This window comes from Vitis vinifera, chromosome 1 (genome assembly GCF_030704535.1).
Source record: "Vitis vinifera cultivar Pinot Noir 40024 chromosome 1, ASM3070453v1".
Classification (NCBI taxonomy): domain Eukaryota; kingdom Viridiplantae; phylum Streptophyta; class Magnoliopsida; order Vitales; family Vitaceae; genus Vitis; species Vitis vinifera.
Window position 1 is genome coordinate 25,406,838 of NC_081805.1, and position 71,163 is coordinate 25,478,000.

General features: G+C 32.2%; 6 protein-coding genes and 9 non-coding genes across 22 annotated transcripts in view; 2 read left to right on the forward strand and 13 right to left on the reverse strand.

The window, feature by feature from the left end:
- Window positions 1-15,217: 15,217 nt before the first annotated feature.
- On the forward strand, window positions 15,218-19,643 carry LOC100247229 (small ribosomal subunit biogenesis GTPase RsgA 1, mitochondrial). The gene is made up of 5 exons (XM_002279398.5): window positions 15,218-16,057; window positions 17,459-17,683; window positions 17,811-18,005; window positions 18,099-18,298; window positions 19,142-19,643. The coding sequence occupies exons 1-5, from the start codon at window positions 15,392-15,394 to the stop codon at window positions 19,329-19,331; spliced, it is 1,476 nt and encodes a 491-aa protein (XP_002279434.1). The 5' UTR covers window positions 15,218-15,391; the 3' UTR covers window positions 19,332-19,643.
- Window positions 19,644-24,932: 5,289 nt separating this feature from the next.
- On the reverse strand, window positions 24,933-25,780 carry LOC100252350 (signal peptidase complex subunit 1). Its single transcript, XM_019222084.2, has 2 exons — window positions 25,609-25,780; window positions 24,933-25,341 (listed from the first exon to the last, which is right to left on the reverse strand). Exon 2 carries the CDS (start codon window positions 25,339-25,341, stop codon window positions 25,066-25,068), a length of 276 nt encoding a protein of 91 aa, XP_019077629.1. The 5' UTR covers window positions 25,609-25,780; the 3' UTR covers window positions 24,933-25,065.
- Window positions 25,781-27,309: 1,529 nt separating this feature from the next.
- Window positions 27,310-31,075, reverse strand: LOC100257483 (large ribosomal subunit protein uL22y). The gene is made up of 7 exons (XM_002279257.5): window positions 30,825-31,075; window positions 30,702-30,738; window positions 30,353-30,393; window positions 28,082-28,312; window positions 27,873-27,975; window positions 27,722-27,789; window positions 27,310-27,608 (listed from the first exon to the last, which is right to left on the reverse strand). Exons 1-7 carry the CDS (start codon window positions 30,825-30,827, stop codon window positions 27,540-27,542), a joined length of 552 nt encoding a protein of 183 aa, XP_002279293.1. The 5' UTR covers window positions 30,828-31,075; the 3' UTR covers window positions 27,310-27,539.
- LOC132254713 (small nucleolar RNA snoR74) lies at window positions 29,009-29,136 on the reverse strand. Its single transcript, XR_009467019.1, has one exon. It is a non-coding gene; the product is annotated as a small nucleolar RNA snoR74 (small nucleolar RNA).
- Window positions 29,211-29,338, reverse strand: LOC132254711 (small nucleolar RNA snoR74). Its single transcript, XR_009467017.1, has one exon. It is a non-coding gene; the product is annotated as a small nucleolar RNA snoR74 (small nucleolar RNA).
- On the reverse strand, window positions 29,567-29,695 carry LOC132254714 (small nucleolar RNA snoR74). The gene has a single exon (XR_009467020.1). It is a non-coding gene; the product is annotated as a small nucleolar RNA snoR74 (small nucleolar RNA).
- Window positions 30,007-30,137, reverse strand: LOC132254712 (small nucleolar RNA snoR74). Its single transcript, XR_009467018.1, has one exon. It is a non-coding gene; the product is annotated as a small nucleolar RNA snoR74 (small nucleolar RNA).
- Window positions 31,076-32,100: 1,025 nt separating the features above from the next.
- Window positions 32,101-36,016, reverse strand: LOC100262608 (large ribosomal subunit protein uL22y). The gene is made up of 7 exons (XM_002279222.4): window positions 35,897-36,016; window positions 35,770-35,806; window positions 35,428-35,468; window positions 32,817-33,047; window positions 32,633-32,735; window positions 32,481-32,548; window positions 32,101-32,369 (listed from the first exon to the last, which is right to left on the reverse strand). The coding sequence occupies exons 1-7, from the start codon at window positions 35,897-35,899 to the stop codon at window positions 32,295-32,297; spliced, it is 558 nt and encodes a 185-aa protein (XP_002279258.1). The 5' UTR covers window positions 35,900-36,016; the 3' UTR covers window positions 32,101-32,294.
- LOC132254690 (small nucleolar RNA snoR74) lies at window positions 33,774-33,901 on the reverse strand. Its single transcript, XR_009466996.1, has one exon. It is a non-coding gene; the product is annotated as a small nucleolar RNA snoR74 (small nucleolar RNA).
- Window positions 33,990-34,117, reverse strand: LOC132254691 (small nucleolar RNA snoR74). The gene has a single exon (XR_009466997.1). It is a non-coding gene; the product is annotated as a small nucleolar RNA snoR74 (small nucleolar RNA).
- LOC132254706 (small nucleolar RNA snoR74) lies at window positions 34,206-34,333 on the reverse strand. Its single transcript, XR_009467015.1, has one exon. It is a non-coding gene; the product is annotated as a small nucleolar RNA snoR74 (small nucleolar RNA).
- LOC132254715 (small nucleolar RNA snoR74) lies at window positions 34,559-34,682 on the reverse strand. Its single transcript, XR_009467022.1, has one exon. It is a non-coding gene; the product is annotated as a small nucleolar RNA snoR74 (small nucleolar RNA).
- On the reverse strand, window positions 35,181-35,311 carry LOC132254710 (small nucleolar RNA snoR74). Its single transcript, XR_009467016.1, has one exon. It is a non-coding gene; the product is annotated as a small nucleolar RNA snoR74 (small nucleolar RNA).
- Window positions 36,017-38,268: 2,252 nt separating the features above from the next.
- On the reverse strand, window positions 38,269-58,116 carry LOC100267769 (uncharacterized). 3 transcript variants are annotated; one of them, XM_002279204.4, is made up of 21 exons: window positions 57,793-58,116; window positions 57,023-57,108; window positions 56,734-56,835; window positions 56,318-56,424; window positions 56,123-56,223; window positions 54,789-54,876; window positions 52,885-52,973; window positions 49,842-49,981; window positions 49,574-49,739; window positions 49,294-49,429; window positions 48,957-49,053; window positions 47,945-48,074; window positions 45,823-45,882; window positions 45,527-45,645; window positions 45,317-45,441; window positions 43,851-44,075; window positions 40,521-40,681; window positions 39,990-40,153; window positions 38,838-38,920; window positions 38,669-38,754; window positions 38,269-38,539 (listed from the first exon to the last, which is right to left on the reverse strand). In XM_002279204.4, exons 1-21 carry the CDS (start codon window positions 58,003-58,005, stop codon window positions 38,396-38,398), a joined length of 2,622 nt encoding a protein of 873 aa, XP_002279240.1. In that variant the 5' UTR covers window positions 58,006-58,116; the 3' UTR covers window positions 38,269-38,395. The 3 variants fall into 3 exon arrangements, with proteins under 3 accessions (XP_002279240.1, XP_019077638.1, XP_019077643.1); XM_019222093.2 differs by lacking the exon at window positions 56,734-56,835; XM_019222098.2 differs by lacking the exon at window positions 57,793-58,116 and having other exon boundaries at window positions 57,019-57,113.
- Window positions 58,117-69,307: 11,191 nt separating this feature from the next.
- The window catches only part of LOC100260931 (probable arabinosyltransferase ARAD1), a 4,853-nt gene continuing 2,997 nt past the window's right edge, over window positions 69,308-71,163 (forward strand). Inside the window, exon 1 of one of the 6 annotated variants that reach the window (XM_059734430.1) lies at window positions 69,308-70,185. In XM_059734430.1, coding sequence (XP_059590413.1) covers window positions 69,700-70,185 — 486 coding nt within the window. In that variant the 5' untranslated portion in view covers window positions 69,308-69,699. The remainder of the gene's footprint in view (window positions 70,186-71,163) is intronic. The other 5 variants (XM_059734440.1, XM_059734474.1, XM_059734422.1 and 2 more) reach the window with 5 other exon arrangements.

Genomic DNA, 71,163 nt, shown 5'->3' on the forward strand with positions numbered 1-71,163 from the left:
TTTGTTTGTATTGTAAAAAGATTACAAAAGGTGGGGGTATTCATAGAATGAAACAACATCTTGCTGGAGTGAAAAGAGATATTGGTCCATGTAAATCGGTTCCTCCTGATGTAAGATTTCGAATGGAAAATTCTTTGCAAGAGTTTGTGAATTCTAAGAAAGCAACCCAAGAAGCATATGAATGTAGAAATCCTTATGGTCCTAATGTGTCACAATTTGAAGGGGATATGGCAGAAGGTGAAGAAGAGGTTTAAGAAATGCAAAGTCCTATGACAACTAATAGTATAAAAAGGAAAAAATCAACAGTGGATAAGTATTTTGCACCAAGAAATACTCAATAAGCTCAACCTTTCATGAGGAGTGTACTAGCTGGGAAAGAAACTATTTGGAGAGCGGATATGGCAGTTGGGAGATTCTTTTATGATGCATGCATTCCTATTAATGCAGTGAATTCCTTCTACTTCAAGCCAATGTTGGATGCTATATCTGCAATTGGTCCTAAATATAAGGGTCCAAATTACCATCAACTACGGGTTAATCTTTTAAAGGATGCCAAGAAGGAAGTTCAGTTACTTGTGGACTCTTATCGTGCAATTTGGGCAAAAGTTGGGTGTACAATAATGGGTGATGGTTGGATAGATAATAGACAAAGAACACTCATCAACTTCCTTGTGTATTGTCCTGAAGGAATATCATTTGTGAAATTCGTTGATGCTTCGGACATTGTCAAGGATGCAACTAATTTGTTTCAGTTATTTGATGAGGTGATTGAATGGGTTGGTCCACTCAATGTAGTTCATATAGTCACTGATAATGCAACAAATTATGTGGCCGCGGGAAGATTGATTTCTCAAAAGCATAAACACATTAATTGGTCACCTTGTGCAGCTCATTGTCTTAATTTGATCTTTAAGGATATTGGTAAGATGGACCATGTTGCTGAACTTGTAAGACGTGCATCAAATGTGATAATTTTTGTTTATAATCATGTTGCTTTGTTAAGTTGGTTGAGAAAAAGAGAAGGATGGACAAAGATTTTGCGACCTGGTGCAACTCGCTTTGCTACTACATTCATTGCACTCAAGAGTCTTCATGATCATAAACATGACTTGCAAGCTTTGGTGACTAGTAAGTTTTTTGTGGATTCTAGATATTCAAAGGATTATAAAAGCAAAGTTGCAGTTTCCATCATCTTGGATAATAGATTTTGGAATGATTTTTTTATTGTTGTGAATCTTACATCTCCACTAATGCGCTTATTGCGTATTGTTGATTGTGATGAGAGGCCTTCGATGGGATATGTGTATGAAGGCATGTATAGGGTTCGTTTAGGCATCAAGAAATTGTTTAACTACAACGAAAGACTATACAAGCCTTATACAAAGATCATAAAGCAATGTTGGGATCAACAACTAAAGAAAAGTATTCATTCAGCAACTTATTGGTTGAATCCATGTTTCCAATATGATCAGGAAAACTTTTATAATAAGCCAAATGTTATTGGAGGTGTCATGGATGTTATGAATCAGAAAGTTCTGAAAGGCAAGCTTGAAACAATGAATGAAATGAAGTTATTTCGTGATCGATTGAGAAGTTTTGGAAGCGAACTTGCTTATTCTTCACGTGAAGTACTTCAACCTGGTAAAATATTATTTTCATTTATTAGTATGTTTATTCTTTTTTATTAGTTACCTACTTACTATTTAATATTTTAAACTTGCTAATGTGTTTTATTTTTTTCTTATTTTTAATGTGAAATGGTAACTAGATGAATGGTGGAGGCTACATGGATACAGTGCACCACATTTGCAAAAGTTAGCCATTCTAATATTGAGCTAAACTGCATTGTCTTCTGGATGTGAGAGGAATTGGAGTGTCTTTGAACATATACATACCAAAAGAAGGAATAGATTGGAACATCAAAGGCTTAATGATCTTGTATACGTTCATTACAATTTGCGCCTAAAAAATCGATATAAATGATTTCTTAATTGTTTTGAATTTAAATTCTTCTATTCACAATTATGAATAATTATATGCTCTTTTTTTTAGGTTCTATAACAAGAAAAGAATCTATGATCCCATTGACTATGCATGCATTGATGAGACAGATTTTTGGGTAGTTGATGACGATCAACCAACAGAGTTAGATGTTGAAGAATTGGAAAATCTTTTATATGAAGAAGGGTCAATTCCAATAAATGAAGTGGAAGGTTCAAGTTCTCACATTAGTTAGTAAAATATTTAAACTTATAAAAGTTCAATAATTATATTTTTTTTTCTTCAAAAATGATTTCTTGTTGATATATATTCAATATTTTTGTAGATGATGAGGACGGTGGTGACGTGGCTATAGAAGGGCTTGATGTGGAGAACTTTGGTTTTCCAAATGCTCATGTTCAATCTCCATATTCCAATTTCCAAAATGAATGAAGACATGAATTTTATATTTATTAGTATGCAAAAAACTTCATGAATATTCAAACATTGACATGTTATATTTTTATTTTGAGTAATTATTTAAGTGTTGTGGACCTATGGTTGACATTTGTATTATCTATTATGGACAATGTGTTAAGTTACCAACTCTTTGATAATTTGGTTATTATAGGTTAGTAATGGTTTGATTATTTGATAAATATTGAGTTTATTGACATTATGAATGTATAACATCTTATATTGTGTTATAGATATCATATATGATAATTGATAACTTCTATAGGTAAAAAAATTTGTGACAAAACTCAACAAACAAAGTAGATGTTGTCAAAATTTACATAGAATTTATTAATTTTTTAATTTTTTTTATAATATATAAAATAATAAAATATATATTTATGACGTCACCGGTTTGACCGCCGATCCGACCGGTGAACCGTGAACCGGTAACTTTTCCGGTTCAATGACCGGTCCGGTTCAATGACCGGTCCGGTTCTGAAAACATTGCCAGGAAGGGAGTCATGTTATCTAAATCACCTTCGACATATCAGAAATGGCAACACCCCAGCTCTTGACCGCAACACTGCCTTTGTTTCTGCTAAGTTGGTTGAGACAAACAAACACCCAGAGACAGAAAGTGAGTAGAAAATGGGGAAGATAGGTGAATTGTGGGATGATTTCGCTCTCAACAATGCCTTTGACCACACTATGTCCTAGCACAAGATAATGGCTACTTTGTTGTAAATGATGTTTTCAGATACATGAATGAAAGAGAATCGCTCATGGTTGAAGCCATTGCAGTTAATGACGTAAATGAAAATGCTCTCAGTAGCAACAGTACCCCACTAATAATGGTGCCCATTGTCAGCGGTCGATACCCATTCTGCTACCTCCTCCCATTTATTCCACCCCAAGTCCTCATTCTACAAATCACCATATCCTAACCTTCGTGCCTCCATCTCCAACTTCATGCTCCACCATACTCATAACCATACCCCTCTCTCTATTTATCATCTGCTGCCACCATACCCATATCACTATTTTTTAAATGCCCACTCGCCCATTTCTCTCACTAACTTCTTCACCGTTCTCACCCCGTTTATTTTTTATCTAATCCTGACACAGGTGACCAATGCGTGTATGGTCATCCAAACTCTTTCAGAAGCCCTCCGCCAAAGCCTTTCCTCTGTTAAACCCATATCTCAAGCCAATCTTTTCCATGTCCAACATCTTAGGGAAAACCCACCATTTGGTCATCCTTGATGTCCATCAAACTCACTACCATGCTCCTCATTTTCATCCCATATTCGACACCACATCCGACATCATCATTTTTTTTCAAGCGTTGGATAGGAAGTAGTAATGATTTTTTGGGCATGCTCAAAATGGATAGTCAAATGAAGAAGTGATTAAATGACATAGTTATGGATGAGTTGGTACCAAAGAAACGATTTGAAGAAGGATCGGTAACAACGGGCAAAGATTCTTCTATTATGCGTCATGAGAATTTGGTTGCCCATCATGTAGATTCATTGCACTCATTAAAGAAGATGCATCAAGACATAGTGATCACACCGAGGCTCATCATGAACAACTACAAAACAATCGATGGGTGTAGGGTCAATGTCCACATTGCTAAGGGAGCATGCATCACTATTCATTTTGACACGACTATTATAATTCATGGTCTTCACATTCATGACTGCAAGCCCATTGTGAACGCCATGGTGAGGAGTCCACCAAGTCACTTTGTGGTAGAGGGCGGCCAGTTGGTTTCGAAAGCAAGTAAAAACAGAAAACAAGGTCGGGGAATTCAGGCAACTAGTCTGCTATGTCTAACGGTATAAATTTCACGCCTCATATCATCATTGTTAATACTGGCTAGGATGTTACCATGAAGCCGATATAATTTTCTCAACAAGGACCTTGGGTTGTTTGTACCCTATTGGCTAATGGAGTGATTTCAAATGCTACATTCGTCAGCAATATTCTTTTAGGGATACTTTGACTTATGAAGGCCACTTTGAAATACCTTCTTTGACTAAATCATTTGCCCCTACTGAAAGCGGAGGAACAAGGAATCGAGCCAATGAGATGAAATGTCTCTTTAACAAGTCCAGGTGGTCAGGTTGTTAGGGAGGATTTGTTGGACTTTTGATAGTTGCTAGCCCTGTTCTAGTTGTGGTTGGGATTCTTTTTTTTTATCGGGCAATGCACAAGTACAGAAGCCAAAGATGATGAAATTTGTTTCTACACAAACACCATAAGAATGTGCACACCTCAGTTGTTTGCGTGTTCTACAACTACTTACAGCTTCTGGTTGGTTACCACATTATGCTGGAGCTCTTAAAAGCAGAGGTTTGGTGACAATGTGGGCCAGCTTCTTGATCTGAACCATGTCTCGCCATTGAAATCAACTGCAGTCAGTGGCCAACCTCTAAGGCAAACACATGCATGACCTCATTTTTGCATGGTCACCTTTGGGCCACGCGCCATCTTCCATTTCTTCATTTTGGAATTTAAAAAATAATTTCCCAAACCCCATTTTGCAAAATAATTCTCCCAATTCAAGTTTTTTTTTTTCAAATAATTTTAACTCTTCAATTTTTCATCCTTAGATTTTTTTTTTAGGTCTTAAAAATCCATTTTTCAATAAAATTTGCTGTCATTTTCTTCAACAAGCAATTTTCACATTTTCCTTGGTTTTAAAAATGTTTTAAAATAAGCGCGAATTTAATTTCATAATTCTAAATAATGGAATTTATGAAATTAATTCATACAAAAATAAATCGGGCTTTAGTGGGGGCCCAATATCAGTGAATGTTTACTTTAAAAATAAATTTGAGTGAAGCGTCATATATGTTAGTGATGACCTTTTACTCTGTTTAGTGGCATGTGTGACATACTTCGTGTTCATTATTGTGCACTAACCCCATTTCAAGATAGCATGTTATCGTTTGCTGCTAAGGTACGCATGCACTCCCACTTTGACCATTCTCTTTGCATGTTTGGCTTTTAGTGTAATATCATTTCGGTATCTCTTGATCTACTAACCAATTGTCATGTTTGCTTCATTTTATTAGTAGAGACCCGTTTTTAGGGACTTAGAGGGGTGTTATAGTCTTTACCGTACCTTCCCAATAAGTAACCTGACCCCTAAGCCCAGATTTGGTTTTTCAAATACTGTCTCTTCCAAAATAAGGAGTCACACATAGGGTTTTCTTTCATATTTTATTTACCCTTTAAAAATAAAATAAAAATAAGTAGTGAATCCAAGTCATTTTCTAAAAAATAAATCATTTTCAAATAGAAAAAAAGGAGTTTGTCATTGAATGAAAGCGCATGAGCAGAAATACAGGGTCCACAATAAGATTGATCATAGATTCTCATTTCACTCCTTTAGTCTGATATACATTTCTTGGTGTAGAGAATTATATATATTAGGTAGAAAAAAATCATAATTATTTTTTAAATTAAATAAAAGATAATTAATAACAAAATAAGATATGTCCCGCATTAAAAACACTAAAAAAATAGAATTAGAATTTTCAATTATTCATTTTTTGTGTTGTTTACTATATATAAATACAAAGAATAATCAAATTATGAAAATTATTTAAAATTTTATTTATTAAAAAAATTAGTTCTTTCTTCATGCAAAAAAAAAGTGAAGAAATATCAACAAAAAAAAATTCTCTTTATTCTTCCCTTAAATTTTGCCACTCACATTTTTTCTTCAAAATTTCAAAGATTAAAAAAGTTAAGAAATTTTATTTTCTTATTTGGATGTCATGCAAGGAGGTAAAGCAAAAATAATAACCAAAATTTAAGTGAAAATATTAAAACATTTGTTTTCATCTCTATTTCCTTTAAGAAAATATGAGAAAAGTATGAAAGAAATAAAATCTTTGATAATTTAAATTTTCTTTTCTCAATATTTTTTACTTTAACATATTCATAACCTAATCTATCAAACATAGAGATGAGGACGAATCATTTTGTTCCAAATCTTGTCTCATTTATTTATATCTATTTTTATCCTCACAAAAAATAAAAGAGTTAAATTAGAAGTGGAATGGGCAAGTGTAAGAGATTCCCTTACCCCGTCTTGCTTTGTTTAATTTTATTTCAATTTTAAAATAAGTTTGACTGACAACAGATAATATTTATTCATATGGTTAGGAACAATCGAGTCGATGGTTGCAATAATATTATATAAACTTGGATAAGGTAAGATAGACCCAAACCCAAACTTGCCTAGAACTCTAACCCAAATTTAATTTAATTTTTTTTTAAAACCCATTCTAAATCTGCTTATATTTATCCCAATTTCATACTACTAGGTAGGAAGCGTACACGTGAAGAAAATTATCCCATTGTCATCATTGATCAAGTAATATAAATCACAAGAATTATTAAATTTAAAATATTAACTTTATTTGATTATTTTATACTCAAAAACATGAAAATCAAAATCAAAATCAAATCAACCAAATCGATTTTCGCCATTCTCAAATTCAACCAAGTTTCATGATTATTAAAATTGAATCGATTAAGGGAATTGTTACGACCCTATAATTTATAGTATATATATATATATAAAATAGGAGACTTGGATCCTCGTCCAAAGACTTCGAGGGAGCTGATGTAATCAAAGGATCTTGTATCCTGACTTTGGCACATCCATTACCTAATTCATCCTATTTTCTTTGACATTTAAGCCAAAGACTTGGAAATTGTGGGGATTACATTTACACGTCTGTCACTACCATTTAAATATGCTTGTGGTCGGTTACATGTATATGGTCATGCATGTATTTGGATTTAGGGCTTTTTCTCTAGGGAATGTACTTGATCTTATCTTCAAAGTATTGTCAAAGAGAATGGAAAATTTATAAGATATTACGATGTCTTGAAAGGAGAAAAGCTTCCTATCAATATATATATTGATCGTGTTTAATAGATGATGTTAAATTTTAATTATGCTCATTTCTTGCAATTAATTTGAGATAATTTGGATTATGAGAATTCCCCAAGAAGGTAAAAATGTAGGAGGGAATCTTATGGTATGTTTATGAATTGTTTTGAAAAATAATTTTTTGTTTTTTTTTAAAAAAGAAAACATATTAGAATATTTTAAGTTCATAAATAAATTTTTATTTTATACAACATCATAAAACTATTTTTAAAAACTATTTTAAAGAATTATTTTAAAAAACAATTCTCAAACAAACTCTTACTCTTTTTAAGTCTTAGCCATCGTAGTAAATATTCTAATGAAAAATTATTTTAAAGATGCTTTTCCATTAGAATATTGCATGAAGGTGGCTAGTGGCTACCTTCATTATGATACTAAACAACTCATCTCAGGAGAAGATAAAGATGGCGTTAGAAAATGTAGGAGAAAACTGAGGGTGCAAATGAGGAAGCCCAGTCAATGTTTTATATCCTGGTTTCTTATGGTTGTTCCAATGGATAAGAGTGGTTCTGACTTTAAATCTGCTGATGTGGGAAAGCTTCTGTTTGGGTGTCAAGAAAATATTCCCTTTAATTATTGTACTTTTTTTTTTTATATACTCTATGATTCAATGATATATATATATATATATATATAGGAGAAAACTGAGGGTGCAAATGAGGAAGCCCAGTCAATGTTTTTTATCCTGGTTTCTTATGGTTGTTCCAATGGATAAGAGTGGTTCTGACTTTAAATCTGCTGATGTGGGAAAGCTTCTGTTTGGGTGTCAAGAAAATAGTCCCTTTAATTATTGTACTTTTTTTTTTATATACTCTATGATTCAATGATATATATATATATATATATATATATATATATATATATATATATATATATATATATATATATATATATATATATTTTCTTCATATATCTTATCTATTCACTAGGTAACTTGATCACAAAGCAAAATCAATGTACAACTTCTTTAAGAATATTTAAGATCTTACAAGGATTATGTCATATTTGGACTAAAATATTGTTAAGAAAAAATATTTTCTTTTTATTATAAAAAAGATATAAAAAATTTTGAATTAAAATTAATAAGAAATTTATATATTTTAAAATTATTTAATCTTTATTTAATAAAAAAAATTAAGTAAAATGAATTTAAAGAAACTTATAAAATAATTTATAAATTTTGAAATTATTTTTATTTTATTTTTTTTCTATTTTCTTTTTCTCATATTTTTTCTTAAATTTTCCCATAAACCAACAGCCTAAATTAAAAAGTTAGGAGACCTATACCATTTTTCTTTATTAAAATTTATAAAAATATTAACATATTTTACTTTTAATAATAATAATAATATTTGAAATCAGCTCTTATACATAAAATGAATGGCAGAGCAACTACTTTTTAATTTTCCTACTCCTAGAAGACCTTTAAAATTGGTACAATGCACTTTAATTGACCTACGCGGGGTTCTACTCCAATTTAAAAAATCATTTTTAAGCTTTATTTAAAATAAGCAAGACTTTCAATTTTTTGTTATTAAAAATTGAAAATAACAATAATTTTTATATAAGAATTCTTATACAAAAATATAAACTTGCTTTATGTTTCTAAAAATTAATTTCAAAATTTTTTATACTTGAATTAATAAAAAAATTTAAATAACTTTTAAAATAAGTTTCTAACATGTTATTTATTTTTTTACTGAATAAAAAAATCAAAATATTTGTTCAACTAAAAATAATCTATTGATATCGATTAACATAATTAAACTTAACTTATTTATATGATAAGTTAAGTTTAATTATATTGATAGATATGAATAGATTATTTTAAATTTTAATACACTATCTATCCTAAAGTATCGTGATTTTTATAATAGTGAAAATATAAATGATTATTTTTAAAATTAAAAATTACATCTTCTCCATATTTTTAATTGTTAAAATCTTATTATTTTTAAAACATAAAAAAAAAATGTTTTTCTATAATTAAGAAAAACCCTAAAATATTTTTTTTTTTATTTTTTTTTTGTTTGGGTGTGTCATTTATAAAATCAACAAAAACTTTCAATCTAGTACAAGTCAGGAAGGGCTAATGACCCTTGGTGCAGCTTGAGGGCCGGGTACATGGGAATCTACATATCTAAGGAATAAAGTGGTCAAAAGCAACTCATCTCAACCAATTCAAGAAAAAACAAACAAATAAATAAAAGCTCATGATAGCTTATGACTCCACATAAGAAATGAGTTGGACTGATGTGGACTGAAAAGTTGTCTATTTTTAGAGGTCTACATGTTTGGATTAATTAATACTTTTGATTGACCACACTTTTTCCATTGTTAAAGGATGCAGGAGAATAAATAGTTGGAAATATTAAAGTTAACTTAGGGGTTGTTTGCTATTGATTTTAATAAGTGTTTTTAGTATTTTTGACACTTGAAAATTTTTTTTTCTTTTAAATATTAGAAATATCAAAAACACTTCTTAAAATTACTATCAAACGCACTTTTAATTGACATAACCCCCTTTCCCTCCTCCTCCCTTGGTACACCATTGAGGGATTGAACCTCTCCTTGTTTCCATTGATTTAGTGCCCTTCTGTTAGGTAATCGAGACAAAATCTCTGATGCCTCATTTTTCTAGATGGATAGATATTTTGATTGTATTTCCTTTTTGCTCTCCTGCAGAATGGACAAACACTTTATTAGAACTTCCTCATTCCCCTATGCCAAGATTTCCACTTTTGGTTCTTCCTATGGGGAGCTAGCAAGCTCCCCTTCAACATTAATGACTTACGCAACTTATTGCAACTTATGGAGATGACAAATTAGTTACAACCACGGGGTAGGGCAAGAGAATCAATTATGGCAAGAGATAGTGTCAACAAGCAAATTGAGGTGAGAAGCAATTATAGGATTCACAGTGGTGACAAAAGCTTGTTGGATAACTTGAACAATGAGCACTTGCTTTTAAGTGATGGGAAGAGTAGTGAATTAGGTCAAGGGAGCTCCAAGTAGTTTGTGAACTCTCTTGTCATCTATCTCCCTAAGGATACTAGATCTATACGGTAAAAGCAATTTAATTTTAAAATACTAGATTTAGGTGCTTAAAAACATTACCTTTAATTTGAATGTTCCCACATCTGATCTAATCGATATAAAGAATCTTAAAGATTTTGTGATGTTTAGCCTAATGACTCTCTTCTAGACCTTGGCACTAGAGAATGGTGAGATTCTCTCTTTATGGAGATGGATGTTACGTCTCTCTTTTTATGGAAGATGGAATGAACGATGTATCCAACTATTAACTCCAAATAGAGTTTATATAGACTTTCTTGTAAGTTTAAGTCACTTAAGCCCATCTTTTAAACTTATTTTAGGTTTAGGTCACTTAATCCAACTTATTGGATCCTAATTAATTAATTAGCTCTATTGAGAATTAATTAATTAATTAACTCAATTTAGAAAGACTATTCATAAGCTTTTGTACAACTTTATATATTTACAAATGTTCTTATGCACACATATAAATAAAGAACTCAAATATCCCTAAAATAATGTACTACCAAGGAATAATGAGCTTGAATGAAAACTATTAATACCCATAGGAAAATATCAGCTCCCCCATAATCAAATTCTGAAGTTGATCCAATATCCCACTACAAAGAGTTAATTACGCTCCAATATATTCTATGATATTAAATCAAAATATAAAGCTCGAATCCATGACCTACTAACCACTATATGCAAGCTCCTTATAAACTAATGTTTGTAATCTGATGAGGTATAAGTCATCATTCTCTTAAGATTTCCTCTACCATCCTTTACATGCAAACTTCTCATAAACTGATGTTAATAATCTAATAAAGTATGTACAAGTCATCATTCTTTTAAGATTACCTTTAGTATAATTGAGTTTTAGATCCTCATATTTTGTGATTAACTAGGATAATCTAGCTCACTAAGAGGAAGTACCAAATTCCATTAAAGGAATTACTATGGTCATATATTTTATGATTACAATTCCTTAGGATCATCCAAGACGACACACTATTTTAAATTCATGAGATATCATGGTGTCTATCTTGAAAATACTTGTTGTCACCTACCTTAATCAATAGTAACCAAATCCATAAGGAATATATGACCACCTAAAGGTCTCATATGTAGGTTAAAATCATTGATAACCTTAATACTAGCTCAATATTCTATCAAGGTTAATAACTCATGCAATGGCAGCTTAATGAGGTCATGACTACTAGATAATTAATATCATGACTCACCGTACGTTGTGCTCAATGTATAACTATATATATTAATACGTACTTACTATGGGAAACTCATTTTGATGATCAAGATAAATCATCCTCCAATTAGAAGCTAGTGTACTATTACCTTAGATGGATTACCTAATTCCATGAACCAACTATGAATAATTCATCAACTTGCAAAGAATCATGACTTAGATCATCTGTGCAAATCCTAATAAATCCAAGTCATGTATAATGTAAGTGATGCAAACTTAAATGCTCAAATTATTCATAATGCAGAAACATGATAGTAAAGGGATACCAAAATCATAAATATAAATGAAATTATATATTGTTACATCATGTTATGCTTTTCAAGGCTCTATTCTAACACTTTCTTCATGCTATGTTTTTTTGACACTTTCTAAAGTCCATATATTGCTTTGTTTTCTTATAGTTTCCTTAAGCGTTCTCTCATTTTTTGTTTTTCCTCCTCCTTTGCCTTTTTATATCCTAAGAGGTCTAACAAAGAAAATTGAATCCCCTCTATAATCCCCTCTACAAGCCTTTTAGGTTACTACCTAGAGATGACATAGGGATAAAGATGATATAACAATGGATTGTCCATTACTTCCTAAATACCCTTAACAAAATAGGATTTTGAAACATCCTCTTATTGATAAGAATATACAAAACCTTAATTAGCTTATCATAGTCAACCATATCTAAGTAGTAAACTTTGCAACCCTATTCCTTGATAGTTGGCTTGGTGAGATGGTAAGGTAGTAATTTCTCCAAGTAGGATTCATTCTCTAGGCACTCCCATTAGTGCAAAACTCGCACAAATTCCATTTCTTATTAGCTTATTGTAATTAGACAACCCTTCTATGATTCTAAAGGCATCATATTCCAATATTAGATAAAAGTATCCATTTTAGAAAAACTTAAACTAGTAGATAAATAGTACTTTCCAAACCTTAAGATCAAATCCATACTTGAGGTTTAGGACAAAGCAACCCATCATAATGTAATAAAAATTTAAGTGGCAATAAGCTGAGTGGACACTAAAAAAGTGGAAAAAGTCCCTCACAATAGCAACAAGGGAAACATGTAAGCATAAAATTGTTTTGAGGTAAAGAAAATCTCATCTCTAGTTGATCTATGAGTACTTTGTAATCGAATCAATGGGGATGGAAAGCTAGACAAAATAGAAAAAGTGGTCCCAAAACATTACAGGTTGGATAGATCATCCCCTTTGTTGTCTAAAGGTGATATGGACAAAAGACTCTCTATGCAAAGCCTTTGATTCATTCCCTTCACTTTCCTAGTACTCTGGTTCTGGGAAGCCCAAAAGAGGCATATTGGAAAAGACCTAAAGTTCATGATTTTTGAACAACTAATTGACAAACAAGAAGAATCCTCCCCCCACTCCCTCAAAAAAAAAAAAAAAAAAAAAAAAAAGGCATATTGAAGGAAAAATAAATAAACAAAAAAATGAATAGACATGGAAGGAAAATAAAAAGAAAAGTTACATTTCGAGAGAAGAAAAATAAGCTTAGGATATTGAAAAACGCTTTACAGAGGCAAAAAAAAAAACTTGGTGTAAATGATGTATAAAGTGTTTGAAATGACCCTGGTAAGGATACATATACGTATCTCAATAAAGGTGAAAAGATGCCCAAAACGACATGCGACACAGTATATGTAGAAAAAGAAAAGTCATTATGAGCAAGAAGGTTAATAATCAAGAAGAGAAATTTAGTCATTCCTAAGCTTCATGTATGGCATGTCCACACATGGAATAAATTTGAAGAAAGCTTGTGCAAGGGGACAAAATCAAAATAAACCTTTTCCAAAAAAAATAAAAAATATGGGCTTTACTACCCCCTATAAACCAAACATGATATGCGACATGGATCCCTTAATGTACCATTAAGGGGTCGGGCCTCATCATTATTTCCATTGATTTAATGTTCATTTAAAAAGGAGTTGAGGCAAAATCCTTATTGCCTTTCTTTATCCCTATTCGGATGTACAACTTTGAATAAATAAATCATTATCATAAAAATCAAAATTTTCATCTATTTATGATTCATTTCTTTCACATAGATTATGATTCATTTCTATTGTCACGTTCTCAATTGAAAAATGTTTCCACCTTAATAATAAAAATTCGTATGTGGTTTGTCAAATCGTTAGTTAACTAACCCATAAATCAATGGGTATAAACTTGTGGAGTTGTGTGATAGTCAAGGCTTATTACAAAAGAGAACATCTGTAAATCCATTGGGCTATAAATCATAAAGGGCCCATTATTTCTTTCTTCTTTGGTAGGGACGGGCATAAAGTTTTGGATCCTTGGGCCGTGAAATCATATTGGATTGGATTGTGAGGCCCAATTCCTAATTGGAGGGAACATTAATTAAGAGTTTGTTTGGGAGTCATTTTGACGAGAGAGATGGGAAGCATTTCCTTAAAAAAATAATTTGTGTGGTAAATTTTTTAAAATCACATTATCAAAATACTTTTTTTTTTTTAAATTTGTTTTCAAATAATAATTTTTCAAACACTCATCTACCTTTTTTTTTGTTTATCTATTTTATATAGAATATGTTAATTTTGTGCTAAGATATAAAATATGTATATCCCATTTATTGTAAATTTATTTTTTTATCAAATTTTGTATGTTTTCTATACTTATTTTACAAAATAATTTTTTTTATTATAAATTAAATTTATGATTAAAAAATAAAAACTAAAAAAAATTATAAACTAACATTAATATATAATTATACATTATTTTTATATATTAAATAACATAATATAAACAATTTTCTTTATAAAGTTTAAATATTTTAATTATGAATATTGTTAAATATAAAAGAAAATTCATTTTTTTTAAATAGAAAATATTGAAATGAGATATAATTTTTATTTTAAATATTAAAAATAATATATATTCATATTATTATTATTATTTATTTTATAAATTAAATATAAATATAATATATTCGTTGAATATGATGCATATATGTATATCTAAGAATATTATATTTTATTGAAAATCATATTCTAAAATATATATTTTCTATCCGATGAGATATAATATTTTAGATATGCATATCATATTTTATTCTATCTCACCAACCAAACGTGGTCTACTATTTTTATTACTAAATTGGGAAAAGAAATAAGCTTATTTGGACCATTCGAACTAATTTGAAACTATTATTTATTGAATAGACCATCTATTTTCATAATTGATTAAACATACAAAACAATAAAAATGTTTTGATTAATAATTTATTAGAATTGGTTGTCAAACGATGAAATGGAATATTGTTTTTTTTTTTTAGATTAATTGATTAAAAGGTACGAAAAGATTCAAAATTTATAAAATTAACTTATTTTATTTTTGAATCTAAAGAGTAATCAAATTTTGATAATATTTCGATTATTTATATATTTGTTTTAAAAAAATCATTATTTTTATAAGAAATAAATAAAGACAGAATATTCAAAATAGGTACTTTCGAGGATGAAAAAAAATTGGTTTTTAACTTTTGTCTCAAAACGGTACCGTTTCACTGGTAAGAATGCAAGAAACTGCTACTAGCAGAGCCACTGCCACTGGGAAAGAAACGGATAGACCTCAAAGCTCATGAGAATAGGAATCGAATCCAATTAATTTCCCTAATTCCTAACCCTAACTGTGAAAATCATCTCGATGCCGATCGCCTCTACCTCAATCTTCCGCTACAGCAATCCTTCCTCACTCCTCCTCCTCCGCCGTGGCGCTGCTGCCTCTTTCCGCCACCTCTCCTTTGTCGCCAAACACCAAAACCCCATCTCCAGAAAACCTCAAAATAAGAATCTCCTCCGAGCAAAACAGACAGTCAAGCACCTCTCCTCCCTCTCGCCGACGCTCCCAGTGAACCATCGCCCCCTCCTGTCCGCCACTGAAGCCGTCGGCATGGTTGCTGCTGCCCAAGCAAACTTCATGCGAGTCATAGTCGAAGATTCTAGAGTCGAAGACGGCGACGGCGGCGGCGACGGAGATGGCGATGGCGATGCCGTCAGGGTTGGGGTTGAGCTGCTGTGTGTGGTGAGAGCCGTGTTGAAGAAGATCAAGAGGAGGGTTTTGGTGGGAGATAAGGTGTTGGTTGGGTCGATAGATTGGGTGGATCGCCGGGGCGTGATTGAGAATGTGTTCTCGAGGAAATCGGAGATTCTGGACCCTCCAGTGGCCAATGTGGATCACCTGTTGGTGCTTTTCGCGATGGAGCAGCCAAAATTGGAGGTGTATTCGCTTACTCGGTTTTTGGTGGAGGCTGAGTCCACTGGGATTCCGATCACACTCGCATTGAACAAATCGGAACTCGTCGACGAAGAGGTTTCAAGACTTATTCTTCTTCAATTTCATATATTCATATCGTAATTTTGTATATGCATATTGTGTTGATTGTAATGTATGGTTGCAATATCGTAATGCAGTTTGATGCTAATCTATGTGATTTCTTGAATTGGTTGTGAAGCCATGAATGCTTTGTGTTATGATCCTGTGAGACTGTTCTGTGGCGTGGATTCACTTTTGAGATGTTGCAATGTGATTGTGCTGCTTTAAATCTTGTATTTTATTTTATTTTTTTGATAGGTAAATAAGAATTGTATTAAAAGAAAGAAAGTATACACGTTGTATGCAAAGAAAAAAAAAAAAAGACAAAAAGGCGCGAAGACACAAAAACCCGTTATCGCACCCTATCGTGAGCCTACCCAATCCACAAAATCTAACAATGATAAAGATCCGCTTTTATTGTACAATCTAACCCAATCCCAAAATAGATATAAAAAAAAATTTAATTGCTTGATTCGTGCTTTCATAGTTGTCAAAAACCCTCCTATTTCTCTCCCGCCATAAAGCCCAAAACATACACAACGGAGCAACCTTCCAAGCCTTATTCCTCTTTTTACCCACAAAGGACCCATGCCAACTCATAAGGACCTCTCTAACTGAACAACTCAACACCCACCGAATGCCAAAAAATGCAAAGATCAACTGCCACAACAAAAAACTTTCGAAGAATGGATGAGAATATGGTCACCAGTTTCTTTAAATCTTGTATTGAGTGCTTCTTGGAGCTAGTTCATATATTGGTCTATATACAGCTGCAGCATAACTGAAATTCCATTGCAGTTTGATTTTCTTTTGAGTTTTGAATGCATTGGCTGTTGCTTTAATGCTTGTTTGTGCTAGTTCATATTTTGGTTATGTAAAGTTGCAGCATGTTGAAGTTGAAGCAAATTTTTTATGCCCTAATGCAACTGATACTAAATGGCAGTTCTTGAAATTTGATTAATCTGAACCTATTAATCTTTTTGCCTTTTTTCACTGCTCAATAGATAATCATTTGGCCAATGGGAACATGAATCTATAGATCTTTTTTTGACTTACCTGAGACTATTTACTAATTATTAATATGATTCATGATGCTTGTTGAACTTGCTTGAGTTGTCAAACACACATGAGACACTATTCAGTAATGCTGTAACTGAAATTTGTTGTATCTTGACTTGTGTTGGATCTTGAATGCATTGATGTTGCTTTAAATCTCATAGCTAAAATGGTTTCTTGATGACATCTATTTCCACCTGTCTTATTTGGTGCTTCGGCTAATTCAAGAGACATTTAGGGAGCTAAAATTTGTTATACTCTGCTGCTAGGCTGTTTTCATTCTACTCTACTTTTGCTTGTTTTTTTATTACTGAAGCTTGTTGTTGTTAATGGCATATGCAGACACGAGTTGCTTGGAAATCAAGGCTCCGAAGTTGGGGCTATGGGCCAGTTTTTTGCAGTGTTGAATCCAAGTTTGGACTTGATACTCTTGCATTCAGCTTGAGAGAACAAACAACTGTGATTGTAGGTCCAAGTGGAGTAGGGAAGTCTAGTCTCATAAATGCTTTGAGAAGCAACCACCCTCTTATTAATGTTTCTTCTGAAGAGAACAATTGGTTTGATTCTGTGGGTTTGTGCTCTCTGCTTGTATATTTTTGAGATTGTTTCTTCAGCTATTTGTTTAGATCCTATATGTCCACATGTGAGTGTGTCAATATCCTTATGTACAGTTTTGCGTATGCACCATTTTCAGATTTTAGGGAGCAAATTGTTAGAAGAACAGCGTGTTGGGGAAGTGTCAGTAAGAAGTGGGAGAGGGAAGCACACTACTCGCCATGTATCCTTACTTCCGCTATCTGGAGGGGGATATCTTGCTGATACTCCTGGGTTTAACCAACCAAGCTTGCTGAAAGTAACAACTCAATCTCTTGCACAGACTTTCCCAGAGGTTTGTGCTGTTTACCCGAATGATGCTTTGACTTTTGTGCACATCAAGTTCTGAACTTACAGTGAATTTATTTGTTTCAACTGTCAACTGAAGATCAGGAAATTGCTCAGTGGCAGTGCTAATGAACCTGAAAAATGCTCATTCAATGATTGCTTGCATCTTGGTGAGCCAGGGTGCGTTGTGAAAGGAGATTGGGAAAGATATCCATACTATTTTCAACTGCTTGATGAGATAAAAATCAGAGAAGAATTTCAGTTGAGGACCCTGGGAACCAAAAGAGAGGGTGATGTGAGGTATGTTTGAAGGGTCTATGATCTTGAATTTGTGAGCTAAATGATTGTGGTGCAGAAAATCCTACTCTTACAATGTCATGGTAATTATTAATTGCCCAACCAAGGACAAGTTTACTATATAGAAATATGCTGATATGCTAGCAGTAACCTCTTACATCCATTATGACAATATATTTGTTATTTTATTAATATGTACAAATAGTACATATAAAAAATGGCAACTTTTATAATGGCTATTATAATAACTATTTTGATGGTTAATAATCGATAGTTATGACTAATTAAAAGAAGGAAAAAAAGAATGTTCTTTCAGGCTATTTGACTTGTAATTCCTTATGTTGCATTGCAATATGTTGGAGCTATGAATACAGACCACCAACCATTTTGAAGGATTATTATGTTGCCTAGATGCTCGTTCACCAATTCTACAGTCTTCTCTATATCTCCTTTTTTCGAAGTTCAGAATTATGATCTTCAGTAAATTTCTTGATTCATGATTTATTAAACTGAGCAAGCATCATCATCTTATTTTCTTCTCCTAAGAAGTCTACTGGGATGAAATTATCTTAATTTTTCATGAAAACACTTTTTGTTTTGGTCCAGGATATGTAACTTGATTTATATTATTAGCGAATTATCCATAAACATTGCATACTATTCCTGAAACATTTCTAGAATTTTTTTAACTTATGTTCGTGGTGTCTCTATGGCATCTCTCCTTTGTAATTTTTTACTCACCTAATTTCTAAAAATCTAGCAGAATTCTATTGTTAGCTTTGATCCCTAGTTTTCACAATTTTTATTGATTTAATCTGAATCACAAATTTGTTACTATTATTCTAGGTACAAGACAGGTGATATGGGTGTCAAGCAAGCAGAACCACGACTTGAGCCTAAGAAGCACAGAAGACAATCTCGCAAGAGGATGAACCAGTCCATCCTAGACGAGTTGGACGACCTTGATGATGATGATAGCTTATTAGATGCTGAAGGTGACTCGATTTTAAATGAAATAGGCAATGAAAATCAGTAGGGAGCATGCTTGGCTCGTTCATATGCTGTGAACAGTTCTTGACCAGCTCTTTTGTTATAAATCATGAAGAGGTCACAAGCACATGGCTAAAAGTGGAGTTCCAAGTCTTTTCTGCTGCTGTGAATGTGAATGTCTAGGATCACAGTAGCTAACAACTTGAGGCGTGACTCAGAAAAACAATGTCAATGTTTTCTGTCATGCTTGATCCTTGTGATGGAGGAACTGTTAAGTCTCATTTGCCTTCTTCAGTAGAAATGAATATAGAAAATTCCTTGTATGAAGCTTACAGTGAATTGAGGTTTTGTGCAGAAAGTTGTAGTCTTGCATCATGGTTGATCCTGGTGGCTGCAGCATCCTTACTACATTTCTAAATTATGATTTGACCCGACCCATTTTCCAAATCTCCATTTGGCAGTTTGTAAGACATTTTGTGGCCTATTGGAGTCCAGTGAGAGCAGTGACACCACCTGCGAGATCAAGGGAGGATTGAAAAGTTTATCTTTCACAAGGGTAGGAGCCTTTACTGATTCAGTCACACCATCACAGCTACTATCACTTAAGAATGTGTATTCATCCCAGAGCTCCTGGGCAAAGAAAGTCAAGCAGGAGTGGATTCAGTTCCCTCTATCAGCAGTTCCTTATTCAATTGTAAGTGGTACTCTTGAGTCTTGATTCAATTCCACCAAACCTGAAAACAGTTCCATAGGAGCTTGCATTTGAGGACTTCTCTTTGTATATGATGTCACTTCTTTCCCCTGATTTTAGTACAGTTCTGAGCCTGGGTTCTATCTCCAAAACCAAAAGTCCATCCCAGCTGTCAACAGATCTACGTGCAGATAAGAGGCTTCATGTAGAAGAGTGCAGTTATGTGTAATAACGTAGCACACAAGCTCATGGACTTGCAAAAGGTAAAGCGAAGGCAACTATAGAGATTTTATGGTCTACAGTTCGGTCGGAGATTTTGCAATGATGAGGAGGTTTTCTAAAAGCAATAAAAATAAGGAGAAGTTGAAGGGAAAGAAAGGTGGGGAGGGGTGGGGGGGGGGGGGGGGGGGGGGGGGGGAGCGCCGGCGGGGGGTTGTTGTTTGTTTTCCGGGAGTAAGAGACAAGTATGGGATTAGATTATAGAAAGCCATGAGGAAAGTGTGGGAGATTATCGAGTTTCTTTTTTCTAAGCAATGGGAGGAGAAAGTTTTGGAAGGATGAGCCTTTATATGTTTCTTTTTGCTCCTTATTTTCCATAGCTAATTTGAAAGAGGTATGGGTGGCGCATTTGTGAATCAATCTAATGAAAAGGGTTTTTTGGACTCCTTTCTTCTCTAGGCATTTAATCAATTGGGAGATCAAGATTGTGAAACATCTCTTTTTGAGGCTTCAAGGAGGAGAAGATAAAGTGATTTGGTTTGAGACAAGGAGTAGAACTTTCTTTGTCAAGACCCTCCACTCTATTTTAGAGCTTGGGAGATTAGCACCTTTCCTAGTAGGTGTTGTTTGGAATTCATGGGTTCCACTTAAGGTAAGTTTTTTTGCTTGGGAGGAGACTTTGGGGAAAAGTTCTAACATTAGATCAACTTCAGAGGAGGTGGTAGATGCTAACTAACATATGTTTCTTTTGTCATCCAAAAGGAGTTGATTGATCACATCCCGGTGCATGTCGCAAGACGGGGTTTTTTTGGCAACTATTTTTCTCTCCCTTCGATGTATCTTGGTTGTTCTCTTCCTCCGTAAGAGAGATCCTATTAGGTTGTCGTGGATTCTTGTTGGGAGGAAATGAAAAAAGGTGCAAAAAGCATTTCTTTTGTGGCTCTTTTGGACAATTTGGAAAGAGGGAAATTGAAGATTGTTTTCAATGAGCGTTTGGACCAAAGATAGAAAAATTTGTTTCTTTGTAATCCATTATCTTGTATATAGTTGAAGACCCAATATTTTTATCTAACCTCATTAATTGGTTGGGACTCTTCTAGAGGGAGTAGTATTTTGTTGTCCATTTTCCTTTTTTCTGATGCCTTTTTACTATCGTCATATACATCTTGTTAACTTTTATTGCACTCTTTTTGCCACTTTTTATTTAATACAATCTCTATTTACCAATAAAAACAAAAAAAAAAGGTCATATGAAGGTGCATGGAAGGATCGCTTTGATGCAGGAGCTTGTTTGAGTGTGGAATTGCAGTTGAAGTTCCATGGGTTTGAGGCTTCCAGTCCCATCCGCAAGTTTTTGAAGGCCGCTATCCCAAATCTCATAATCACCAAGATGGAATCCTAATGAAATAAAGTTAATTGCAGATTTAGACAGGAAACTGGTACAAGACGGGAGGAGGAAAAAAACCAAGTAAATGTGGCCTTATTCATTGACACGATTTAGAATTTTCAGGGACTCCATACGTATCAAGAGAGAGGCCTCTACAATCAAGAAAAATAACTTCACTAACTTGTACCACAGTGCACTAATTTGAAGCTTCACTGATCCCTTTACCTCTCCCAGCACAAACCAAATCTTCAAGGGAATGGAGTTGGCTTAGAAACATATTAAAACTCGGTATTGCATTTCATCTTGTCCTTGGTGTTGGGTAAGATACCAATGTGAAGTGTCAATGAATTTAATTTAAATTTCCTCATTTTTGGGCAAAATTAAAATATATGCTTAAAAGCCATGACTGCTTGACTAGTAAATATTTTCTTTTACAAAATCTAAATTTGCAGAAAGGGCAAAATATTTTACACTCTTATACCTTTTCCCTTTATAACACTTGAACATTCATATTGACATATACTAATCAAAACTTTGAAACAAATGTTAAACAAGCATGATCTGTCAATGGTTGCATAAATGCTCTCAGCAAGAGGCAAGAGCAGCTAAAACATTTTCATCCACTCCTCTTTCAAAAGGAAAGGATGTGCAGATGCTACTCAGTGTGCAGAATACCCTGGCCAAATCTCTGTATGGAAAACAACCTGGAAGTCACTCAAGGACCTTTCTTGTTATACGGTTATACCTTTCAGCCCAGCATACTTATAAACTTTTCAAAAAAATTGAAAAAATTATATATCAAAAAACAAGTTTCAAAAACTGTTCTCAAAAGTTGCTTTTTAGAACTGTTTTCAAAAATCCTTCTCAAGGAAAGCCTAACTGCTTTTAACCCAAGTTTCAAAATGACATGGTCACATGATAACCATTTTTAATTTGACACAACCCAGAAAACCAACAAATACAGAACTGCTACCATTAATTAAAAACCAAGTGGTTCCTACATGACAAAAATACACTGTTCAGTTCAGAAGCACTGCCAAGAGTATACCCCTCCACCCTCTGATACCTAGCAACTGTTATATACCAACTCTGTGCCCTTGTTTTAATTGACTGGGGACTTGGAAACGTGGCTAGGATTTTCAAAAAGAAGATTAATTACATAAAAAGGATTCTCCTACTTCAGTGTTTCTTAAATATTGGAATGTTTTCAAAACCTTCATTCCAATTGCCAGAGCACCAGAGCCCTGGCCTTAGCACCTAGTTCTATTAGCTGTCTTCCTAGTAGGGAGATCCCGAGATGATGTCTTTGAAGTCCCTTACAAGCTTTATGTGTCCAGGTGAGACCTAGTCTAGAGGTTAAGCCTGCTATAGTGCTATTTACTTACAACTATGCAAAGAAATTGGAGAAAGAAAAAAAAATAAAAGGGGGGAAATTCAGACCAGGCCCCCAAGTGAATGAATACTTAGGAACTGGACTCAATCATTACTAACAAAAGAGCATCAATAACCATTTCGCTATAACAGAAGTTTTAGGAATCTCAGTTGCCAGCCGTAATCTTCTAGCTCACCCTATATTGCTCTTTAACTTATAGCACAGGCTTAAAGAAAGAGAGTGTTAACTTAAAATGTCAACACCAACTAAATTTCCAAATCCAAGAAGGCAGAAACAGGAAGATGGTTGAAACCCTATAAAGTTTTTAATGTAATTCACCAATGTATGTAACCTTAATAAAAAGTTCAATTACAACTGAACAAACTATTGGGAAAAAGATTGGAGATGTATAGTTGTATCACATTCCTTGTAGCATTGTTGTCAATCCTATTTCACAGATGAGCAACCCAGCTACTCATGGAAAATGCTGTCAGTTCACCTGCAGCAGATGGCATTACTGTAGACAAGGCACTGGCATATTCAACAAGGGCATAATTGGCACAGCATAACTTTTTTTTTAAAAGGCATATCCATAGCATAACATGACATAGTAGAAAGTCTAAGCTCTGGTTAACCACAGCTGGAAATGATAGCCGAGTCTTAAATTCCATATATATAGTCATCCTGTAACCCGTCTTTTAATGTTTAAAAAGAGGCATTTGTTTCATCTAATAGAATAGCCAGACCAGAACTTTCAATCAGAAGCAGAATTCTAAGACTAACCATGCCAAGGTTAAAAAAGTGCACATTTCAAAAGATGGAAGTCAGAGACAACAGGATGCAGATTTTTCTTTGGTTGCGTTGTCCCCTTTATGCAGTTGGAGGCCCCATCAGATATAAAACTCTACCTCAGAGCAAAAGAAGCATTCGAGGACAGGATCACAATGGCAGAATGAGTACCAGAGACAGCAAACCCATGAATCCATCATTAATATTCCCTCTTGTCGCCTAAATATAGAAAGTGTGTCCTTGCCCAAGCAAGAAGGCAGGAAACACAAGAAGCCAAAATATAGAGCTTCACCACTAACCAATAGTAGAATGAGGCACATAAATCTTTCCACTAAATGAATCACAGGTCACATAAAGCTAAGTGGTAACAGCTTTTGGAAGTTGGACACTCCATCTATGATCATACCTAATCTCTATATCAACAAAGCGTTTTCAAAAAGCATTAAATGCCACTACCCCAAAACCATACATGAAACCAATATAATTATGAAGACATCAAAACCAATACAATTTCATTGACTAGTTGTTTTGACCTTAATTTGAAGCTCATTGCATGCAATAATGAGACCAAATGCACCTTCAACAACAAAACAACAATTCCTCACTGAATTAGTCACAAAATAAAATCAAAATGATAAAGCAACTTCATCTTTCTCCATAAATTAAGGCAAAAAGCTTCAAGAAACAAGTAGAATAACAAGAAAAAAGAAAAAAAGCAAATACCGATGACTTTAATTTCCGTGCAAAGCCAAGTAATTATGAAGTTCTTTCTTGAAAGGGTATGAAATTGAAAGCAAGAAAATACACCAAAAATCAACTGAATAACCAAAACCACAGAAAGCCTACCAAATGCCATGATCAGGTTAGGTAATGGCAAAATTCTTTCTAGTGTTTGTCCAAGTTTCCCAAATTTAGGGCAGGTAAGTGCACTAATATTCCTCTGAAAAGCTAAAATCATTAAAAACCTAGAAATGGCAAGATCAGATAGAGGAATGAAAAAAATATTTCTACGGATTGTCCAAAAATCCCAAAATTAATAACAAGTACACCAAAAATTCACCGAACCACCAAAATCAAGTTAAGTAACGCGAAAATTTTTTCCACCAATTATCCAAAGGATAAATTTAGGGCAAGCAAATGCACTAAATGTGAACATAACAACCATTAAAACAGTAGGAAATGCCAAAGATCAAGTTAAATAATGGAAATTTTTTTTCCTGTATGGTCCAAAGGGTCCGAAATTCAGAGAGTACATTTAAAATCCATTAAACAACCAAAACCATTAGAAACCCTAGACCAAATGCCAAGATCAATCACCTGACCTACTTCTGCTTTGTAGGCTTCTTCTTCGATTTCACTGGCTGGGGCTTGGGATGACGATCCACTTCACTGGAATCCAACCACTTGAGGGGGTGGCGATTGAAGAAAGGCCAATTGGGCACAGTGATCAACGTAGTGAGAGCAACACCACCGGCGTATATAAGCAGCATCATCTGAAACGAACCAAGCGAATAGCCAGCCACAAAAGCCACCACCGCGAATGCCAGCAGCAAAGTCTGCATCAACTGCTCCGCTAGCTTTTGCCCTTGCCAATCCATCTACGATTTTCAAACACCAAATCGTTAACCCCCGTCGCCAAAATTAAAAACCCAAGGTCTCCGCTTGTCTCCAGAGAAAAATCGTGTTTTTTTCCTCGATTAATCATAATCGATCGACTGCATTCACTTAGCTTTGAGAATAACTGGAAACAATTGTATTCTCTTTCTCTCTTAGAAAATTTTCTTCGGACATAAATTTTCGGATGAAACAAACAGTAAAAATTGGAATAAAAATTAAACAATTAGAGATCAAAGGGTACCACAAACCTATGAATTAATGATGAAGTTCGAAAGGGTTTCGAGCAGGGAAGTCAAAATGCGAAATCCAACACCAGAGACTCAGACAGAAAAGGCCGGGTCGGAATGGGAAGACTTGAGGAGGATTTCTATATGGTGGAAACTGGGGGGCTTGCTAGCCGCACGATTACACAATTCAATTTGCAGGACGAAAATAACAACCGTTGGATCGAGTAAATTGCAGGAAAGGTAACCAAAAAACTTTCATTCTTCTTATGACCTAATAACCCCCAACCACCCCCCCGTAATAAATAAATAAATAAATAAATAAATAATCACTTAATAATATTTTTAGTTAAACAAATGAGGAGAACATACGATGTTATGAGAATAGGTTTAGGCTTAATTTAAAAAAAATTAATTACGAAAATTTTGCATTTCCCAAAATATTGGGTGTAAATCCTATCAAAATTGATGAAGAATCCCTATTTAAAAAGTATTTTTAAACTGCTTTTCATGAATTTTTCGTGGAAGTATTTTTAGGAGAATTATTATGAAATATTTTTTTATAAAATTTTAGAAGGGATTTTTTAATGCTAAAAGTGATTTTTAAAATTTTAAAAAATATTTATTAAATTTTATCAAATACTTTATCTTATTTCAAAAATACTTTTTAGATTAAAAGTATTTCTTAAGTCATTAACAAATGGATTCTTCTCTAACAAAATGTTTAAAAAAAAAAAAAATTAAAAGTGCGTTTGATAGTGATTTAATAAAGTATTTTTAACTTTTTTAATGTCTTAAAATTAAAAATTTTCAAGTATTAGAAAAATTAAAAACACTTGATAAAATCATTGTCAAACGCCCTTTTAAGTGTTAGAACAAAATTTTAGAAAGACTTCTAAAAAAGCCGAAAATTCATTTATAATATTTTATGTAGAAACACTTAAAAAATGTAATTCTCCTAAAAATACACATAAAGAAAGCAATTCCATTAAAAATACTTTGTAGAAAAATGAAAGTGAGTTTGATAATGTTTTATTTTTTGCAAAGTGCTTTTAAGGAAAACATTATTTTCTTAAAGCATTTTTAGTAAAATTACTTATAAAGTATTTTTCCAAAAAAAACATTATAAGTCATTTTTTAATTTTTTTAAAAGTGTTCTTTTAATTTTATCAAATACTCGTTTTATATTTTAAATATCGTAGTTTTAAAGTTTTAAAAACATTATCAACATTATCAAACGAGCTCCAAGTTGATTGTTGATTTTCAAGAACCGTTCTTAAAAATTATTTTTTACCGACGTGTTAACTACCAAACTTCCCAATCTCCACTCAAACTCAAAAAAATCTAAACCATTGAATGAGTACAAGTAATGAGAACAAAATGCCAAACAATTCGACCTAAATGCACATGATACATGACCTAATTAATCGGACTTTTTGATTCAAATTGCACTTCTCGATAGGAACATCTTCTATGATATAGCCGAACGCAATGTAATAGGGATATACTAGGACGCAATGTGACATGGAAATGCAGAGATCAGTAACAACCATGCGAGCCATGAATCAAATTTCATGATTACTTGATCCCAATCAAAGATTTATTGGCCAAAAACTAAACAACTTTCTAGCATTTGCCAATGTTGCATGACTTGCAAATTAATTGACTTGATTAGGTCTATTTTTAAGAGGAAAACGCTAAGGTTGTTTAAGGGGGACGAGTATCTTAATCTAAAATTTCCATAACTTCCCAAAATACTCAACAATCTTCATAAAACAAAACAAAGTGGCTCAAAGACACTCAATAATTCATCATTTTTATATAAAGGCAACAAAACTCATTTTCAAATGAAAGAGGGGCAAATCAAATTTGACATGAAAACTTCTGTTCTTTTTTGGATAAAAATGACATGAGAATTTCTTAAAGCGTTACTAGCTCTATCATCAGCCTGCCATTCAAGAAGATGCACCACCGCGCACTGCATGAGACTTCTTGGACTTGCTGGTAGCCAACTGAGTTTCAGGCTGCAAAACCAACAAGAGTAGTGCATAAGATGCTGAACAAAAGAAAGGCAACTAATTTCACCTATATTTCTCCCCTTGGGGTTCTATTCTTGATGCAATGACTAATTAAGTACCTCCTTTTTAACAGGTTCTTCCTTTTCGGACAAAATCAACTCGATATGGCATGGGGATGACATATATGCTGCCAAACAAATAGAAGGCTCCTATCAACATTTAGGAAAACGACCATACACAAAAGATAAATTTGAAAGGAAACAAACATACGATTGATTCTTCCATGAGCACGGTATGTGCGGCGCCTTTGTTTCTGTGCCTGGTTCACTTGGATGTGAGATATGTAGAGTGAATCAACATCCAGACCTTTCAACTGTAAGAATTGACATTTATTAGTAAGGGCAATAAATAAAGCTATCTATCAAAAGGGGCTATAAATAAAGCCGAGAATACATGGTGAAGGGCAACGAAATACATACATCAGCATTACTCTCGGCATTCTTAAGCAAATCTAGGATGTATTTAGCAGATTTGACAGGCCAGCGTCCTTGCCCATTTGAATGCCTGTTCTTTGCCTGAGCAGTTCGTCCAACACCTCTACAGAAGCGGGTGAAAGGTATGGCTTGCTTGTGGACCAGAACATCCTCCAAATACCTTTTGGCCTTGGCCAAAGGCAACTTCCTAATGGCATGAGCAGTCTCCCTTGTGTTCTATTGAGACAGTATGGAAATGAGATATACAATGATTTAAGTTCACCATAAACTCAGATTCTCACATACAGAAGGATATAAAAAATGAACAACATGATAACCAAAAGTAGAGATGGGCGAAATAGCAGGTGACCCGGTTGGACAAGCAGGATCTGCAACATAATACCAACCTGGACCTAGCCTCTGGTAAAAAATCTATGCATGAAACAAACCAAGTCTGACCTCAACAGCCAAAACAATCTGGCTAATATATCAAAATTTGTATCAGTGTAACTTTTTTTTTTCTTGGCCTTCTTTATGGGTAACAAACAAACCACAACTAATCAAACTGATGCAGCTTTTATAACATAATCATATTTCAGATGAGCAGAGAAAAAAAAAAATCAAAGATCTAACTAAAGTAACATCTAACGTAATACAGGCAGTGCAAATACCACAACTTTTTAGTTTGAATAATGAGTTCCTAGAAACACCGTATTAGGCAGCTAACAGAACTTCTACTAACAATGTTGCTATGGCAATGTAGCTGGTGTAAAGGAATTGTATTATCAGACATACGATGGAGAAAAAGGCCTTTTTTTTTGCCACAAGAATGCAGCAAAAACACTAGTACAATTTAGAAGGACTCATCCTACACACCACTTAATGGAAGGAGTGACATTCATTTGAGAACTGTAAGTATAGTCAAACTCATCACAATATGCCACAATTTATTGAACCTTCCATCACAAACAACTCCAGAGGTTCACCCAATAATAATGAAACTGCTTTCCCTGAAGTTTATGAGAGAAATGCTGACAAAGGCAACAGGTCCCTGCTTTTTATCAGGTTTCACAAACTTAGATTTGAACAGTTAAAGTAAAAATCATTTATCATCATTTAATGATGGCAACCATCAGAGTGTGCCATTATTTACTGAGCCTTCCATCACAAGCAACTCCAGAGGTTCACCCAATAATAATGCAACTAATTTCCCTGAAGTCTACGAGAGACCTGTTCACAAAGGCAACAAATCCCTGCTTTTTTCATCAGGTTCCACAAAGAAGAGAGCAAATTGTAGTTGAAAAATTAAGCCAAAAAACCAGCTAACAAGAAAATATCAACACCATTTACTTCTAAAATGTAATGGATAAAGATTTTGCAAAGGGAAATGCATAGAAAAATGGATACAACTGCAAATGGCAAAACTAGCTCTTCAACCATTTTTTTTTAATATTTTAAGGAAAATTTTAAATACCAATTTATCAGAGAAACAAATTTACCATGATTTACTGAACCTTCAATCACCAAGAACAATATGGGTTCACCCATGAAGAATGTCAGGATTTCCCTGAAGCAAGCAATAAGCCCTTTCATAAAGGTATAATAGAATTCTGCTTTTTCTCATCAGGTTTTACAACAAGAAAAAACAAAACTGATCATATTTTTTTGTTTCCCTTTATTTAGTAGCTAAATTGACGATAACATGAAAAGGAAGGAAAAACGAGGCAAAGATCAAACCAACCCTGTCATGATGTAACTGGATTGGAAATGAACCTTATTCCCCGATATCACAAAGAAAAACCCAATATTTTTGCCATGAAAAAATTTCAGGAGAACCTTAGTAAAACTTGGACAGAAATTAAACTCAAATACCACTTTAAAGAAAGCATAACACTCAGTTATGAACAACAATCAGTTGATGAAACTCATTATAATGTAACACTATTTACTGAACCTTCAATCACAGACAAAACTCAGGAGGTTCACCCAATAACAATGCAACTAATTTCCCTGAAGTTTACGAGAGGACCATCCATAAAAATCGACAGGCCCCTGCTTTTTTCCTCAGGTTTCGCCATAAACACAACAACTCATAGTTAAACAACCCAGACAAATAAACCAGTTACTCAAAAACATTGATTCTATAGCGCATGCCATGCAATGAACCGTCCGTTTAAGCATTCTCATCATCTTTAATAATTCAAACACAAAAATTACATGAAAAACTCTGCCACAAGAGAAATAGAAGGAACGAAAAATCTGAAGAGATCATAATACCTTGAAGTGAACTCTGAGATCTAAGCCCCTGGCCTTGCAAGCTGTGGCACCAAAACAGCAATCATAAGATGCACAGAAAACAACACTACGTAATTTTAGCTATTGAATCAGACACCCGAGATCCCATCTCAGGAAAACCAAATGTTCAGAAAACAAAACACAAATGCCCTGTTTATTCGCTAAGAAATTGCGAAAAAGTAAAGAAAAAAAAAATCTTGAATCCTTAAACCAGAAAATCCAGCTCCAAGATATAACAGAACTCCGAGTTTTTATTTCATTTCCTCTACAGCCAAACAGGTAGAGACATTTGCAAAACGCAAAAAGGCTAACAAGAAATCGAAGTGCTTACACTTGGTGGGATTGTCTGGCTCTCTGGAGTACTTCACCTGAAAAAATACGCCAAACAGATGATCATTTATAGAGCTACAAAGAACAAGAGGAATGAATGAGGAAAAAAAAAAAAGGGCACTACCATGGCGGCTTATGATGCTGCTGCTTCCTCCTCCCTCAGACAAGTCGATGATTTTCCTCGAGAAGATGAGCTTAAACCCTAACCCTTCTAAAGTGGGCTGGGCTGGGCTAGGCCAATGGGCCCAAAATGGGATCTTGATACCTAATAGCATTACTTAAAATTAAATTTGCTTTAGATTACATTTTCTAAGTTGTGCCCTCATCCGAAGATGATGAACCTAGGAATAACTAAAATTGATTTTAAATATATTCATTATATTTTAAGCATGAAATTTCAAATGCATTAGGGATCTCAAATTTAAATGGTCCAATCAATCCATTTAGACCAAATGAAATTACCCTCAACAAGCTTGATTTGATTTAGTCTTTTTCATCACCAAATGGGTCCAATCTTCTTTACAATATTTAATATTGATGTATTAAAATAATTGTAATCTCTTAATATTAATGCATCACTATTTTTGATATGTCATTATATCAGCATTCTTAACTTTTAAAAGTACAGAATTGATTTTTAATATTACCATATTAATTAATATGATATTATATCAATTTAAAACAAATATAATAATTTGGTAAAAATATTTTTGTAGAAATCTTGATTCATGGAGAGGAAACAAAAATGGGTTACCCATTTTTGGTTGTAAGTTTTGTCAAAGTGAAAGTGAAACCCACACTTGTATAATTCTTGAAGGGGAATGAAAAGTTGGTATCCAAACAAAAGGGAGGGACCTTTTTCATTTCATTCCATAGGAATGAATCCCACTTCAAGTTTTTAATTTTAGTATAAACCAAATATCTTGGAGGCCAATCTTTTCTCACAAGGAACTCTGCAATGAAGCTCAGCCAATTGAAAGCAGCAATCCCACAAAGAAAATTGAGTCAACTATGATGGCAAAGAACCCCATGACACCTCATATATGATGAATGTATGTTTAGTGGCTTAAATGAAAGTAGTTTTTCAGAACGAATTCATTTTTATTCCTATGCTCCTTGCAAATGATCCTATTGTTTGTTATAAACAGCCACATTTGATTACAAAGGCTACATGTAATCATCTTATTTTCGCAGTAAAAATAGTCAGAATGCTAGCACAAAGTTGAGAAATATAATATGAAAAAGGACAGCTTATGCAGAGATGAGAAATAACCATGTGAGCATTGAACCAAACTTCTTGATGATTTGCACCAAATGAAAGACTTTTTGGCCAAAATAACCATGGTTTGCAATTAATCGACTTGATTAGGTCCATTTATAAGAGGACAAAACTAGGGTTATTTCGGGGGTATCTTCATCTAAAATTTCCATAACTTTCCAAAATACTCAACAAAATTCTGAAAACAAAACAAAGTGGCTCAAAGACTCTCAATAACCCCTGACTTTATATTAAGACAACAAACTCATCTTAAAATGAAAGAGTGACAATTAAAATTGGCATGAAAATTTCTTGAAGAGTTTACTAGCTCTATCATCAGATTGCAATTCGAGTAGAAGCACCACCGCGCAGAGACTTCTTGGATTTGCCTGTCGCCAACTGAGTTTCAGGCTGCAAAACCCACCAAGAGTAGTAAGATACTAATCAAAACCAGGGCAACTAATTTCTCCTATATTGCTCTCCCTTTGGGTTCTATTCTTGATGCAATGACTAATGAATTACCTCCTTTTTAACAGGTTCTTCCTTTTCAGACAAAATCAACTCAATATGGCATGGTGATGACATATATGCTGCCAAACAAATAGAAGGTTCCTGTTAACATTTAGGAAAACAACCATTACACAAATGCTAGATTTGAAAGGAAACAAACTTACGGTTGATTCTTCCATGAGCCCGGTATGTGCGGCGCCTTTGTTTCTGTGCCTGGTTCACTTGGATGTGAGATATGTAGAGTGAATCAACATCCAGACCTTTCAACTGTAAGAATTGACATTTATTAGTTAGTTGGAATTATAGACAAAGCAGAGAATACATGGTGAAGGGCAATTGAATACATACATCAGCATTACTCTCAGCATTCTTAAGCAAATCTAGGATGAATTTAGCAGATTTGACAGGCCAGCGTCCTTGTCCATTCGAATGCCTGTTCTTTGCCTGAGCAGTTCGCCCAACACCTCTACAGAAGCGGGTGAAAGGTATGGCTTGCTTGTGGACCAGAACATCCTCCAAATACCTTTTGGCCTTGGCCAAAGGCAACTTCCTAATGGCATGAGCAGTCTCCCTTGTGTTCTATTGACACAATATAGAAATGAGAAATACAATGATGTGAGTTCACAATAAACTCAGATTTTCAGAGAGAAGGATACAAAAATGAACAACATGATATCCAAAAAAAGAGATGGGAGGAAAAGGAGACCCTGGTTGGACAAGAAGCAGGTGTACAGTGATCTGCAACTTGATACCAGCCTGGACCTAGCCTCTGGTCAAAAACCTATGCTTGAAACCAAGCAAGGGTGACCTCAAAAGCCAAAATAGCCTGGCTTACAAATTACATTATATAATAATATAATGATATAGTACAATTAAAAATTGCATCAGTATCTTTTTTGGCCATCTTTATAGGTAACAAACTGACCATAACCAATCAGACTAATCCAGGTTTTATAATGCAATCATATTCAGAGGAACAGCAACAAAAACATCAAAGATCTAACTAAAGGAACATCTAACTTAATATAGACAGTGTAAATACCACAACTATATAGTTTAAATAACGAGTTATTAGAAACACTATGTTAGGAAGCTAACAGAACTTCAAATAACAATTTTGCAATGGGAATGCAGCTGGTGTGTGAAGGAATCATGTTAACAGACATACCATAGAGAAAGGCCAATTTTTTGCCACAAGAATGCAGTGAAGACACTAGTACAACTTAAAATAAGAACTATCCTACAGACCACTTAACAGAAAGAGTGACATTCATTTGAGAATTGTAGGTGTAGTCAAACTCATCACAATGTGCCATTATTTACTGAGCCTTCCATCACAAAAAACTCCAGAGGTTCACCCAATAATAATGCAACTAATTTCCCTGAAGTTTACGAGAGACCTGTCCACAAAGGCAACAAGCCCCTGCTTTTTTCATCAGGTTTCGCAAACAAGACAAAAATTTAGATTTGAACAGTTAAAAGTAAAAAACATTTGTCATTATTTACTGATGGCAACCATCACAATGTGCCATTATTTACTGAGCCTTCCATCACAAAAAACTCCAGAGGTTCACCCAATAATAATGCAACTAATTTCCCTGAAGTTTACGAGAGACCTGTCCACAAAGGCAACAAGCCCCTGCTTTTTTCATCAGGTTTCGCAAAACAAGACAACAATTTAGATTTGAACAGTTCAAGTAAAAACCATTTGTCATTATTTACTGATGGCAACCATCACAATGTGCCATTATTTACTGAGCCTTCCATCACAATAAACTCCAGAGGTTCACCCAATAATAATGCAACTAATTTCCCTGAAGTTTACAAGAGACCTGTCCACAAAGGCAACAAGTCCCTGCTTTTTTCATCAGGTTTTGCAAACAAGAAAACAATTTATATTTGAACAATCAAAGCAAAAGATCAGTTAATGAGAAAATATCAAAACCATCTATTTATGCAATGGATAATGATTTTGCAAAGGGAAATGCAGATAAAAAGGGATACAACAGCAAAAGACAAAACTAGCACTTCAAGAATTTTTTTTTAAAATATTCTAAGAATAATTTTACATACCAATTTATCAGAGAAACAAATTTAGCATCATTTGCTGAATCTTCAACCACCAAGAAAACAGGTTCAGCCACGAAGAATGTGAGGATTTCCCCCAAGTTTACAATAATCCCATTCACAAAGGTAACAGAAATATGTTTTTTCCATCAGGTTTTACAATCAAGGAGAAACAAAACTAATGATACTTTTCACTTTCCCTTAATCTGGTAGCAAAAATTTACCATAACATGCTAAATCTAACTATAGATTTTATATTTTAATAATAAGCAGAAAGGCAGGGAAACTTTAATTTTTCTATCAAAAAAATATAAGCACGGGAAAAAACAAAGCAAAGATCAAACCAACCCACATAAACTAAACATAGATAATAGGAAAAATAAAAAAACTTGTATTCATATAAATGATGTCTAGAAACACTATGTCAATCAAACCATACCAGAAGAATGCAGACAATAGTATTGTCATCACAATATAACCAGATTGGAAATGATCTAACAAATGTCACAAAGAAAGCCCCAATATTTTTTTCATAAAGAATACCAGGAGAACACCACTAAAACTTGGAAGAAATTTAAAATCAGATACCGCTAAAAAGAAAGCAACACGCACTTAAGAACAACAATCAGTTGATGAAACTCATCATAATGTACCATTATTTACTGAACCTTCAATCACAAACAATACTCATGTGGTTCACCCAATAACAATGCAACTAATTTCCCTGAAGTTTACGAGAGACCCATTCACAAAAGGCAACAGGTCCCTGCTTTTTTCATCAGGCTTGACAAATAAACCAAACTAAGGGAAAAAAATCCAAATGCTCATCAAGCTAGTGGAAGTAAATTAAAAGGTACAAAAATCAAATCAAATCAAATACATATAAAAATACCTTGAAATGAACTCTGAGATCTGACCCCCTGGCCTTGCAAGCTGCGCATCAAAACCAGGCAACTATAAGATACAAATAATGAAAATGAGAGCTTTCTTCGGTCCTCAAAAATAGAAAAATAGATGCATCTAAAATAAAGAACCATTAATCTACTTCACATACGCAAAACGTGATAGATCCAAAAGATCCCATCTTCAAAAACCTTATATTTCAAGAAAAAATGCCTTGTTTACTCGCTGAGAAATTATCAAACACTACGTTCAAAAACCTTGGTCTCATTTTCTCAGCAACCAAACAGACGCAGAGACTCGTAAAAGCAATATGAAATGCGAAGGTGCTTACACTTAGTGGGGTTGTCCGGTTCTCTGGAGTACTTCACCTGAAAAAACACATAAAAAATAAGATGTTTCAGACATATGAAGCAGAAGAAGATGAAGAAGAAGAATGAAAATAGACCACAGTGCGATACCATGGCGGCTTATGCTGCTTCTGCCTCACTAGAGATGTTGATCTCTTGTTCTGCTGAGAGAAGAGGCGAAGGCGGGACTTCGTGGATTAGGGTTTGGCTTTATAGGGTGGAACCCTAATGGGCCTGCTCCTAAATTATTTAGTCTGGGGTTGGGCTGGGCTTGGACGGCAAACCCTGGTTTACAGTCCAAATTCAGAAGGAGTAACGGGTCCAAAATGAAATAAATGCTTTGTTAATTTGAATTTATAAAAATAGTCCTAAGCATAATTGGATTTTAATTTCTCATTTTTTAAAAATTAAAAAATAAATAAATTTGGATGGATTTGTTAGCATTTTCTTATGTCAATTTTTATTTAAAAATTATAAATTTTTAAAATGAAAATAAGGTTTTTTTAGGAAGAAATGAATTTGATTTTACGTAAATTGAATGTTGTAGAAGGAAATGATAGAATTAATATAATGCATGATTAGCTACCAATGATGATGGATTTTTTAAATCTATTATGGTTTAGGAAAAGTCTAGATACCAAAAAGGTATTAATACAATTTTATATCTTAATTAATGAAACTACATGATAAAATATAAGGTATGGTAAAGACGATGGACTTTAGATATAAAACAATAGGATTGGACTTGATATAAAATAATGTAATCTAAATATATATTTGATCGTGATGTGATTGATCATGATTTTTGATACTTATCAAATGGAGTTTATTATTGGATCCTATGATTGATCAAACTTTATATAAAACAATAGAACCCATCATACATATGATATGATGTAATTGATCATAATTTTTTATATTTATTGAATGAGTGTTATAATTGGATCATATGATCATATGTTTCTTAATTTTATGATTTAATTCATTGCTGACCATGAATTTGATTTTTTTTTTTTTAGGAATTTGGTGGTTTTTGCCGCTTGTTTGATAGGTAACCAAAATAGTTTGGGACTTGAAAAAGAGGCAATCCGGTAAGTATAAACAAGGTTGCTTAGTAAAGAGAAAACACCTGTAGTGTCTAATTGATGTTAAAAAAAAATGAGGTCAAAATCAATTTCTTCTTTCATGTGAACTAATGATTTTCACATGTATGATATAAAAACATGATTAGTTTTGGAACTATTTTCAAAAATAATTTTTATTACAAAATAAAACAGTTTTATGTTCTAACAAAATGCTTTCAAAAATCATATTTTAATTATTTTAATTGTTTTTACTTATTTTTTAAAAACTATTTTAAAAAATAGTTATATAAATATTGAGAAAAATTAAAATAAAACATTACATATAAAAAATATAAAAAATAGGTTAAAAACATTTCAAGTTCCAAAATAAAGATTTGTTTCTTAAAACATTTTTTAAAAACTTCTCTCAAATATTGTTTTTCAGAACTCTTTTAAAAAATAATTACCAAACAAAACCATAACCTCTCTCACTCTAATAAAGCTTAAAAATTTTACAAGGTGAAGGAAAATAATTTTCTTATATTTAGTTTATCTAAAAAAAAAATATGAAAAAAAATCAAATATAATTAAAATTATTCAATCTTTACATAGAAAAAAAAAATTAAAAATAAGATTAAAATAACATATAAAATTAATTATTAATTTTAAATTTATTCTTTATTATTCTTTACATTTTTTTTTTCTTTTTTTTTTCTCTATTTTCCTTTTTCCATATTTTCTTTCAAAATTTTCGAAAACCAAACATATTCGAAAATTTATCATTTAAATTATTCTTTTAGACTATGAGTTCATTATTTTGCACATTCTTGCTAATTCTGAAAGGCAATTTCCTGCCATTGAGATTTCAGAGTAAAGTTCTCCTTTCAAAGCAAACCCACCCAACTAAAAAGAAATTTTGGTTACGTTTGATGGGGAAAATACGAAGGAAATAAAAACAGAGAAGAAAAGTGACTGAGAGAAAAAAAACATTAAGAAATAATATGTTTTGACGGAACGTACCAAACCCTCTATGTACCATACCCCTGGACAACTCGCCGGCATGCCTAGTATCAATCTTGAATTATGACCGGACTTCTTGCCTGAAAATGTCTAATTTGCCTCAAGAATGGACAAAGTGATTGAAACATTTACCCAATGCTATCCAATTGATAATATCAATTGCATAAAGAAAGAGACATTTACTTGGGCTAACTTTCAACCTTTTGTTTTTGACACACTATGCTAAACACCATTCTTAATCCTTATAAGATTTGATTACACATGAATGATGAATCAACAAACCTTCAAATAATTTTAATTCTATCCCAACCGGCCTTAATCTCTTTCACATTCCCTTTCCTTTCATTTTCTCAGCGGCCGAGGGCATCGGAACTTCATAGAGAGGGGAAGAAAATGAAGGAGATTCAAATCAAATCACATTGCCAATATTGTACCGTCTCATGGAAAAGCTGTTGCTCACAATAAAAGCAGAGGTCACCTCTTTATTTTTGTGAGGTTACCTGAAAAAACCTGTATGAATGGAGACTTAGAAGACATAACTAGACAAAAAGCTTGAATAAGCAGTAACATCCACCCAGCTCGGAAAAAGGCCCTTTAACTTCTTTGCTGCATCCACCATATATTGATCTAATACAGCAACTTCCACCCTTATCTCTTCAGAACTGCTAGCCTGCAAATTCTCAGAGAGTTCAGCAGAGCAGGGAAAAGGATTATTCGTAAAAATAAGAATAACCCAGTTATAAATCTCAGAAATTAACCCCAGGATATTAAAAAAATGTGATACAAACGGGAGCTATACCTCCAACCAGAAGGTCCAATTCTCATGGCTAGCTCCACTGAGTCTACAAATGTATGAAAGTGGACCACCACCACGTGATTCAGGAGCTGTAAACAATTTCATAAGGTTAAATTACAATGAAGACATACAATTACCAGGAATAATGTATAATAATTAGTAATATACTTACCAGGAAGTACATTATCTGCAAATGACCAACTGGATAAAGGACCAGTAATGTTAAGGACTGAAACCCAAACCTCCTCTAAAGAACTGGGAGAAAAAACATCACATATAGCTATTAAAGCTTACAGCTAACTTTTGAAAAAGAAATACATAAATTCTTCAACTACATATCCAACAAACAAATTATACTGAGAACTAGTGCAATAGCATTTTTCCTTGCAGCATTCTGTATATTTTATTCATCCCCTTCTAACAATATGACAAAAACATGTGATCGGTCGAATACAAGCTAACATGGAACAGAAGATGAGTTGAGAGCATTCACAGACGTTCACTTTTGATTTTTAACTTTCTGTACTGATTCATTCATGTGGAGAAACAGTAAACTGAAGCAAGTGAACGTTATCTATGCCCTAAGTATGACTTCTACAGACCCCTGGTAAAGACTTTGTATCCTCCCCACCCAAACTGAATTTTTTGTGTGAGTATGCAATATGCACTAATTTCAACATAGAGCACAACATTGATTCCTGTGCTTGTCAGAATCATATAACTGTTTAGCATTTAGACATGTAAAAAAGTCCGACAAAGGCATGCACATGGCCTACAAACTCTTGAAAATCAGAAGTTATGCAAAGCAACTAACTAGGAAACTTTAAATCATCCAACAAAAGTCCTCATTTCCTTGCATATTTATGACCTAATTATCAGAGGCCTGTTTGGATTGGCTTTTTGAAAGCCAAAATTTCTTCTCTAACTCCAACAAGAATATTTTGTGTTTTGGATAATTTCAATATTGTGTTTTTGGCTTTAGGAAGAGCTTAAGATTGAAGTAAATACAATGTTGCCCCTTGTGGAAGCTTCTTTTAGCTTATATGGGACGTTGTTCCATGTTTAATGAAACCGTCATAATACCAAAATGGCCTCCTTAAAATCATGGCTTTATTTCAGCTTATATTTCTAGCTAAAGCTGATATCAAAAGCAAAACCTATCCCCAACAAGGCCTTCCAGGTATGACAAGGTCTGCTGCATGACCCTGTTGCAGTGCCCCATAGTAAAAAAGGACAAATAATGAAAAACACACCAAAATGTTCATGCATATATATACAAAACAACATCAATTCTTAGATAGCACTTGCATTTTATTATACTTACCCTAAGTAAAATTCTAAATGAACCCTACGAGATCCCCCATCATAAAGCGTATGTGGCTTATAAGCAGACAAATGGGGAAAAGAGCTGTAGTGTTTCAACATATCATCACTTCTTGCAGGGAACTTCAAGCTTCCTGAAAATAAGAAAGATACTGGAAAGAGCACCTGCAAAAGAAACAGACCCTTAAAAAAATTTCATACCTCAGCCCATGATAACCATGAATTTAAGATCTTTGGATTGAATATTTGTCAGGGAGTAGTTAGCAAATAACACCACTCCAAAAATGAATAACAAGACCAGACATTTCCACAAGGTGGGGAAGTGCAATCACTAATTCTTAAAACCAACATTCTTAAGACCAAAGAGTGCGCACACATGGCTTGCACAATAGGACAAAGATCCCATCATTCTCAGGATGAAGTTTATATGAAAAATATTGACCATGATTCATTTCTAAGGCATAAATTATACAAACAAACTCAGTTTATGTATCTGGCAGAATATTAGCTTGAAAGTTATATAGCTACATACCATCCAAGTCTGTCGAGGAGAGTCCTTAGTGGCTTTAAATGACAACTCTGAACCCATGTTTAGTTCCTTTGCCACTTCGGGGGCATGTTCAAAAAGAAAAGGCAAAGAATTGGAATCAACCACAGAAAAATCATAACTGGAGCCTACTACCCGACTTGCATCTGTCAAATCAGAAAACAAAAGAGGTTTTAAGAAGATATCTGGAATGGCAAATTTTCCCAGAAAAAAAAAAATCAAGAAGAAAGCTAAGGAACTACTTTGTTTTTTTGATAGGTAAAGAAAGCTGAGGACCTACACAACATGTATTCCTGTAAATGCATTCATATTAATGCATTAAAGATGGTCAATGTTGATTGTAGTTGGTCACTTCACTAACGATAATATTTGGTCATAAGAACACAATTATTACAAGTTCCACAAGACAACGGGTGTTTGCACACTACAGGTTTCTTTGTTATATAATATGTAGTGACAGATACTTTAATCCCTTTGTAGCCATAGAAACAAATATATCTATTAGGAAAAAAATAAATTACTCTCACATGAATTATCTAATAAAAGTATGTTATTTGATGTTCTAGTTCCCCTCAGTTGATGGTGTATATATATGTACACCCATATGAATTTATTGTTAATGTATTAAACATCATCTTTGCATTTGATGAGCTTCTTAGGAAAGAATTTCGCGTCGATAACTTACACTGTAGGTGTTTATCAATGTGTTGAAACACATGCAAAAATAAGATTTCTTTACATATGTGGCTCACAATCAATATGGTTTTAGATGACAAGATGAGCCAGAATTGAATTGGAAAGAAATAGTGATAGTGGAGGGTTTAAAACAAATTAGATTGATAGAGGTTAGGAAAATACTATAACAAGAACTTATATCACAAAACATTTGGACAAAATAGATCAAACCAAACTTTCTTCTAGGTTATTAAATAACCAATTTATTCCAAACAAACTGAAGGGAGAACAATAAGAGGGTGTTTGGTAAATCAACTTAATGACTTAATAACTTAATTTAAGTCATTTAGTAAATTAAGTATGTTTGACAAAATAAATTCATATCACAACTTAAAGTTAGAAATAACTTTTAAAGTATTAAGTCAAAATGGTAAATTTCACTTATCTCTCCTCAGGTTTGAGCTGAATACACTTAGTCACCGCACGTTTGAAATTTCATCATACACCTCCATTATTTTAAATCAAAGTGTAGGTGAGTAAAAATAACAAATAAGAAGAGGAAGGAAGGTATTTGATGAAATTTCAAATCAATGGTGGTTAGGTGTATTTAGCTCAAACCTTAAGAAAGGTTAATGAAATTAATCATAAGACAAAACAATTAATTTATTCTTAATCTCAAATCTTTTTTACCTCATTTGCCCATATCTAGGGAAAGTATATTTTATAACTATGAATTCACATCCATGACTCATTTTTATAGTAAATATTTTGTGGTTATCTTATATATCTACAACAATTTAAATATAATTGTTTAACAAACAAATTTATCGGTTAAGATTAAAGAAAATAAATATTTTTTAAAATTAATGAGGATAAATATTAGTTAAAATTAATGAGGGTAAATATGTTAATTTGATGATTTAAAATAAATTTTAAGTTTTTTTTTTATAAATAAGCACAGAATATATTGATAAGAGGCCAAAAAGCCACACGTATACAGGGAGTATACAATCTAGCTAACAATAAATTTTAAGTTAACTTCACCTAACAACCTTAATACTTAAAGTGAAAATCAAGGAACAAGTTTTAATTCAACTACTTAAAAATAATTTAACTTAAGTCATTAAGTAATAAGTATTAAGTTCACCAAATACTCTCTAATGGAAGAATTAAGAAAACAATTAGATCAACTGTACTTCAATAAAAAAGACATGTTGAACAACTGACAAATAGTTTGTTCACTAAAATTAAGGATGCTGTAAAGTTGTTAAGTAGTTATTATAAGGCAAAAACTTGTAAAGTATTAAATAAAAGATGAGAGCATTTATGACAAATGCAAGATAAGTTCCAATATACTACAGATCCCTTCCCAAAACCAGACATGAAACCAGAAGTTTGTTCTTCTTCCACTCCTCTGATAAAAGTTTGCTCAGCAAAGGTTTCTCAACCTCTCCAGCCTATAAATGAAAAATAAGGTTTCTCAACCACCCCTGATTACTTTCCAAATCCTACTCACCACTGGTCCTCTGCCCACCTACAAACACCATCACTTTCCAATTCTACAAACTTATCCGACTTTCCTCTCCAATCTATCTCTTTCAGACATGAATCTCCACAGTGATTCACCCAGCAGGGCTTTATTCAGGAGCAAATTTCTCAAACTAAAACTATTTCCCTTCTCGGTGGAATAAACAACCTCCCACTTAACCAAATGAGTCTTTACTACAATAACAAACCAGTGCCCCCCAGATATCTTTTCAATCCTCTGTTGAACCAATACTGGAATGACAAAAGAAAAACATGAAAAAGAAACTGGCAAACTAGACAGAGTGTCTTCAATGAGCATGACTCAACCTCATATGGAGGCATTGTCTCTTCCACTAAGCTAACTGTCCTTTGATAGATTCCACCACTGGTTCCCAGTTACAATGAAGTAAAGGAGCCTTAAAGAATGCTATTTTCCTCAAGCGACTTATAATGGCATAGACCTGGAATCCCAATTCACACCACATCATGCTCTAACTCAGAAAGCTTTGAGCATTTTTAGATCCTTTGTTTCCACCTATTATTCTGAGTCCTATTGGTGTGTTGCATTCAATTACCTGTCCGTCCACTCCCACCTATGACTTACTCTGCATATCCTAGTATAAAGAAAGCAATAAATGTGTTTATCCTAGACACAAGAAAGCCCACTAACAAGCATCCAATGCACTAATAAATATTAAATATTATCTGATACCTACTAAGCCCAACAAAAGCTCCTGGAACACATCTTTGTATCAGTTATGATGAAATCCCAGAAAAGAATATTAAAAAACAAAAAATTCAAAACTTGGAACAAGTGGAAACTATTTAATGCTTGAAGAGAATACAGTTTTCATTTTTCAATGCTTTTGCAAGGTTGTAGATGAAAAGTTAGTTACAAGTTAAGACGATATGAAACCTTCCCACTAAAGAACCAACTCATCAAATTAAACCAGGTGTGATAAATACGAGCTTTGATCCATACCAAAAAACAGCTGAAAGTTTGAAAGGAGAGCATAAAGAAATTAAAAATATTTATATAAACCTAAGCCCCCAATGAGCATTTATAGGAGCATGTGACATATATAGCATAATAACTGTTGTTTTATTTAGTACCTGCAGTTAGGAATGTATGCTGAAAAACAACCCTCTTAGGAGCAGCAATGCTATAAGGAAAGAACTGCGATGACAGAGCCAAGGCAAGCACACTAAGCTGCAACAAGAATTTCAAGATGGATGATCTGGCAAGCCAGTGACCACAAATAGGTATTAGCGGGCCCACACACCAACTGGTTACTAATCCTATTACTGCTGCCACTATAATATCCGGAATGAAATATCCTGCAAATGAAGATTAATTTGTTTGAAATACTTGTAAAGCAACTAGAATACTCAGGTAAATAGACTTTTCCGCTTTGAGATTTTCCTATATAACTGCCATCATCATAAAGAGATAAGTTTGAAGTATATATGTGCTTACTCATGTTAATAATTTTCAATACAAACCACTTCAAGTACAAGCAACAGGAGAGCATATAAATGAAAGGATCATCCATTTAGCCAGAATGGATGTTATAAAAGTGATACATCAATGCACCACGACCGTCCATAAATGGAGTTTTCCCCATTTAGAGGGGGAAAAAAAAAACCCTATGCAAAAGATCGGAATATTGTTTGAAATTTGTATAAAGAAGCACAAGAAGTTTAAATATGAAACAGGTTGAATATACAGTCAATTAGATTTTTGAGCCACATGTATCCAATTGCATACTCCGTGACTGATTGCTTCAGCCAGAATTAGTCAGACACAATACTGTCATTACTGTCTCAACAAGAATATTTCTAACAATAAACCAATTGAAAGTGACATGAGGTTGTTTGGTGGATCAACTCTTAATGACTTAATAACTTAATTTAAGTTATTAAGTAAATTAAGTTTGTTTAATAAAATAACTTTATATTAAAACTTAAAATTAAAAATAACTTTAAGTATTAAGTCAAAAGAATTAACTTATTTTGAATTTCAAATCTCTTTGCCTTATTTGTCCACACCTAATGATAGTCTCTTTTATATCCATGTCTCCACATCTGCAAATTGTTTTTTATTGTAAATATTTTGAAGTCCTTTTATGTGTTTGCAATACTTTTAATATGAATATTTAATAAAAAAAATTTGTTTGAGATTAATGAGGGTAAACATTAATTACAATTAATAAGGGTAAATATGTCAATTTGATGATTTTTAGCATAAAAATTTTAAGTTAACTTTACCAAACAACCTTAATGCTAAAGTAAAAATCAAGTCATAAATTTTAATTAAACAACTTAAGAATAATTTAACTTAAAGTCAACTTAACTCATTAAATAATAAGTATTAAGTTTTACCAAACACCCTCTGAATTGAAAGGTTATTACATTATACTAGCATTGGTAACCCTCAGGGCCACTGGAGGTTTACCCGGTCATTAACTTCAGGGCCCCGTGGGATTAGTCGAGGTGCGCATAAGCTGGCCCGGACATCCACGGTTATCAAAAAAAAATTATACTAGCATTGGTAACAATAAAAGTATGGAAAGACTAACCATAGGGGGGTGGGATAGAACCCATCATACCCATCTTCTCAATCAAGAATTGGGCAAGAAACCCACCAAAGTAGACAGAGTACGTGATGCAGGGTATTAGAGGTAACACGTAGCACATTGCTGATCTGGAAAAAATATAACTTCTCACTCACACTATAATATTGAACAATATCAACAAGATTATTATTAGAGAACCATTTTAACTTGTACCTAAGTGATTGACAATCAAAAAGCTTGACTGCAAAGTGAAATGAGATCCATGCAGCAAGCATAGAAACTGACAGAGAAAAAGTCAAGAAACCTCCACTCAATCCAGCTACAAGATAGGCCTGCTTTCACTAATGTAGTCTTAGCCATTTCAAGTCTCATAACTGTATAGAATTAAGCAGAACAGAAAAACCCACTCACTCATTCACTCACACACACATAGACAGAAAGGTTACTCATCTCATATTCGTTTCCCAAAATAATGAAATCCAGTTTTATGTAGTGATCAAATTGCATACCAAGGTCAACAGAGCATAAAACCCAAACACCCCCCAGAACCTTGGATCATCAGATAGTCCCTGAGGAATATGCCAAATCATTAGTTCACCCTCTGGTGGTGAAAAATGTTATGCAGATCAAATATAAGTTTTTGATTGAAAAAGATGGATCTAAAAACCTTGAATAAAACATTATGCTACCAAGATTAGAGTGAAAAATCTCTATAACAAATGCATCTACAGAAGAAACAAATAAAGACGAATGCAACATGCTTATAATTCAATTTCTTATCCTCTGGGGAAAGGGATAAAGAAATTATCATCACATGGAATAGGACAAAATAGAAAGATGCAAGAAAAACAAACTCCAGTATCCAAGCAAACTTCTAATGTGTCACCAGTAAGAAGGCCAAAAACAAATAAATAAATAAAAATAAAAACTTAATACTAGGTTGTCCAGAAGCTGGTGCAATAGGCTCCAACAGTAGGAGAATGGCAGAAACAATACAAAATGCTAAAGTAATCAAATTCCTACAATGAAAATAACAGAAAACTGGAAGTATACAAATTTCAGATTTGAACTTGCCTGTTATTTATGGTCATAAAAGGAGATAAATGGGAGTTTGTGTTCCCAAAGCATAGTTAGAAATAGGGATAAGATTACCTTTACACAATACGATAGAAAACTAATTGTGACGAGGTGAGGATCACACATTTGGTTGTCATGATTTAAGCAAGGAAAAGGATGATAAGGAAAAGGATGATAGACTGTGATTTAACACAAAATGGCTCAATCTAACCGATAAGAATTCATGTATTAAATCATGAATAGCTGTAATAAGGTTCAGATGAGTTTATTGTATATTGTCTCAAATTGCAGGAGAAACATAGAAGATGCAAAGAGAAGCAGCACAAGAGTGTATAAATGTAACCATAACCTCTTAGAGGCAGGCCAACATATAGTACAAGCATAACAGAATCTCAGCAACCAAATATACAGATATCTTAAAGAAGACTGCATGGAAACAAGGATTGCTGCAGTTTGGAGAAATCTGATAATGGATGAGGTTCAGATGCTAAAAAATTGAATTCTAGATCAGGCAACCCAATAATTTCTCTATTTCACTTTTCCCAAGAGAACCAATATTTGCACTCCACCTTTGATTCTGGGAGTCCACTGTGTATGAAAGGTACCTCTGCAAGTGCACTATAGGTGCAATGCAAGAAGCAAAATGAGGGGCATATATCATTTTGAAATGAGTTACCAGTAAGAGTTGAATCTCAAACTCTCCCCACTCCAAAAACCAAAGATTTTATCAATCACAATTAATGATGTGTAAACATGTCAGGCAGAACACATGTTTACAATGTACATCAATCACAAACCAAGAACAAGGCACATGCACCATACATATGAAGTGGAACTCGAACTCCAAACTAGAATTAAGATCAACCATTTCAGCCCAAGTACAAATAATATGAACACAATGTGAGGGTGAAAAATATCATTTAATTCCACAAGAGGCTCAAGCCTGTAGTAAAATTGGATGCCATTGCACACCATATGCATCCAACAACCAAAAGCAATAACAGCCTCCATTGCATGAAAGGAACAGTTTGACAATAGATCAATTGTAAAATTCTAACTGATCATTTTGTCATACATAAGAATTCCATTGGCTGTGTTTTGCACAACTATTAACAAGTCACTGCAGCCAATGAAAAAACAGTTCATCACCTAGTTAGTTTTTTTCAATACTTCAGCTACATTGACTTGATCTGTGAGTAAGTTATACAAACACCAGTTGCTAGCCAAAATAGCTCTGCATCTCATTTTTTCAGTTCTCATATGGGTGGAATAATGCCAGAGTCACATTTTGTCCATCTAATTGCTTCATCTATCCTGTGCGTTCACTACAATGGACTTTGAAATGTGTCATCCATCTCATTGGTCCATGTCATCAAAATTTCAGCAGAAAGAAAATGATTTATGAGATTTTATAAATTCAATTTAAATAGTCAATTTATGAGCATTAATCTAATTGCTAATTGTGAAAGTAAAATCAGCTTAGACAATTACATATTATAAATTTAGTCACCATTAACAATAATTTAAGAAGATTAGTAAGGAAAATTATATAACCTCCTTTGATGCTTGAAGACGTGAAACACCATGTGTGAGGGGAACACTTCTCCAAACAACTCTTGGAATCAAAACACCAACAAGTGAGCAGGGAATAAACATCATGAAAGCAAGGTAAGGGCGAGCAAACCTGCATTCAATCAAGCATGTAACTAAGAAATTCATTATTCAGAAGAGCATTAATGTCAACATATTAAACTACAACTTCAGCTTTAACTTCAACTGGTATAGATCTGGAAGAAATTTCATGGTTACTGAAGTTTATAACTAGAACATCATTTCAAAATTCTGAAACATGGCTGAGTGCAACCAGGAAATGATGTAGACCATCCACCAGGAGGTCCAAGAACCTGGGCACATATCCTGGCTTTGCAACACCTAGTTAAATAGTATCCCGCCTGTTAACCTGGGATAGGATGATTTTGATTGTGTTGCAGAGAATGAAATGAAAGAGAAAAACGGTTCTACAGAAGCAATACTGAGTAGCCTCTGCTTCATTCTATTCTCTTTAAGCATGACAAAACTATTTGATTAGCTCTTTTTTTTGTCCCATGCAGCAATATTGCTCAGGATATATGTTCTTTTCTTGACCCAATAATAACTCCCCTCCAAAGGACATAATAAAGCACAAGGTTTAAACCAGAGAAACAAAAGGCTGTTTACTTCTCACTTTCGCTGCCTTGCACAATGCAATAGAAACAGCTCTTTCATCAATGAAACAGTTAGCTACTAAATCAAAGTAACTTGCTACTGGAGAAAAAGAAAAAAAAAACAACTATTAATAAGCAAATTTGGAGTTCAAAAAACACCAAGCTCAAAGTTATAAAAAGTACACCTGCTAGAGCAACCTTACAGACAAGCACAAAATGTTTCATGGTAATATGTATGCACACAAACACACGAGTACATGTGTATGTGTATGTGTTACACATCTGTTAATTGAACATTATATTGTAATACATAAAAACAAAATCATAATAGATAAGTAATTCAAAATGAAAAAAACGCCTACCAGCTCATTGCATGATTAGAAAACAACAATCTCAGGATAGCAAAGACAATTGGAACGACAACTGCCAGCACAACTCCAATAGTATGGAGCAGTAATCCTGCAAAGTTAACAAATAGAGCAGCATTATATGGGACTTTCAATAGGTTCTAATTCTTAAGCTTAAATATTAACATATACTACTGAGAGAGAAGGACAAAAATTTATTGACTTAAAAAAACATGATAGAGCAAAGAAATAAAGATCTTCAAACATAAAAAGCACATGAGAAACTTTGAATGAAAATGCACAGTAAGAATTAGAAAAAACTAAAACAAAAAATAAATAAAAGACCATTTACCTTTAAAAAAGTCATAGAATGTTGAAAACCAAGTACGTTTTCCGATATTCAATACAAACAGAAGAAATGGCATAAGAAGGAAGATAGCAATTGGAATAGTATGAAGCACCACAGCTGCCCTTCTTGAGTAGAATATCTAAAAAATTTTAAATGGAAAATAAAAGGAGAAATATTATCTATCACTTAAAATCAAACTTACTTGACAATCAAAATATGAAAATGACAATAAAAGAATAATGTAAACCATGAATAAAAATTATAAATAAATAATGTGGCACACCATGAACCATGATAAATAATCAAAGAAAACAGCTCGCTCATCCTTGGGTTCATTGGCAGCAACTTTAAGAGATTCTCGTTCATGAGCATTCAATAACTTAGAGGAATTAGCAAAGGCCCTTGTTATGCTTAACAAATTTTCTCCACGCGCTTGAATGCTTCCAGGTCTGATTTATGAATATTAGTATTTATCAGAAGTGTCATGGATGAAGTCATATTAAACCTCCACTTAAGTGAATTTGTACCAAAATAGCAGTTCTAATGCATACAATAGTCTCTCCATTGTATCATAGGAGGTATGATAAAAATAACCACCAAGAAGAAAGATAATATCTAGCCCAGGAATGTCACCATAATCTTCAGCAAATATTCTATAATCTGTATCTCCAGGAATCACAGGGAAAACATCCTGCATAAAGAAAGAAAAATATCAAACAGAACATATTGAACTACAAGACTACTACTAGAAAAAACAAAAGAATAATAGATAGCAAGGGAATGGAGACCACATAATATAGTTGAAGATGAGGTGAATATAGCTGAATTTTTCCAACCTCATTATGAATGTTCAAAACCAAGTAAACATAGTAGAAGAGGAAGTAGAAACAATATTCAATGTTCTAAAACAAAAACAAAAACTGCTTACTAGACTGTTTTTATTACAACTAAGAAAGATCAAGAACAGAACCAACTGAAAAAGCACACGAAAATGATATTAAATCGGTGATAGGAAGACAACCTATATCTTTGAGTACAAACATTATCAGTATGATGCTCAAAAAGACCTGGCCACAAGTTATTTCTCATAAAATTTCTACTTAATCAGTTACAAAAAAGAAAAAGAAAAAGAAAATCCTGGTTAACCTGACTTACATTTTTATGATTTCTTCTACAACACAAAATGTCTAGTTGCAACTTGCAAGACAAACAAATGAATTATAAAACCTGCTTCAACATCTGTTTATCCATATACTGTCTTATAGTATCACACCGATCCATTCACCATAGGCACCCAATATTATCCCTTCTTTATTAAAAACAAACGTATTTATTTCAGTAATGGTACATACAAGTGCAAGGGTTCTCCTAATTGGGTTTTGATGATTATAAAACAAGGTTAAGGTTAGTAATTGTTCAAATCAAGTTAAGTTATTCAGGTTTACTTGTGAAAATTTAAGGAAAGCTCAAGCAACAATGGAAGAAGATCAATACCATGAAGACTTGGGTTCCTTGAAAACTTGAAATGACCTAGGATTAAATGTAAGATCGTATTTGTTGGTCCAATTTAGTCTAAATCATTTTCATGCACTTACAACTTAATTTTCATCCCTCCTTAAGCCTAAAACGATCTTTTTTGTCAAAGAAATGGGTGAATCTTTGTTTTAAATTAAACCTTGAACTAAATTTTTTCTAAACTTATCCTAAAAGGTTTTAAGAAGGTGTACACAAATTGCTAGAGGTTCCAAACCTCAAAATGGGTCATTTTAAGCGCAACTGGTCAAGGGGGTTTGGAAACCAACTCGACTAGTCAATGGTGCATTTTTATCTTCTCTCTCTTCCAGTAGCTGGGTTGTAGGTTGAGGCAAAGCCTTAACCAATTGAGGTGATTGCCTAAATAGTTGAGGGTCTAAACCCTAGCGGTCACCTACAATGCCTTAAATGCACAACGGTTAGTGAACCGATTAAACCACCAGTTGCTCAATCGGTTGAGGCCCATTTATGACTTTTGGGGTCCCCAAGCTAGAAACCTATAAATTGGAGAGTTTTAGAGCATTTATTGATAAGAGAACAACTGTATTCAATTGAAAAAACATTCTTTCTTCTCATTCAAAGCTCTTCTACAAGTGCATTGAATTCTCAATTTGCAAATCTTTTTCCACACCTTCAAATCCACTTAGTTTCTTCTTGTATTGAGAGTTGAACTTGCTACTAGGTTTGGAATTCTTGAATTCTTTCTTACTTACTCTTTGTGAGAGATTTATTCAAGTAGGGTGATTACTTGAAGAGGTCGTGAAGGTCCATTGAAACCTTGAAATCCAAGTATAAAGAGTTTGATGATTTGCTCTAAAAGTCATGAAGATAGTGGAACCCTCACTCAGTTAGGGGCTTGAGGAAAGTGGACGTAGGTAGCTTACCGACCACTATAAAAGAGTTTGCATTTTTCATCTCTCAACTTTTTAGATTATTCTTCCTTTGTTCATCATTTCTCATATGATGTGCTTTTAATTGTTGGGTTTGGATAAAGTTTTTAACACTCAATTCATCCCACCTCTTAGGTGATTATCTTAATTTAATTAGCCGTTTTTCACAAAACAGATATAAAAAATTACCCTATGATCCCCCTCTCCAAGCAGAGTACTTCTCATCCATCAATTTATGTCTCCTTTTCTACTTGCTCTTGCTTTGTTCTTTTTCCACCTTCTAAACGAAATCTTTTCTACCTTTTCTACATATCTTGCATTTCACTTACATATATTTTTCATTTCTCATACAGGGAAAGAAGACCTCTCCATTTTTACACTAAGGGTTCCACACTTCAACATAAGTGCCTTAAATTTTGAAAAGCTGGGAGCAACTTCACCAACTCCAATATATTAAAATCCTGTGAACTTCATAAACAGCAATTTTAGCTATCCATTCATAATGGTATCTCTCAGTTAGAATGATTTCTAACCATTTTTTTCTGTTTCCTTTTCTTTTTTGAAGATATATTAAATGTAAGGGGAAACCGAACCTGCTTTACTAGGGCCAAAAACAAAAGTTTAACCACTTCTTTCCTCAATAACTTTCATATAGTGTCATGACATGGGAAGAAATGGGAAAGGGAAGCAACTTAACAAAGAAAGAGAGGGAAATGAACGAACAAAAAGAAAGTGGACAAAGCAACTCATGATAAGAGGTGGAGGAAAGAATATCAATAGCAGTTGCCATTGGTTTCCAACAACCAATAAGATTTTTTTTTTTTTTTTTTCTGATAGGTAAATTTTTGCCCCCATTAGGACTTGAACCTAGAACCTCCCACAAACTCTCCCTATCCCTTTACCATTTGAGCCAAGCCTCAAGGGCAACCAATAAGATTATTTCATCTTCCAATAAATCTTAGTAGCTTATGCCTAATTCATTTATGATTTCTGAAATTCTTTAAAATGGGAAAATCATATATCAATTTCAGAAAATTAACATCCTAACATATTTAATTTGAATAACTCATTAAACCTAAGATAAAAATTTCAAGGTCCAACTCTCAAGAAATAGTGCTTCATTATCAGCTAATATAACAATGCCAAATTAATCAAGAAGTAGAGCTAAAACCTGAGCTGCACTATGTGCCATGGGGTATACTGCAGACTGAGCATATACAAGGGAAGGCCAAGACCCAGGTCCAGATTGGCAGACTAAATCTGTTAATTGAACAATTAATAAATTAATAAAGAGATCTGCACCACCATAAATGCAATAGAATCACAAGAAAATGAAAAGTCATTCCATTAGGGAAGCCATGCCCCAAGTTAAATGATCAAGCAGATTTTCAAGTTAGAAAAAATTTGATTAGTTCAAGGGTTTTAATGTTAGGAGTCAGGAAAGAGCAAAAGCTTTTAGAAGTTCCCTTATAAGTGATAACAAGTATTACTTTAAAAGAGAAATCGCATAAAGTACAAGAAACGTATAGATTCAAAACTTTGAAATTTTGTCGTAAGGATCACACCAATGCAAAATTGAGTAAGAGAAATAGATTTTAAATATTTTTGGAAGTTTCTATTATCATGTTAGAACATAGTAAATTAAATCTGACTTTTCAAGGTCTTGATATCAATAATCCAAGTTTCCCACTACATGTTTGATTTTAGCCCATTAGAAGTGTAACTTCTGTCAAATTAAATAGCGGGTGACATTCTTGTTTTGACTTATAAAAAACCAATTCGGCACACAACACATGCATTGTAATTGCAATATTCGACCACACCATGGCCCAATTTGTGAGTTGTATTGGCAATTTTTAGTCCGTTACTTGGTCCTCTGGTTCTTTCCCACTTTTGAGGGGGTAATTGAGCAAAACATCTAAAATTTATGCCAATTAAGATTTTATAACAAGGGTTCACCATTCTATGACACAATGATACCTTGTTTTCTTATTATTTAAGTTATTTGATAGTCAAGCAACTTTAAGAAAGTTCTTCCATATTTTTTTTGTAAGCCATTCAACTAACAATAACCCACCAAAATAGAAATTTTATTAAGTAGTTAGTTCCAGTACTGAGTTTTAGCAGCAACATAAAGTATACAGTAAGACTACATTTGGTTGGCAAGATAGAATATGATAGGATGTGCATATCCTAGGATATCATTTTCATTGGATATAGTATCCAAGTATGTGAAAATCAAGCAACTTTAAGAAAGTTCTTCCATATTCTTTTTGTAAGCCATTCCACTCACAATAATCCACCAAAATAGAAATTTTATTAAATAATTAGTTCCAGTAATGAGTTTTAGCAACAACATAAGGTATATAGTACAACTGCATTTGGTTGGCAAGATAGAATATGATAGGATATGCATATCCTAGGATATCATTTTCAATGAGATATGATATCCTTGGATATTATATCCAATGAAAACGATATCGTAGGATATTATATCCAATGAGATATATTATGACATGTTCATGTTTGGTTTGTAGAGAGAATAAAAAATGGAATAGAAAATATATCACATTTAAATATATAAAATCATTATATATATAATATAATACTTTCTATTAGTATCATTTTAGGTTGTATTATTCGCATTTTTTTAATTCATTTCCTTTTCAAACTAATATTTAATTTTTTAATCAAAAATTCTTTTTTTTTTTTTTTTTTTTTGTAAAATGAGTAATATAAAAAAAATTGAGAAACAAACAAAGAAAATGAACAAAGGATAATTTTATTATTCATGGGGTATGCATATCTCATAACTCAATTTAGGATTATTATATCCTATGTAAAGAGGTATTAAAAAGAGGTTGGATAAGTTATCTTATCACTTATCATATTCTATGTATGATTAAATATGAGCTGAGATAAATGATGGGATAACTTATCCTATTCCATCTCCAATCAAATATGGAATAAGATATGTTATTCATTCTCTTATCATATCTCATGTAATATCCAACCAACTAAACAAAGATTAAGAATTATTGCAAAAGAAAATATTAACATTAGATCAAGTCCTACCAAGACCTCCCGTCCCAGATGCTTCAATATTTATAAAAGCTCCAATTGTATCACTCCATTTATGTGTCTTCATGAATCCATGTGCACCCTGAAACATGGTAAACAAATAACCAGTCATAAGCTTAAACACATTGGAATGGCAAACACAAAATTTAGATAAACTAAATACACACTTTTCTACCTTTAACACACATTATCAGGTTAAATCCAACAGATAATACCCTCTTCTACATATCAAAACAAACGTTTTAAATTTCTTTCTTTATAATCTACAACCAGACTGATACCTATCCACATAAAAGAAAAGATGTTGTAGTTTCTTTGAAGGTTGACCATATCTTTCATCGATTTAATTTGGAAATAATATACAATTCACGTATTATAAATTTTCATTTATTTAAATAGAAGATGTTAAGTTCTTTTGCAGCTGTAGACTGTGTCAGACGGACACTCCACAATGCCTAAGTTCCTTTGTTGCACAAAACAAAAGCAGGGTATAGGAAAAGAAAATGTATCTGAAAAGCATGCCAGACAACAAAGCCACCTGATCAGGTCATGGAATGTCATGGCAGGCACCCAAGGACACAACCAAAGGATGCTTCATAATGAGAACAATATGGTAAATACAAACTTAAGACCCTGTTATGAGAACACTCTGCTCTTTGAAAGGTACAACATGCTGTAGTCCACTTGAAAAACAATAAATCTGGTATTTCCCAACTTCATTGCCCTAGTTTTATTCCCCTTTTTTATTTATCTCCATTTAAAAACTTACAGGTGTGTCCCAATGAATGCTAATCGTATGAATAGCCATGGATGGGCATTGTTGGCAAAACATATAATGAGAAGTAAAATTAGAAAAGATGTATTCTGCCTTGATACAAACTAAGACATCTTCCCACTCAGAACAAACCAAATACTCTAGGGGTCTAATCTTGAAGATTACCCCATTGCTGATTGGAGCTCAAGATTCCAACTTACATTTATTTGGAAGTGAACACAGATATAGAACATATTACCAGGGAAAAAAAAAAATCACACTTGCATCAATGGAACAAAACAGAAATATTAATGATGAATTGAACTCTCTAGAGGTCAAATTTTTTAAGCACCATTGCTAACTAGAGTTCAATAGCTAAATTGATGTATTTGCTTGCCAGTGAGGGCAGATATAGAACATGATACCCAATCAAAAATTAAATAACGACCCAAAAACGAAACGAGAAATGTATTGCTGAGTAATAATAATAGTGATAATAAATAACCACACTATCGATTATTCCCAAACTAGTAAAATAATTTCTTTTTCTCAAAGTAATGCAACATTTGCTTACCAACAGAAAAAGTTCTTCAGCGCCATTAAAAAGAAAAATAATGGGACGAGGGGGGACCCAGCCAGAGTCAACAGTAAGTCTTGCCATTTCAAGCATTGATGCTGTAAAGAGGAAAATTACACAGGAATTAATACAATATGTGGAAACATGGTCATGACATATCACCCAGGTAGTAGAGATTATTAATGAACCCACCAACACATGAACCACAATCACCAGCACCCGGAGAACCAAGCGGACTATCAAAATGGCCATTCAATAAAACTGATGGATCAGTCTCTTGCGAATTTACAGATGATATCCTGTAACTCAATTTAAATTAATTTAGAATTACATTTTCCAAGAAAATAATCAGATTCTAACAGTAATTCTTCAAACGCTCAGATCATTTAAGAATTAATCAATGTCTTTTACAACAAAGCATATTTTTCTGGAAAATTAAAACATGATAGATTGGCTAAGAATTTTTATCATAATGCAACAAAATATGCTAGTTTCCTTTTCCCCTTTTCCTTTTGTTGGCTTTTCTTGCGGTTCACTGTAATATTTTTTTTTTTTTGATAGGTAACAGTTCACTGTAATATAAACTCAACCAGGATTCTGTGAAGTACCTCATGATAACATTTGTATGATTTCTATACCCCAAAGATATGCTATATCCTAAAAATATCATGTTGAAGGAGCCATCAACAATAGTTTCCTCAATCTCAATCCTGCAAGTAAGACAATTTGAAAGTAGCACAGGGATTTACTGACAGGCATAAGAAGAAGGAAACCCTTTGCATCAAATATGTATATATCTTATGAAAGTGAAACTTCAAGCCTCTACTTCACTAACAAGCCTATAGAATAGTGCATAACACGAACTTAAAATCACACAAATTGGAATAACATACCAACCTAATATTGGAACCAGCTCTCTCCTTCAACACTTCCAATTGTGCTTTAATATACCGAGCAGCTTCTTTCAAACCCGGACTCCCTTCCTAGCAACAACCATACTATAAATAATTGAAACAAAAAAGCACAAACCTTCCTCCATATGGGTGTTTAAGTTTAACTTTGTATGGTTGCCGATATAACAGAAGCAGAGAAAATAGATCAATAATTTTTTGCTTTTGTCTTCCAAAATATAAAACATAGAAATAAAACAAACTAAAAAACAGACTTAAATAAGCTAAATACTGGTATTCAACTTAAATAAGCAGATTTTTTTGTTTTCTCAGGTCCTTAATACTGAATTTTCGAATTTCAAAATTTTTTCCTTCCCTACCGTTCCCAGCTACTAATCCGATGTTCCTGAAATAAATATCTTTCCATCGGAAAAACGGAAAAAAAACTGAGATTCTAAGTCCACCATATTCAGATCATATCGTTCAAAAAAAAAATGAAAATAAAAATAAAGAAATTGGGAAAAGTCAACCCAACTAGATAAACCACTACAAATAATTCCGTGGGAACCGCCATAATGATGAAAACCCATTAACAAAGTCACACACTTTCATTTTCTTTGCTTTGCCCGCATTTTCTCAGCAACCAAACGGACGACGGAGAAAAAGAAACTCTACCACCACAAAATCAAATCAAAACAGGCCAAATAAAAATTACAAAGAAAGACAGAAACACAGAGTGGGAGAGGGAAGGAGAAAGGCAAGAGAGTTTCTACTGACTTGGCGGCTGCCAATCTCCTGGGACAACACTCGGAGGTGTTGGAGAGCTCTTCCCTCAGAGAAGCGATCGAGAGGGGCATCGATCCCCAGGGGCGTGATGAAATGCATGTGGACAATGGAATAGACCAGCACAGCCATTAGTCCGTACATAATCGCCATGGAGAACAATACCTTGAACCCGGTGACGTCACCGGAGCTGAGCCTGAACGCCATTGTTGACCGCAATCGAGACCGATGAGAACCCTATTTTCGATTGCTATATATATAGAGAGGGATATTGGTTTTGAAGGTGAGTGGAGGTGTGCTGTAAGATGCTTGGTTTTTTGTATGTGGAGTTAGGAGACAGAGATATATCCAATGAAACGCTGCGTTTTGACTCGGCGGTCTTTGCTCTGGCCTCCAAGTCGGAGGATGCCCAGGGCGACCCCAACTAGCGTGGGGCCCATTAATTTTAAATTATAATTCGTTTTTTACTTCCCCGGTTCCACCGAAAATCTACCGGAAAGTCGTCGACTACATTTTTCGGATGAAAATGTTATTTAAAAATCCAAATTTAAAATTATAAATTCCTAATAATGTTTTTATTTTATTTTTTGGAAAAAAGGTGTAAAAATAATATTTATAATGGAATAAATTAAATTTACAAATACAAATAAGACATTTAAGTAGTGTTTAGATTTATTTTTATTTTATAAAAAAATTTATAATTGAAATTATTTTTAAAAAATTAAGAAAGTGAAAAATTTTACTTATCAAGTTTTTTTTATAAAAAAAATAGGTATATTTTATTTTTTATATAAAAATTTTTATACTTTGCATAATACTTTCTAGTTTCTACTTTTAAAAATAATAAAAAAAATGTATCCAAAAATAACCTTATACGGGATTGTTTTTCGTGTGAAGTTTAGAAATGTGTGTAATATCCTATTTTTTAAAGTCCACCTAGACCAATCATGGCATAATGTGGGTCTAACACGTGATATGTAGGCTCTATTATGACACAATCATGATGTTTGTTAATGTAGTTTGGTCTATTATCAATCGTACTAGCAAATCTTGTCTTGACTCTTGATCTCCAAATTTATGTGTTTGGAAATTTTAATATATATTATTAAGATTATTTCATTAATTTGTAGGTTTGGAAAGCACATCAAATCTTAAAGGTTTATTTTTTACAAATTAATTAAAATTGTTGATTCCTGTATATATATGTAATGAGTGTGGATTATATTTTGAAGTTGATAAAGAAAGTAAAAAATATTTCAAATAAAAATACTATCAAAACCGATATTGGATGCTTATGATAAAATAAATATAACATCAAAAGAGCGATTTGTTAAGTTATCATTCCAAATTTCCTTGTATTCATATCTTTCTTTTAAGTTTGGGGCTTCATGTCCCTTATTGCCACATTTGAAACATTTTATTTCTCTTTAATATTTTCCTTTAAGAGGTATATGTCTTTATACTATCTGTCTGTATTTCAAAATTTTCAAATTTAGGTGGGAGGATGGACAGCTCACGTGGACAACTCATGCATGAAGACAAATCTATTTTCAGTAAATTTCAAACCGCTTCAAATATATGGACTTCAAGCTTTTTCAAATCCGCGAACTTCAAGCTTCTTCAAATCAGCGGACTTCAAGCTTCTTCAAATCCACGGACTTCAAGCTTCTTCGAATGTGCCTCCAAAGCTCTGCATAAGGGACATCTCCCTTCATTGTAAGGCATCAACCAGACTTGAGAGAGCTTGAGTAAAATCTTGTGGTAAGAAAATTTTTACAATGAAAAACTCCACTCAAAGAAGCTCTACTCAAAAGTTCTTGTAAATCTTCAAATTCAAAGTTACAAGTTTTTTCCTATTTTTAATAATATTTCAAATTCCAAATTCAATTTCTATCTTTCTTTCTTGTTTAAAATATTTTGTTTGAATTCAATAAACTCTATTGAATCTTTGTTTAGTAAATTGGGTTTTAAGTGAATTCACTTGTGACTCCTATCTTTATTGGGAGAATTCTTCAAAGTTCATATTGATTTTCAAATTTGAGGTCTTTCATCTTCTTATTTTTATTTTTATTTTGACTATACTCAAAGTTGGTATTAGAGTCATGTCTTGTTTCTTTTCTTTTACAAATTTGCATTTTATTATATGTTTATCTGTTTTATAATTCATCATATTCAGATTCATTTGATCAAACAACTTCAAATGAAACAAGTAGTGAGGAACAACTTCTTCTAATAGGAGAAAACACTTCCAATTACTAAGACAGTACTTTGTCACAATCATCTTGTGATTGTGTATAGAATTATCTTTGTGGTGTCAAAACTCTAAATGTGTTAACAAGTGAACAAAATCTCTTAATAGAAATGATAGACAAAATTCCAAACCCACAATTTCAACAAGAATACATAAAAAAAATATGGAATTTCAAAAATAAGAAAGAGAAACTAGAGAAGAAAATACAAATCTATACAACCTGAAAACTATATTAGATCAGTTCTATAAACCTAGACCAACCAACATTCAAGATCTTCAAAATGAAATAAGTCTAGACAACAGGCTTCAAAAGATAGGAAATAATCCAATTACCTTCAAACAAAAAAATGAGATAGAAGAAGAAGTAGAAACTTCTAACTTATTTATTAAAAGTATCACTAGGATGAAATCTCAAAAACAATATGTCAAGATACAACTTCAAATAAAACTTGACTTCTCTAAAAGATTCCTACCTCTTCTAGATTTGGAGTAGACTTAAATCGTATACAAGAAGGACTAGTTCCTATTATATATTTTGAAAAAGCCACTCAAAGAGCGGTAGGAGCAAATCTACTACCCTTAGATATAGAATATAAAATTTCAAATGTTCACATATGTAATCAAAATGTATGTTACAAAACCTATCTCTTTTTTGTAAGAAATATGCAACCAAAGGTTGTATTAGGAACATCCTTCTTAACTCTGCTTTATCCTTTTAAAGTAAATAAAAAAAGGAATAGAGACCGAATATAAGGGATAAATAGTCGGTTTTGAGTTTGTTAGTCCTATCCAACTTAAAGAACTTATAACCTTCTCCAAAATAATGAAGAAAAACAATCGGCTTTAATTTAAAAGAAAAAACACCATATCAAATTTCTAAGCAAAGAAATCCATTATCAAATAATATAAGAAAATATCAAATAATATAATAAAACCTCCTTAAAAAAGAAATCCAAGATAGGATAAGTAAAGTCAAAAATCAAATTGAAACAAAATTATGTTCTTTTGTTCCAAATGCTTTTTGGAATAGAAATAAACATAATTTTTTTTTTGTCTTACATAGTAGGATTTGATGAAAATCAAATACCTATTAAGGTAAGATCAATTCAAATGAATCAACAAATACTAGAATACGGTAAGAAAGATATACAAAATCTATTAGATAAAAATTTAATAAGAAAAAGTCACTCACCTTGAAATTGTGTGGCTTTTTATGTTAAAAAACCTTTAAAAATTGAAAGAGACGCTCAAGACTTGTAATCAATTACCTAATCCAATTAAGGACCTTATTTAGGGGCTTGAAATTGATTACAAGTTTTGAAGCGTCTCTTTCAATCTCTAAGACTATGTTTGGTTCTCATAAAATTTTAAGAAAAATGCAAGGGAAAGAAAATAAAAAATAGATTAAAAGTCGATAATTTTTTTTTTGTTACTTCAAACTCATTTTATTTATTTTAACTCATCAATATAAATATTAAATAATTTAAAAATACATAAGTTTTTAATTATATTTGGTTTTCTTTTATATTTTTTTTAGAGTAACCAAACATGAAAAAATCATTTTTTTTTTATATTTTTTTTATTTCCTTAGTATTTTCCGGGAATCAAACAAAACCTAAAGGTTTTTTAGCATAAAAAGTTGCACAACTCCAAGGTGGGTGAGTGATTTTTTCTTATTAATTTTTTATTTAAAATATCTTATATCTGTTTCTTACGATATTCTAACATTTGTTAATTCATTTGAATTGGTCTTACTTTAGTAGGTATTTGATTTTCATCAAATCCTTCTACATAAGACAAGAAAATTTTATATTTCTTTCTATTTCAAAAAACATTTGGAATATAAGAAGATAATTCTGTTCATATTTAATTCATTTTTAGGTTTATAAAGTGCATCAAATCTTAAAGGTTTATTTTTAAAAAAAATTAATTTAAATTATTGATTCAGGTATATATTTAGATGTGTAGATTATATTTTGAAGTTGAAAGAGAAAATAAAAAATATTTTGAATAAAAATACTTTCAAAACCGACATAGGATGCTTATGATAAAATAAATAGAAAATCAAAATAACTACTTGTTTTAAGCATTAAAGTCATCATTCCATATCTCCCTAGCGTCTCTAAAATTATCATTCCATATCTCCATGTCTCCACGTATTCATATCTTTCTTTAAGTCAATTCACAGGGTCTAATAATGATTGTTTGTAGACCCAAATTATGGGTGTTGTAAACTTTGTAATCAAGGAGGAAGGGAGTCCAACCAATAGTGCAATTGTCTTCACACCTCCTGGAATTTGCTACGGTCTTCAAGGGCACGTGTTCGTCTTTCCCTATGAATGGACGGAAAGGGTCTGCCATTTATGGCGTTTAATTTCCTCATGGCATTAAGTGCATGGGATGTACGGTAGGTGGGGACCATCAGGAATCAATAGAGTATTAAAGTGTATGCGAGCTACGTGGAGGGAGGATACCCATCACCGTTCGGGAGGAATGGGTGTCCGCTTCCCGTACATAAGAAATGGATTTCAATACCTGAAATTAATTCTAGTTGAACAAAAATGTATTTATCATTAAATAATGGTCAGGTATTTATTTAAATATTATGATAATATTTTAAAAAAATTTAAGATTTATATTAATATAATATATTTAAAATAATTTGATTTTCTTTCTCTATTAAAAAAAAAGGAAAATATTTATCAAAATCATAAACTTTAAAATAAAATAGATAAAAGGTATTTATTTTAGAGGAATGTGAATGAAGATCTCGTTTATTTATTTTCGTATTTAGATATTTTAAATAGATAACATATTAAAAGGGATAAATGATATATATATATATATATATATATATTTCATATTATTTATTTATTTATTTATTTCACAGACTAAGTATAAATATAACATATTACAAATCCATATCATTTTATCAGATATGATATCTTAGATTATATATATCTTATTCTATTAAATGTGATCATATGATTTTTTTTATTGAAAATTATATTTTAAAATATATTTTTTATATCAAATAAGATATGATATCTTAAAATTTATATATCATATTCCATCAATTAAATGTGATCTCATTTCTTATCGAGATATGATATATTAGATATACATATCCTATCTTATTTTATCTTATCAACTGAATGAAGGCATAGGGTACCAATGAGTGGGTCTTGGAATTTTCTTTCTTTCAGATCTCATGCCATTTATTCTGTAACTAAAATATAGGAGAATTTCCCACTATTTTCTATTTATTTATTTGTATTATTTTTTAAAATAGCTCAATTATACTTAAAAACAAGTATAATTTATAAAATATTAAATATCATATAAGTTTGTAATTTAATTTTCTAAAAAGTGATTTATTTTTTTAATTTGTAGAAGAGAAAATTTTAAAAATATATGTTTTATTTAGTTATTATATAGACTTGGAATGTTGCAGAATGACACTAAAACTCACCCAAAGTTAAAATAATAATAATAATTCAAAACTCACTTAGGCCTCTCCCAAATTGTCATGTCAAAGACAAACAAGATTGGTTCTAAAAATGCTTGACTCCTTATCATCATTAGTCCTCAATAATGACATAAGATTTTTTAAATAATTAAAACTTGTAGTATTTAAGGAAAAGAATTTCACTCGTTGTCATCATTAATCATCGATAATGACATAAATTTTTCTTAAAAGATTTTTGATAGAGAAAATTGAGTTTTTACCTATTAATTTTTAAATATATATATATATATATATAAAAGAAACCTTAATTTTTATAAAGTTGTTTTATATTCATGGGTTTTAACATTAATCGACAATTTCATTTATTTTTTTACCATAAGAATTGATCTAAGATCAATAAAATAAGAAATTTTAAGAATTAAAAATATAATTAAAATTAAAAAACCTTTAAAATCAAAAACATAAAAATAAAATATCAACTTTCACTTTGCTAAATCATACTAATAGAATTAGTAGGAAATATAGATTCGAGAAAAAGTTAGAATTACAATGGGAGTCAATATTTTATTTTTAAATTTTTTGTTTTAATTGTATTTAATTTTTATGTATTTTAGCTTTAATTGTATTTTTAATTTTTAAAAATTCCTATTGATGAATTAACAAAATTTTTGTTCAATTTTTTTTTTTAAAAAAGAGAAGATCATTTATGTGATAAAGGATATAAAGTTATTATTAATTAGGGAATTAGAAAAAAATTATTCATCACTTGATGATCTTAGAGATTTAAAAAAAAAAAACATGATTTGTATCTCACAATATATAATAAACAATTTATAATATATTTATTTGTAATATACTTTTATTAAATTAAAATGATAAATTAATTTTTTAATAATTTTATTTAATATTAAAATGAATATTTCATGAAATAATTATTTGACTTGTGAAAATATGCATATATTTTAAAATATTTTTAAATGAATGGAGATAAAACTGATTTATCTTTTTCTACATTTTTTTTTAAATTAGTGAATTAAAACCCATTTTTTCATTTTTTATATACCAGCAATAGAATCATATATTTGGAACAAAAAGACCACACACGTTCTCGAAATGTTTGCAAATGACTTGTCCTATGGCCATACAAAAGAACAAGCACACATGGACCTTTTCAAAAATGGAAATTTTTATTAGACTCGAGTTCACTCAAAAAATGGAAGAGCTTAGCGAAGAAAGAAGAAAAAGGCTTTGTCTTGATAATCACAAATAGATTTCTAGCCGTTGTTCTGACATGTGATTCACCGAATTAGCTATGTAGCATTCTTTCATAGGAGAGGTGTGATGACATAACCCACTTCTTAAAAGTCATTCATGTTGAAAGTGGTAGGGACCAAGAATTCAAAAGGAGCAAGAATACAAGTTCGATTAGTTGTTAATTTAGGAACGATTTATGAGGTTTACTTTGCCCACACTTCATTTAAATTAGACTTTTCAGAAAAGATGGCTTCCACCGTCCGATGGTGCACCTAATCATATTCCTAGCTAGAAAAGATTTAAAGACACTCCTTATGCTGGTAAACTTAACTTTTAATAGCATCTACACGAGGTATCATTTATTCAACTTTACTCAACTTGTACAAATCTATTGAAGTAGCTTTGCCTTTGCCACAATTTTCGACAAAATGCCTAATATGAAACGTAAAATTTCAAATTATCAAATTTATTAGTTTTAATAAAAATATTTTATAATCAAATACTACTCTAATAATTTAAATAAAAGTTACATTTCGTTCCATCGAAAGAATTTATATGTTGACATAAGGTGTGTTGCATTCCATTGGTAAGACTTTGTTATTTAAGTTCTTATCATGATATTATTTTTTTCAATATTACATACATATAGTAATCTTCAAATATTTCACTTCTAAATAATAAATTTATTATATAAAAACTAAAATTAATGTATGTATTTATTTCTTATACATATGTGAGAAGTATGATATCAATAAATAACACATTGTTCTGAGTTTGTATTCTATCACTAATGATATCTTGAATTTACTTGATGTTGATTGTCATGGGACGATCAACACTTCGAGGTTTGGATCCTCATAAAAAGTCCTAATGATTTGACCATGAAAGGTTACTCTGTTATTGGAAAAAAAAATATATGTATTTATTTCTTATAGTCATGTAGATTTTTATTTAATTATTGTTTTAACTAAATTGTTAATGATGATAAAGACTTAATATTATTATTTTAAATGCATGAAACTTTTTTAGATTATTTTTTTATCATATTTAATGAAATAATTTAAATTATTTTAAATAATGTATAAAATGACATAATATACTAATAATTCAATTAAGAATATGATATTCAGTAATATTTTACCATATAGATAAATTAATCTTTTTTTCTAATTTTAGAGATTTATATTTTAATATTTGAAAATTAATCTTAATAACTAAGTTGTGTTTGGTTTAAATATAGTTTTCTAGTTTTAATTTTCCACTTTCATTTTAGCTTTCATGTTTTATTTATTTATTTATTTTTTATTAGGTTTGCTTAAGAAAAGATGTAGATTTTAATATTTGAAAATTAATCTTAATAATTGGATTATTTTTTGTTTGAACAACGTTTTTTAGCTTTAATTTTCCATTTTCAATGGGTTTAATTAAGAAGAGTGAAAATTGTTTTCTGAAAAACAAAATTTGTAAAATCTTGTTTGGTTTTAAGTTAAAAGATTGTGAAAAAAATATATATAAGTAAAATTTTATATATAAATATATAAAATGACAATATTAACTCTCAACACAATTATCTTCACTATACAATAATAATTGAAAATTCTTAAAAAAAATATTTTTTAAATTCTTAAAACATATTTTAAAAAGATTTTAAAGACATTTTTTTTAAATTCTTAAATTTTTTTTTTTAAATTCTTAAAAGATAATTTATTTTTTGAAAATTCTTAAAAGATAATTTATTTTTTGAAAATTCTTAAAAGATATTTTATTTTTTGAAAGTTAAAGATATTGTTTGTGAAAATTCTTAAAAGAAATTTTTTTTCTTGATGTTATTATTTTTTGGATTAAATAAAAATAAATATAATCACTAATAAATATTTTAAATAAATTTAAAAATGATTTATTTATAAAATAATGCTAATTTTGAAATCTAAAATAATCCTTAAAATGAATAGAGTACATCTTTAATACTTCAAAATTAAATCCCATCAAAATGAAATTCAATACAATCAACATTAATCCGAGGACTCAATGTACTAAGTGTAGCAGGAAAGCAAGAAGAGAAGAGATCATAGAGAAGACAAATTGTTAAAATAGAGACATGAACATTTTAGCTTTCATGTTTTATTTATTTATTTATTTTTTATTAATTTTGCTTAAGAAAAGATGTAGATTTTAATATTTGAAAATTAATCTTAATAATTAGGTTTTTTTTTTGTTTGAACAACGTTTTTAAGCTTTAATTTTCCATTTTCAATGGGTTTAATTAAGAAGAGTGAAAATTGTTTTCTAAAAAATAAAATTTGTAAAATCTTATTTGGTTTTAAGTTAAAAGATTGTAATATATATAAGTAAAATTTTATATATAAATATATAAAATGACAATATTAACTCTCAACACAATTATCTTCACTATACAATAATAATTGAAAATTTTTAAAAGATATTTATTTTTTAAATTCTTAAAACATATTTTTTTTAAAAAAAATTTTAAAGGTATTTTTTTAAAAATTCTTAAAAGTTTTTTTTTTAAATTCTTAAAAGATATATATTTGAAAATTCTTAAAAGATATTTTATTTTTTGAAAGTTAAAGATATTGTTTGTGAAAATTCTTAAATGATTTTTTTTTAATATTATTATTTTTTTGATTAAATAAAAATAAATATAATCACTAATAAATATTTTAAAATTTATTTATTTATTAAATAATGCTAATTTTGAAATCTAAAATAATCCTTAAAATGAATAGAGTACATCTTTAATACTTCAAAATAAAATCCCATTAAAATGAAATCCAATACAATTAAGATTAATCCGACAACTCAATGTACTAAGTGCAGCAAGAGAGCAAGAAGAGAAGAGATCATAGAGAAGGCAAATTGTTAAAAGAGAGACATGAAAACATGAGTAATAAAGTAAAAATGATGGTAACTTTAGAAAAATAGAGCAAAGACAGTAATAGTATTAGAGAAAAATCACAACTATAAAGAAAGAAACATCAATATCATTAGAGGAAAATCACAACTATAAAGAAGAGGGAACACCAATTGCATTGTAGAAAAATCACAATTACAAAGAAGAATGAATACCAATCCCTTAAAATTAGAAAACCCTTAAACCCTTCAAAAAAATGAAAATAGGTTAAAAAAGGATAAAACATATAGAATGAGAGAAAACATAAAGACCGTTTAAAAAAGGGAAAACATCTAGAAAAAGGAAAATATATAGAAAGAAAAATATATAATTTAAATGAGAAAAAGGTAAAGAGAAAATAGGGAAGGTAGAGAATGCATATAGGTGAGGGGTTTCTAAAGGGCAATGTGATAAGGGAAATTAATTGTTGTCAAGAGAATCAAAGGTGAAAACTCCAAAAGCCAAAGTTGTTGGAGTAGCAATTATGGGAAAGTGTAAATTGAAAAAGAAGACCAATTTATGGGTAGGTATTAATTGAAAAATTAATGTATCAATGACAAAACTCAAAAATGCAATATGGTGATTGAAGGGTTTTTGTTGGAGGAACGTAATGATAGGTGTCAATTAAAAAGTCAGCATAAGTGTTTTTCTTGGACTTATAAGGTAATAAATTTTTTTGAAGGGGTTTTTTAGATATCAAAAGTTTTACAACTCCTCATATTTTTAATGTAGTTTATATATATATATAATATTGATTTGCCTAGAAATGGGATATGATACCCCTTTATGGTTGGTTCATTAGAGGCAATGATCAATTAGAGTGATTAGAAATTTAACCATAGGCTTGTGATTTAAACAACAGCACCACACAAGAAAGGATAAAGGGGCTATAGCCTTTCACTTTGGCTAGATATGATTTACTCATGGATGAAATATGATCCCACATTTATGGACTAGGAGTTCACTTTTATGATGATTTTAATTATGTTATCCAAACTATGTTTGAAGTTGCTCAATAAAGTTATTTTTTGATCGGACTTCACTAATATTATTTGAAATTAATTAATGTCTAATGAAGTAGGTTATTACCAACACAAGAAGTCTTTGTGACTTGAACTCATCACCCTTGACTTTGACGGATCGAGACTTTGACTATCTAATAAGAGCAACCAAACAACACCAATTCTTGAACCGAGAGTTTGATCTAAGAGCACACCAACGTCTCTCTCCAATAGAATTATAAAAAATAGATTAAACTTTTTAGAATGTTTAACATTTCTATAATTTATGACTCATTCATAAACTTAAGAATGACATTATTACATTCCAATTGACTAGATTATATCTTTCAAGTACGTGTTAATCTTGATGATTTTATTTGGATTGAAGTGTCTTCGGATGATAGTCTCACATTTCCTATATTTATTGATTGGATGATCTTCATTGATTTTTTTTCTTCTTAATTTTTCTCAAACTCTTACAAACTTAGGTGGTTAACTTGCATTTCATTCTATAGTTAATCTTTTGATAAAAAATGAAATAAAAAATATTAGAAATAAAACTCATTAAAAAAAAACTTTTCGTGATATAATTATCAATCATCTAAGTACTCAATACCCAAAACAAACACCAATTGTTAAACCGGCTCAGAAAATCGAGATCAAATATTAAAACGAGTCAATTTCAATTCTATTATTTATATGATCGTGGACAATCAAAACACAGAACGTGGCTCCAAGTCTCCAACAATCTCGTAGATCGTCATAAATTGAAGAGAAAAATAACATTTATGTTTTCCAACAACTAGTCCGGTAACATAGCCTCGATCCACTCAGCGGATAAAATACTTCAAAGGTGCAACATTCTCTAACGTCAGATCCAATCTTCCCCACTCTTTGTATCTCCTCATTCTGAATACGGCCAAAAATAAAAATCGGCCGGTTTACCGTTTTAACTGTCGAAACACAACATTGGAGGGATGAACTTTATCTGATCTTATCATCAGATCGGTGAAAAATGGTCGGAAAAGCAACCATTTCTGTGCTTATCTTGGCTCTCCTCCTTCTCACCACCTCCATCTTCATCGCTACCGTTGATCTCCGATCCTACTTGTACCCCATTCTATTGCCAAGGCCGGGTGGACGCTTTCCATGTTCAACGGGAGGAGGTCCTCTCATGGTCTACATGTACGATCTCCCCCGGCGGTTCCACGTCGGGATGTTGCGGCGCCGGAGCCCGGCAGATGAGTCGCCGGTGACGGCGGAGAATTTGCCGCCGTGGCCGTCGAATTCTGGACTGAAGAAGCAGCACAGTGTGGAGTATTGGATGATGGCTTCGCTTCTGTACGATGGGGGTGGCGGGAATGAGACCAGAGAGGCGGTTAGGGTTTGGGATCCGGAGATGGCTGATGCGTTCTTTGTGCCGTTTTTTTCGTCGTTGAGTTTCAATACTCATGGGCATAATATGACAGATCCGGATACGGAGTTCGATCGGCAATTGCAGGTACTTGGCTGTGTTTGCTGTGGTTTAGAGTTTTTCTTGGTATGTTGAACCTTGTTTTCTTAGTAGTTTAGTTGTTTGTGGAATTTGGTGATTTGAATTTTAGGAAGTTTTGACGACTGTTTTGGTGAGATTTTTAATCATCGTAATCTTGTAGCAGATTAGCAATTATAGTAAAATTGATTTTGCATCTGGGAGATTCGACTAAATAAATGCAAAAATGTTATAACTTTCTGACAGTTGTTCTAGTTATAGCTATTATTGATTTGGTTAGTGAAGTAGGAACCTGTAGGTTTAGGGAGCACCAAACCCATCGGCAGTCTAAAGCTCTCTGAATGATGCCTTGCTCTGGTACTGAGCCCAGTGCCTGACAGTTGGATTCTGTATGGATTGCCATTCCATCAAGATATGACTAAGAATTTTATCCAATTGGAGATTGGGATTATACTTCCTAATTGCAATTGAAGCCTTAAAGAATGGCATGTTGGCTAGAAATGGACAGGTAATTTCAAGAGCAAATTAAATGCTTCTTTTCATCTTGTTTGGTTATATGTGAGATTTGGAATTCTCCTAAGTGGTGAAGTAGAGAGAATACCACTGTTTTATAAAGGGTTTTATGCAATTTGAAAATGGAATTATACCTGGGAACTAAGTTGAATCACTGGCATTTAGATTAGAGATGGATGGATTTTTTTTAAACAACGCTAGAATCAGAGTTTGAAGGGGAAATTGAACAGCTCTAAGTCATTTTATTTGGTTTTATGTGGAATCTGGAGATCTTTTAGGTGGTATATGGTTAGGCTATTGACTGTAAAAGTTCCCTCAGGGTTCTCTAGGAGTTCAACATTTTAATGTGTTTGGTACTTATAAAATCAGCTTTTTGATTTCCAAAGCCCTTTGTGCAGGATGTTGAAAATGTTGCTATTGCTTGGCAACTATTGTTGAAAACCCACCTTTCTTTCTTTGCCTGAAGTCTGTCAG

Coding starts and splice junctions, on each gene's coding strand:
- LOC100247229 (XM_002279398.5), top strand. CDS start 15,392: ATGCCGATCGCCTCTACCTCAATCTTCCGCTACAGCAATCCTTCCTCA. Junction 17,684..17,810: donor AGAACAATTGGTTTGATTCT/GTGGGTTTGTGC, acceptor CACCATTTTCAG/ATTTTAGGGAGCAAATTGTT. Junction 18,299..19,141: donor AAAAGAGAGGGTGATGTGAG/GTATGTTTGAAG, acceptor CTATTATTCTAG/GTACAAGACAGGTGATATGG.
- LOC100252350 (XM_019222084.2), bottom strand. CDS start 25,341: ATGGATTGGCAAGGGCAAAAGCTAGCGGAGCAGTTGATGCAGACTTTG.
- LOC100257483 (XM_002279257.5), bottom strand. Junction 28,313..30,352: donor ATCTCAGAGTTCACTTCAAG/GTATTATGATCT, acceptor CTGTCTCAATAG/AACACAAGGGAGACTGCTCA. Junction 27,976..28,081: donor ATGCCGAGAGTAATGCTGAT/GTATGTATTTCG, acceptor CAATTCTTACAG/TTGAAAGGTCTGGATGTTGA.
- LOC100262608 (XM_002279222.4), bottom strand. Junction 35,469..35,769: donor ACCGGACAACCCCACTAAGT/GTAAGCACCTTC, acceptor TTTGATGCGCAG/CTTGCAAGGCCAGGGGGTCA. Junction 32,736..32,816: donor ATGCTGAGAGTAATGCTGAT/GTATGTATTCAA, acceptor CAATTCTTACAG/TTGAAAGGTCTGGATGTTGA.
- LOC100267769 (XM_002279204.4), bottom strand. CDS start 58,005: ATGGCGTTCAGGCTCAGCTCCGGTGACGTCACCGGGTTCAAGGTATTG. Junction 54,877..56,122: donor CTGAAGAACTTTTTCTGTTG/GTAAGCAAATGT, acceptor ACCATGTTTCAG/GGTGCACATGGATTCATGAA. Junction 45,883..47,944: donor GTCTTCAAGCATCAAAGGAG/GTTATATAATTT, acceptor CATATTCCTCAG/GGACTATCTGATGATCCAAG.